Source organism: Electrophorus electricus, chromosome 10, assembly GCF_013358815.1.
Source record: "Electrophorus electricus isolate fEleEle1 chromosome 10, fEleEle1.pri, whole genome shotgun sequence".
Classification (NCBI taxonomy): Eukaryota; Metazoa; Chordata; class Actinopteri; order Gymnotiformes; family Gymnotidae; genus Electrophorus; species Electrophorus electricus.
The window spans coordinates 6,096,809-6,167,171 of NC_049544.1; the positions used below are offsets into that span (position 1 = coordinate 6,096,809).

Consider the following 70,363-nt stretch of genomic DNA (forward strand, 5'->3'; position numbering starts at 1 on the left):
AGCCTTGTGCCTTTTATCTTAACAAAACGATTATGCTCGTCTCGCAGTTCATTATCATAAAGGAAACTGCTAGTCATCCGAGAAATGTGTTTGAAAAGTGGTGAGTCTGCTTATAAATATCATGGCGCCTTGTTCTGGAATTACTTAAAAAACCCGTGTGACATTCTAAGGCTGGACATCTTCACATCTTAAAGCGCACTAATTAATATCGTATTTATTTAATTCTGTCATTTCGTCTTTTACGTGTATAAAATATTACTGTTCTTGATCCTATTTGGTTGTGTTATTTTACTCTGTTTTGTACTTTTATAACCAGTGTGTTTTCAACTCTAGCTACATTCCCGCCACTGCTACAGACAATTGCAATATAGTCTATAATCGCTAACGTGGAGTCCAGCACACACATAATATGTATCGCTGTGTGGGCAATCAGAGTCTACCTGAGTAAGATGGTTGACATGAGGGAAGCAGATGCTCCGTACGTCTCGCAGAACTTACGGGCTGAGGATAAACGGAGCCAAACCACCTGGGTCGAAACGCTGACGTCAACATCGACGCCAGCAACGTTGACAGAGACAGTTGCTAATGTGGCAGTGAGCGGCTCACCGATGTCTCGAAAAGACTTTGCCAGACGGAGTGAAATGGATTTTGACTATAACGGAGAATAATTTTGTCTCAATGTGTGTCACACAGAATATTAGTGATGAGGTGGTTTCTGTGGATACTGCTGTTAGCCAGTGGTCTTTATCAGGTGAGCGATTGTATCGTAAAGTGATATATACATTATGTATATATGTACATTTATAACCTCATTCAGTATCGTACTGGCACAAGGCATGAGGTTTTCACATGGAGAATATTAACTTTACGCGTTATGCTGTTGGGCACCTTTTTTGGTGCATTAATGGGAACATGGTCATTAGCACATGAAAAAAAAGTTTTAATCATCCTGGTGAAGTGCTACAGGAGCCGCAGGCACAGAATATAGTTTCCATTATTTGGCCTGTGAAATTGAATCCACATCTTTAACTACTACAGCAGCCTATATATTGACAGATTTGAAGTGCTGCCTAAAAGACTGGTTATTTGGACGTGCAAAGCCATAGGCTAATTCCAATGTAATCTTATTATTTGCTGAAGGGTGCAAAATTATCTGCGCCTCAGAATATGACGCTGAATTAGTTAATTTCTTAATTACTAAATTAATTAAATTATCAAATGAACTACGATTTGAAAACTATTTCATTGATGTCCTGTGCTGGATCACGTTGATGTTAAAGAATATTGTTTTTAACCTTTTCTTTCTTCCTTTTACAAAGATCGTGTCCCAAAACTCCACCGACATGCCCGTTGTGACCACAGATTTACACCCCGTCAACAGGACACAGTACTGTAAATGGCCGTGCAAGTGTCCCAAGAGCGCCCCCGTGTGCGCTCCGGGGGTCAGTCTACTTACAGACGGCTGTGACTGCTGCAAGGTATGTGCAAAACAGATGGGTGCAACCTGCAACGAAAGAGACACCTGTGACTACCATAAGGGATTGTACTGTGACTACAGCGCTGACAAGCCTAGATACGAAAAAGGAGTGTGTGCATGTAAGTGATTCCATGTGCTAATCGATTGCTTTTATATCAGGCTACAAATATCTTACCTAAACACATCCCGTAATATAGGCCTTTACAAGTTTTTGCTACTTTTATATATGATCAGACATGTACATTAAGATGACACTATTCTGTTTGAAGAAGTTCAGGGGCCCATCATTTCATTTTCATTTGAAAAGTTTTAAAAATTTAAATCACAGTGCTTGGGTTTACATAACTGGGCTCCACTGTTTTTCAGATTTTGACATTCACATATCCCTGTTAATAAAACTAATGTCATTCAAGGAATTTGCAGATGCTTGAAACTTATAAGACAGAATTTTCACCCTTGTTTCTTTAATCTGTGTGTTTGTATAGTTTGTAATTAAAAAAAAGAGACTTCTTGAAAGTAGACTGGCAATTTAATAAAAATCAAACCTTAAAAGTCCAGCTCTTTTAATACCCACTGTTGTTGTGACAGCTCTCAGGAGCCCTCAAGGCCTGGTCTACTGTAATAAAAGATGTAGAGGTATTCTAAATTGCAGTGAAGTACAAAAGCTTCCCAGAGAAACAGAGGTCGTTCTCTATTACCTCATCTGTCTGTCTGTCTGCCACATGGGCAGACATAACATTAAAACTACCTGCCTAATATTGCATAGGTCCACCTTGTGCCATCAAAACAGCTGATCTGACAAGGTGTGGACTCCGCAAGACCGCTGAAGGTGTCCTGTGGGCTATGGCACCAAGATGTTAGCAACAGATCCTTTAAAGTACTGTTAGTTGCGAACTGGAGCCTCCATGTATCAGACTTGTCTTTCCACCATATCCCACAGATACTTGACTGGATTAAGATATGTTGAATTTGGAAGCCAAGTCTGTCATGTTCCGCAATTCCAGAGCATTTTTTGCACTGTGGCAGGGTGTATTACCCTGCTGAAAAAGGCCACTGCCATTAGGGAATATTGTTGCCATGAAGAGGTGTACTTGGTATGTAACAATGTTTGGGTAGGTAGTATGGGTTAAAGTGACATTCACATGAATACCAGGACCCAAGGTTTCCCAGCAGAACAGTGCCCAGAGCATCATACTGCCTCTGCCCGATTGTCTTCTTCCCATAGCGCATCCTGGTGCCATCTCTTCCCTTGGTAAGCGACACACGCAATGTGGCCCTCCACATCTAGATGATGTGGTTCATCAAACCAGGCCACTTTCTTCCATTGTTCCGTGGTTCAGTTCCGATGCTCTCGTTCCCGTTGTATTTGGTGGTAGACAGGGATAAGCATGGTCAGCCTGAGTGGTCTGTGGCTACACAGTAAGATGCGATGCACAGTGTCACTTACACCACAGTGAGAATGAACATTTTCAGCAAGTTGTACTGCAGTAGCTTTTCTGAGGGATCAGACCAGATGGACTAGGCTTCAGTCCCCGCACATATCAGCGAGTCTTGGGCACCCATGACCCTGTTGCCAATTCACCAGTGGTCCTTCCGTGGACTTTTTTGAGAGGTACTAACTACTGCGTACTGAAACTGCATTGTGGAACACCCCACAAAACCTATCCTTTTGGAAATGATCAAGTCGTCTACCCATCACAATTTTGCCCTTGTCGAAATCGCTCAGATCCATGCGCTTGCCCATTTTTGCCCATGACATTCACGTCACCTGTCTGTGGTGTTAATGCTGTAGCTCGGTAAACCAGTTGATTACACATAGCAAACTTGTATCCAAGGTGAGGCTATGGAGTGCTCAGTACAGAGGTGGTAATGCGCATGTCCTGCACATGTCTATGCATCTTCATTTTCAAGCCCTTCCCATTCTCACACACTCTCCTCCTGCATGAAACTCCTACATAGTCTTGCACGGTCCATTGACTGATGAAGTCAGCGCTGTTCTATGCATGCTCTTGTGCTTCAGATCTGATGGGGACAGGCTGTGAATATGATGGTGTGATTTACCGAAACGGCCAGAGTTTCCAGCCCAGCTGTAAGTACCGCTGCCTGTGTGTGAATGGGGCAATTGGGTGCGTGTCGCTGTGCACCGACGCCCCGCCACCCCGGGTTTGGTGCCAGTCAGCCAAGAAGGTGAGAATTCCAGGCCGCTGCTGTGAGCAGTGGATCTGCGACGAGTTTCAAAAACCACGCAAGACCAGGCCCAGGCATGCTCCCGAGGGTAAGGACAACTCTGATGCTCGTGTAGGTCATGCTTTTTTATTTGTATAGCACTTGCAATTGCTTTGTGTATAAAGTGTGCAATATATATACACTCACCATGCCTTGAGGTAAAGGAGTTTTTCAAATAAGACCTTATTAAAATTGCTGTAGTACATTCAGATGTTTTTATTGATTTTATTTAGCAAATTAAAAAAAAACCCAAAAAAAACCTGACAAAACAAGTTACGAAAAAGTCATAGCAAGGTTTTAACATGCATGACTGTACTATGAGTTTAATATTTTCAAAAAGGGTATGGTTTTCATTGAAGGCTGAAATGATCACGCCATTGCAAAGTGTTGAAGCCTGATGAGGAAGACTGGTGAACTTGTTAGCCATAAACCTATTGGTTTAATCAAAGATTATTGCAAGATTATAAATAATAGCAAACAGCAGTTTGAATAAGTCTGGGATGGAACGAAGTGATATTGTGATTTAGATGCTAACACGGGCTTGTTTTAGACATCAAGCCCTCTTTCTCTTTGTGGTTACAAAATGTGTTTACAAGTGAGTACAAGGTCTCTGTTGCTGTAGAGGATTGCAGATCTTAAATTGACTTTCTGGTAAAATAAATAAAGAGGATACCTAAAATAAAAACAAAAATAGCTAACATTTTTCATGCATTACTCAGTGGCTCTAAGCACCAATGAGATCTGGCACAAAAACTGCATTGCCCAGACTACCCCTTGGAGCCCCTGCTCGAAGACCTGTGGGCGGGGTGTATCTATGCGAATTTCCAATGAAAACACCCAGTGTGAGATGGAGAAAGAAACCCGAATGTGCAACATTCGCCCCTGTGAGGTGGACATCACCAAATACTTTCGGGTAAAGATATCTTTCATTATTCCATTTGTTAATTTGTTAGCTTACCCATAAGTACGATTACTGACATTTACTCTCATGGATACTGTATCCCCAAGCCAGGAAAAAAGTGCCTGAACATCTACCGTGAGCAGGAGTTCCAGAACTTCACCATCTCCGGCTGTGTCAGTAAGAAACCATACTGGCCCAAATACTGCGGTGTGTGTTCTGATGAACGCTGCTGCATTCCGTACAAGTCAAAGACCATCGAGGTGGAATTTCAGTGTCCCAACGGGTCAGTCTTCACTTGGAAGTACATGTGGATCAATGCTTGCTTCTGCAACCTCTCTTGCAGGAACCCCAATGACATCTTTGCTGAGCTGGAGCCCTTCTTTGAGCCCAGCGAGATCATGAATTGAGAAGGGCAGTGATAATACCATAGACCCTCTGCCATATGACATTCTCTGCAGGGATCAATGCTCACATGAGTATTGATCATAAGTGGATTCAGAAGGTCAAAGTGCAGTAAGGAATATTTCATCTATGTGTTCAGGTTATATATGTGCACGGTTAACATGCAACCTGACTGAGCAAAAGTTTCAGTAATGCGTTTTAAGGCTCCATGGGGTACACAGCTTGGAAGGAATTAAAGTTGGCAGGTCATTCGGAACTTTTACAGAAAGGATGATAAATTTAATTTACGTTCGCCAAAAGGCTGGCGTTCCTTGTGCACAGAGCAGCCAAAGAGCTTATGCAATCTTCACTTGATCCGAGAGATATGGAAATGTTTATTTCACGTCAGAATCAACTGTTAAAACTTTTGAAATATGAAAATGAAAGTAAATGAAAATGAAAATGAAAGTATGAAAGCAAAATTCGGCATTCTAGTTTGTGGCCTGTCATGCAGGCACATACGGGCATGGCAGAACTACTAATCAGCACAGAGTGGTGCAAGTACAGAACGAGATTGGGTCAGAATCAATACATGATCCAAAACTATGGTTAGGCGTGCCGCCGTAATGTCCCAGCAGAATAACTCCTCTTTCCCATTAAAAGCCGAGTGTGAGCCGGTAACACAGTGCAGTGACCATTTCGTCCTGACGGCGAGCATGCAGGAACTGCAGTGCCAAAGGAATTCACTGATGAGGAAACAGACATACTGTAACAATAATCTCTTGTTTTTATAATAATAAGTATAAACAACAGTACTACAAAAATAATTAACAACACCAACGATAATTATGATAATGAATATTGTCATTATTGTTGTTCACTGTGATAAGAATAAAATGAATGGCTACATAATTATGTGACTGTTTATTTAAATGACATAATTGTCCGTGTGTAATGACACACCACCTGTCTCATTTACACTTAATAGTCACAGAACAGTTTTAATATAAAAAAAATAACTTGTGATGCTTGTTCTCTTCATCATATATTGTTTCATATACATTATGCAGCACGACCAAGGTGTTGCTGATACACAGAGACTCAGGCAGAAGGTGCTACACACCTGATGGGTACAAACATTGCAGGCATTGCATGCTATACCTCTGCAGTCATTGGTAAGCTACAGCAGAATACAGATAACTAAACATACTTCAGTAAACCACAAGAAGTATTAGCTCCTATAACATAAAAATCCATAATATTCTACCATAATAAGCATGAAACCATAATAAGTGATAAGCCTTAAGAAGTGATAGCCATAGTTCACATCTCTCAAATACCCATCAACACACACTGCTGGTGCAATTTATACAATTATCCCATAAATCAAAGCCTTTTCATTGTTCATAAAAATATTATACAAATGGTATATGATCATTATTAAAAAGTATTATACATTGATTCATAGACTAAGTACTAAAAGTATTATACATTGATTGATGTACTATACATCAACTTTTTATGGCTATTAAATACATTTATGGCATTTAGTTGACGCTTTTATCCAAAGCAACTTACAATTATGATTGAGTACAACTTGAAATATTGAGGGTTGCTCAGGGGCCCAACAGTGGCAACTTGGCAGTGGTGGGGCTTAAACCAGCAACCTTCCAATGACAAGGCAAGCACCTTAACCACTGAGCTACCACTTACCAATAAACATAAAACACTGAACCTGATAAGTTAAAAACACTTTAAACAGCTTTTTATTGTTTTTTTCTTTTTTCCTTTTGTGCAAGACTAAATTAGTCTACTGGGACACTGACACACAAACTCTACACAGCAACGGTCCCTTAATTTGGGGCATTTTTAAAATTTGAAATGTAGCAGAACTGAGCATGAGAACGGTGAGATAGCCCTGGGCATATGGGGAGAAGGGTGAGGCTGTGTTAGAACATCTCAGCCCTTTAGTGGAACACTTGGGAGGAGGGTCTCGTCCTCAGCCATGACACTCTTGGAGGTGCTCTCCTCGGTCCTGATGGTGTAGGACCGAGGCCAGAAGGATGCCACGCTGGTGGTGAAGGAGGTGCAGTCACGAGACAGGCGTGTCATGCCTGCAGAGGACACTGTCAGAGGCAGAGATATGCAGGGAGACAAGGTGAAATAACATAGCTCTAGGTCCCTAATGGCACCACTTATAAAGCATACATGCTACATGCTTTGAACATAGCTATGGAAGCCTGTTAGGTCTACCACGGGCAGTGCTGTACAGTTCTAAATTGGATTTATGGGCTTTACATTGTGCAGAGGCTTTCTGATGTATTATTTTGACCTTTTGACAGTGTGTTCATATTTATAGTATTTACTTACTGTAGCCCAGTCCTTGGATGAAATATTTCAAGGCTTCTGCCAGCTTGCCAGGCTATAAGGTAAGAACAAGACAATAGATTACAGAGTGTATCAGTCAGTTTGAATGCAAGAGCATTATTTTAATGGGTAACCACAGACCTGATCAAACTGAGGTAGGCCTCCACAGTCAGCCATCTTCATGAGGATCAACATGAAGGACAATGTAATAGAGAGATGTTATGTTCTAAAGAGTCAATGTTATATTATAAAAGAGACAATGCTATAAAGAGAGTGAAATTAAACAAAATTAAATATCATATTCAGTATTGCTTTGATGACATTTGAAGGTCACTAACTTTGAGGAGGGTTGTTTTTGTGGGATCCATTCTGGAATTGCACTCAACCTATGATGGAAAACACATACATTCGCATGCAGGCTCCCAGGTACAGATAGAAGTTTGATTTGAATGCTGGGTTTGATGTTGTTTTTTAACTTCTGCATTTAAAACAAATTGTACATACCACAGCATCAACCGCAGGAGAGTTATCTCCTACCACCAGGAGAGTGTGACACCTAGAGTAACAAAACCTTTCAGGCATGTGGGGCATAGGAGCAGTTTACATCAAAAAAATAACATGGAATAAAGATAAAAGAGAAACATTTTATCACTGACTTTAGAGTCTTCATAGGAGTGATTCCACCTGGAGACGTTCTCTCAATTTTCAGGTTACTTCGTCTGAGAAAGTAATAATAAGCTAATAAGACTGGGAACTGTTCATATGACAATCAGGTCTAGAAACAGAGAGCTCAGAAGGTTCAATAGAATGCAGATCTCAGAGATACCTGTAGTAGGACTTCATGAAATGTAGAAGGTTGGTCTGGTTAATCCTATTTGTGATGTTGTTACGAAATGTCCCTATAAATTCTGCCTTCTTCTTAATCTCCTCCTGCCAAGGTACCATAAAGTCAGTCCAAGACTCAATCAGTCACAAAACATCAAACCTTGATGTGAATACAGATTTAAATATCTCTCCCTCTATGTGCAGTCTACAAGGGCACTTAAGATAGATACATACAATAAAAAGATTATGTAAAAAAAAAAAACATTGTTGACCTTTTGATGGACAATAATGTAGGCATCTGGTTCTTGAGTTACAAATAGGACACACTATAAATTCAGAATAGCTCATATGGAGCACTTATCATTAGTAATAAGGTGTCTAACTTTTAATTATTCTAGATTAGTGTTAGTGACCCAGTCCACGGGACATATGAAATGGCCTACATTTTTGCTCTGACCCAGCCCAGTACACTTGTACCAGGCATTCATTTTCCTAATGGCTTGGTTTAGGAGTGAGGATGTTGTTGGGAGCTGGGATAGAGGGAAAATGTGGGCTGTCTGATGGATCCCAAGGACTGGGTTAAGAAATACTGCTCTATAATACATATATCATTTTGGGGGTTATTTCATACCTGTCTGAACAGGTGGGAGATGACTGTATCAGGGAGACCAAGGGCCCATCTGGAAATCTGTGGAAAGTGTGGGTTGATCTTTAGGGTCTCGAGTACACAAACTATGATCCAATACAGTACTTTATTAAAAGAGGCTTGACACTTTTGTAAGGATCCCAAAAGAATGAAAATATAGGGTCAATTGCCACCATAAGCTTGGCCAGAAAAATCACCTGGACACAGTAGAATACTAAGAGTAATATTCTGTATATTAGTTTTCACATTTGTGCCCACCACTGCTCCCTGTTCTGAGGACTATTATTTGTATTTATGTGTCGCTCATGAAGGAGGATATATAAAACATGAGCAGACCCACAGACAGGGCATGTGTAACATTTGGAGCAGGTGCTGAGATGGAATCGCTCGCAGTAAGGCAAATGCAGCTTTATAAGAGAGCAAGGGAATTCCACAGGTGCAATCCAAAGCACTAGCCAGGGTCGAAATCTAGAAATCAGTCAATGAAGTAAACAAAACAGACAGATAACAGGCAAAGAGAGCAATCCAAATGCAGGCAGAAATCCAACAAACCGGCAAAACAAACACTATGACAAATGGCTCAGAAATCAACAAAACCAAAACAAAGAAGCACAAGGAAACAAAACCAGGAGGTAAGTAAACAGAGGCGTTGCCATGGAAACCGCAATGCCAGGGAGGAGCGAACATGACAGTAAATAACAAGAATGAAAAAGGAGAGAGAACAGGAGAAAAAAAGAATGAGAAAAAGAATTATTATTATTATCATTAATAATAATAACAGCAATGTGTATGTTAGATGTTAAATAACACTGTTATACTGGGAGAAAATTCAGAGTGTGTGTGAGGGGGAGTTTGTGAAAATTGAGCAAAGTGTTTTGTTATGGTTATATACAGGGTAGTATAGTATTGGGCTCCAGTGTACCTACTTTTTCAGTGGTGTTTAATTGTTGGGGTGATTACTTTTGTAGAAAATTAATGACCGGATTCCAGATTGAGCTGTATTAACTGGTTCTGTTTTGGACAGAAGCAGAAATGTTTCCATTGATATGTGATCCATTAGTAAATTTTTCCAGTGAGTAATAGTAATGGTGTTTTTTTATTTCCTGTTCATGAGGATAGTTTTCTTGGTGATTATTAGAGCTGTAAGTAGTGCAGTGGTGGTTTCTTTTGTGGTACTGATTGCTGATGTGTATCCTAAAAGACATAATTCTGGAGATACAGGTTTGATCATTTCTTTCAAAAAGTGTTTCATGTGTATGCAGTTCCATATATCATAGATAAAAGCATTCTGTGTACAATGTGAGCAGATTTCAGAGTTGGTGAATCCCATTTTAAACATCTTATGATCAGTGTAATGTATTCTCTGGATAATTGCACAAGTTATAGATTAGTGCATACAGAAATTATTTTGGTCTTCTTCCCATTGTGGTTGGCAGGGCTATTTTCGGATTTGGATTAGAATTTTTTTTTGTATTTTTGATGAGTTTGTCTGGAGACAATATGCGGATATAATCAGAGATTGTAGAGGGTTGATATAATCAGCCCTCTTTTTCCGTTCCTTTGATTGTGGAGTACAGTAAAGATTTTAGTTGTTGGAATCGAATATTGCCAATGTTGTAAAGTTGTGATTGTGATATCGGATAGTTATCATGAAGTCACGGAACGCTCGCCTCCCGCGAGGCATGTGGTTTGGCCAGCTACGTGCAGTGGGAGGACCCTCGTTTGTGGCCACGCCTGCACACACCTGCGCCTCGTTTGTCTGTGCGTATTTAAACGCACGTCAGGGTGCGCAGCGTCGTTGATCATTGTTAAGATAGCGTATTGATATTAGCGGCGTCGGCACGCCAAGTATTTCTGGTTATTGTTAACCGTTTCATGTTTGTTTCTAATATGTGTGAGTTCCCCTGTGTTTGTTTCAATTAAATGTTCGTCCTGTCCATCGCCCTTTGACACTCAGGCAACCAAGCGTTACATATAAGGTGACTAGGATTTTTCTAAATGGGAGAACTGATTTTCCATGGCTTGTGAGTTTATGGAATTTCCACCAAGCTTGTCAGAGTTGATGCTATTGTTGGAATGTTTAGCAGGTTTTTTTTTTTTAAATGTGTTTGGCTGATAAATTGTAATCATTGAGAATAAGTAACTTACATTTAGGTATATTTCAATTAATAATTATATAGATTGAAATTACAGCTTCTTTGTAAAAACAAAACAAATTTGTGAGAAACACAGCATGTATAATTATTTCTGTGTCTGTAAAAATCCTATTATATGAAGCTGTGATACCTTGTATGCTGCCCGGTCTGCCCAGCCTTCTGCCTGAGCATTAATGTTAATCAGAATAAGGCCCTCGACCAGGTCTGGGTACTTCAGCTGCAAGACATTTATCCATGAGCAGTCAAAGAGAGACAAACCTTCAGGGCAAAATCACTTTAGATGTCAAACTGCTGTAGTTAAATGAGCAATTATTAAGAGTGTTCATGTTTGGAGTTCTTGCACTTGGAAAAAGGTATGTTTACATATGCAAGCAGAGGGGTACTAGTGAAGTATCAGCATTTTGGAGAGTTGATAATGAGGATTACGCTAGAAGCATCAACACTGTTATGAAACATGACTGTCACTGAGGAGTTATCTTGGTTTGATCGATATGTTAAAATACATCGGGAAGAAAGACGGTGCTGCAACTCACAGTGAACCGTGTGAGGATGTTTGCTCCTGCTCCAACGGCCATTCCAATAACACTCTTGATGCTGTGGAGAGAAAAAAAATGTACCTCACTTTGAACCTTAAGAGGGTTTCAGATTAGAACAAGGACTGACAGTTTAATTTCAGAGTAAATGTTAATCTGGTTCACTCACTTAAAATGCTTGAGCACAATAGGGAGGGTCTCGGAGAGCTGGTCCATTGAGGGATATTTGAATCTACAGAACAAGAATTGCACTGGGTGAGTTATAATTTTAAGGGACCCCATTGATTCTCCATGATTTGAACCTGCTAAACCTAGCTATGATGTACTGGGAGCCACAGCCAGCAATGTAGCATGTGAACACTAAGACGTTTATGAAAGAAATCCAAGTGCATGACAATTTTGTGCTAGCTAGACATGCTGACAGTCTGAGCCTCCAGATGTTAGTTTAGTTGGGTCTGTCACTGTGTTGCCCAGATGGAGCGCTCTAGAGCAGCAGACGCAGAATCTGCCCTGGAACAGACGGCAGATCTGACTGGTGCTGTGCTCTGCTCTTCTTCCCTCAGACCCTGGCACTAACACCGTGACCTAGAGTTGTCCTGTCTGATTGCTAGAGAGTAGTGGCCTGAGGGCAGATGGAGGGCTATGGAGTAGGTTCTGATAAATGTACCTTCTGGAAAAATGGTATGTGATGGTCATGTTTTAGATTAGGTTTAACCTTGGCATGTCTTTCAGCCCCTGAAAGAACATTGTGGCACGTGAGGCACTCACACTCGCCCTGCAGGGAAGGTGCTGGCACCCTCATGTTGCCCGGGAGCACTGAGTTGACACACAGCAAAGTGGCACATAATTTCCCGCATGTCCTCATGATGGAAGAAAGAGTCGAAGCACGATTTGTCTGCAGACATCCATACCAGGGTCATTACAACACAATAAAAGAAGAGTATTCTAAGTTTTAGACTTTAACCAGAGCAATCATCTATATGCCACAAGCCACAATATTACAGTACAAATAGCAGACCAGTAGATACTTCACATTCATGTTTGTTATGAGATCAGAATCTTACGGTTCAGTCCAATATCGTGGTATGTGAGGATGACTGGTCGGTTATCCCTGGGGATACCAGTCATGGTGCAGCGTATAGTGCCAAAAGGACTCTCCACATTCTCCTCCTATAAGAGCCAGGTTGGGTATAAAACACAATCTCTGAAAGGAGGTCTGATTCCACAGTAGTGGTTTTGTGTGTCAGGAAATTACTCTGTCACACTTAGAACTACCTCTGTGGAATGAGCCTCTTTTCATGAGGAATGTCAATTATTAATTCCCATCAAATTAGAGCCACATTAGAGAGATGGATAAATGAAGCTGGGATTCAGAGACTGGTCATAAACAACCTCTGTGTGGGCCTCACCATACTCTTTTCAGAAACATGTCAATTAAGCCTAGATTGGAAATCAGTGACCTTAAATCAGCAACATAACACTGTTTTACTGAGGTGATCAAATTGATAAATTGGAAAGCACTGAAAAAATAATTTTCTCATCCATTATCATTAAGAAGGTTTTGTCAGTTTCAGTGGCTTATCTGGGTGGTCGTAAGGATAAACAGTTAAACAGATACCACTATAATGGCACTCCACATTGATAGTGCATTAACATCCATAAATATGTTACGTTTTTTTAAAAATATATAATTCTAGGAAGTTCAAGTTAATTTGATTACAAAAGATCATATTTGACTCATAAGACACATGAGAGTGCTTAAAAACTGTCACGGAATGCTCCCCTCTCACAGGTCATATGGTCTTGTTGTAACCACGCCTTTGTACTTAGCGTACACCTGCACACGGTTTAGTCATGTAATGTCTGTGTGTATGTAAACCACTTTGGGAGTGTGCGTCTTTGTCTGTTACTGCTCACGTCCGTGTCAGCTGTAGCCGTGGTTATGTTAACCGTTTCTGTTATATGTGAGCGCCGTTGTCTTCATTGTGTATCAATAAACGTGTGTGACCGTCGAAGGTCTGAACGTCCTGTTCCTTGCCCTGTGGCACTCGGCCCGTTACAAAAACATGCATTACTGGTATAAAAAAAAAACCATTAGCCTATTAAAACAGCTGTGAAAAGGTAGTGTTACTTACCACAACTTGATCTCCAAATGCCCCCTTAAAATCCTTCAGATAAAGCACAAAGAAAATTTGTCATTTTGGATGTGAAAAGGTCCATCCCATTGGCTATATTCTATTAATTGTACTCAAAATCTGAAAATATAGCCTTGTCATACCGGAGATAATGGGTCTATACTAAACACATCATCGCACGTTATTTCATCAGCCTCCAACAGAGGGGGGGTCTGTGGGTCAAGAAGAAAAAGTCTTAGTGCCAAGTTCCATAAACAATGTTCAGGCTTGCTGATTATACATACGTATGGTTGTAAAACACCATTAAACAAGCATCCTCTTTTGAAGTATTCATTTGTTAAAAAGCAAAACAAAACAAAACAAAAAAACATTTGCCCAACCTACCCTTTTTGCCATTACCCCAAAAGGTGATGGGCAAAGATGCCTCGCTAAATCAATTCTCCGCCTGAATATCTTCTGCATTGCTGGTGTGTAAGGGAAGGTTCGTTTTGATCACGGAGATTCAATATAAACTTATATGCATATTAGCCTTCGCAATTCCAATTTAGAATTTTTGCGGCCTGTAATAGTAAGATTATGACATCACTAAAATTCTTACTGATTATCGTTAACCTACTACATATTATGACCTCACTAAGCTACTTTTGAGAAGTCTAATGAGAGATTCCCTAAAATCTAAATGACCATGCCACTTGTAAATGTTTGAAGTATGTGTTGGATGTTACAGCTGTGCTGACTGACCTTCTCTGTTTAAAATGCACCAAAATGATCCCGATTACTAAAATGCAAGATTAGATGGAATTGATGTTTATTGTATCTTCATTCTCTTTATCGTTATTTAACCGTGTTGTTAGAAAAATGCATTTGTTTTAAAAGCCCATTCAAGAAAAAATAATTGTAGTACATACTTGCCGATTCATGACTGGGAAACTAATAACCTTAGAAGAGCACAGTTAGTCGTTCCCCCTAGGCCCATCTGCTTTAGGACATGCATGTCTGCAGTAATGAGCATGGGTTGTCAGTCCAATCCCAGACAGAAGATTTTACATGTTAAACCTGATGGTAATAATAGGTCAGTAACCACATACAATGTAGAGGTACTTAGAAACCGAAGATACAAACACTAAAACCAATTAGATACGGTCTTTATAAAATGATATACGTTTTCGTTAACAAGCATTTTGGGTTAAAATGTCCTTAAGCGGTGTTGACTAAAAATTCTGAAACTGCATGATTCTCTTGTATTCATTGACTTATCTGAGAGTTTTACAATAACTCGTTTTATTCCCTAGATGGCGCAGTATGACCATTTTCACTTTCTTTGTCTGTTCTTTTCCCTTATCATCCCAAAATGAACGAGTAAATTTTATCGTTTAAGTACTCATAGAGCAGATGTATAGAACACAAGGAGACATCATTCTGTTGTAAAACATTAGTCTTACGCGGTTATTCTAGTCCCCCGCGGTCGCACCTGCCCCACTACAGGGTCCCACCCCACTTATGTTCAAGCTAAAGCTGATCGTAACTGTGCGTCCCTATGGATACGGTAGGAGGGAGAAAATGACATCGCTTAGCTACTAGTCCTGCCTCACATGGGCCAATTTGATCAATGCTGAGATGTGAGTATGCGTTAAAGTGTTGTAGTAACTAAGAAGGCTGTCTGTGTGTCCTTAATTATGTGAAAATGATACGGTGGCGGCTTAGTGTTGCGCTATGCTAGCTAATAGATTTACTAAGCTAGGATAGCAGTGCGAGTTTTAGTTAAGTTCACTAACAAGCTAGCTAGCTACATCAGTTAGCAGTCACTGCTAATCAGTTTAATAGAACCATAAATCAGTAAGCGAAGTTGTGTAGAGTATGTCGGCATTGTGTAATTAATTGTTAACATGTTCAACTGGACGTGTGTTGTAACTGTGGTTAACTTATACTTCTGACTTAGTGTAGTAGCTAGCTAAGCCAGCGCTAGCTAACTAGAATGCATCCAAATGTGCAGACAAAGCAGGCAGCAAGCTAACGCTATAGCTAGCGGGGAGGCAACTGGAGGGGTGTCCGCGCTGTCTAACGTGTATCTAAGCAAATAACTATAGGTTTAGCGTTAGCTAACTAGATAGCGTTAGAATATTTTAATTCTTCTGTCCGTCGATTAATTTGTGATGTTTCTACAAAACCTAGCAACTTTATTATCGGCTTAACTGTTCGTACAGCTCCTAAATAGTCCTGTCACAGTTTGCGTTGACCTTTTAAAGCAACGATATCTGAGAGACACTTTCAAGATAGTTAACCTAGCTAATTGTGGTAATCCATTGTCATAGCGGTTACTGGATACTTGTTCAGGCACTTGCCGGTGTGCTCACTTAGAACGAAAACTCGCTTTCCTCTGCTTACAGGAACTCAGGTTTACAACTTGAATTTATCGTACACAGCCGGGTGATTTCAAAAGGTTCAAAATCTCATCTAGTCGTTCTCGGATTTTTATTAATGACCCCACTGGGCTTCTGTTGCTTGTTTCTTCAGCGAAGACCCGGATTAGCCAAAACGTTTGGCACGTACGTTTTATTGTTGGATTTCCAGAGTAGCATCCTTGCTAACTGCCTGTTTTACCACAGGTTGCCCCATAATATCCCCTTATGACGCTCCTAGTTTGTATCAAATGTTGTTGGCCTGAGGTGAGAATTAAAGAAATGTTTTAAGCACTAACCTGTCTGACAAGCCTCGTACTCAAGCGGCCAAGAAATCTAGCTAGTGACCCAAGAGCGTGACGTGGATGATTTGTCAACGTGTGTGGATGCTAAATTCTCTATTCTTGGCAATTCAGAGGTGCTGTTCTGATTTTTCCGATGGCTCTTTGGCTGAATGTCCCTCTGATGTACTGCTGCAGAAAGATAATTCTTTATCCTCTAAGGACATTATGCCTTATCTACATCCACAATTGATTCACCCTTCACACCAGATTCCCCTCTTTCGAGAATCCTCATGTTTTATGATATATCTCCAAGCAATCATAAATTGCTTTGTTTGAATTGTCCTATATTATATCTTGCATTGTGACTATCTTGTTGAACACTATTAAGATGGCGTTGACTTATTTGAGGCTGGACACCCCTTCCTCCCTCATCTTGGCCCAAAATACTTTTTTTTTTAAACTGGGTGTATTGGGCGTATTGCATTCTCTTTCACACTTGTACATTGTCCCAACGTCCACGGTTCAGTCAGCTAATGTGGAGCCAACAGCTGGAGCGGTCCTTGATGCCTTGCTTAAGGCATTTGGTTGTGTTACTCAGTTTGTGGCAAGCTTTTGATTTTGTGGCTCATGGCCATCAAATTTGGTGCCATGAAATATGACCCCTCCCTGAGGGATGGAGGGCTACCCAGAGAACTCTAACTGTGGTGCCCAGACAGTTCTTTGGTGCCACATCTAAGGACACTTTGAAATGCCATATTCTTGCATCCAAGTCTCACTACCAGCACATTTTCACTCTACCTTGCATTTAGGACTTTTCTTGTCTTGGCTGCTGGTGCCTGCCATTGTTGTGACCCATAGTGGCCATAATGGCACTGCTCTGAAGGTAGGTGTACTTTCTATTTATGAATGATTTGTGACTAATGCTTCACAGAGTTGGGCTGAGGGCAGTAGTTTGGGTATGGCCTAGGATGGTAATCTTGAAGCGCATTAATCAGCTACAGTTGCACACTGTTTACTTTGCACTGCGGCACTTCTTTCCAGTATTTCAGCATCACTACCCATAATATTTGACACCACGGCTATGTTGTCCATATTAGTCACCAAGTCAGCCTGAGGGAGAGGGGCTCCCTTTGGCCTATTGTCTACTAACATAAATGCTTCCTCACTTCACCATGCTACAAGCCTTACTTGCCTGGCACAAACAAGATGATGATGACAACTCAGTAAATTTAACTCAACCTGAAAACACAGCACAGAATTTCCCAACCAGCATTTCTTATGATCATTCTGTCGTCTGCACCAGATTCTTATGCCTATATAGGCTACTCCAGGTCTAAATGTCTTTCATTAAGAAAAATTAAGTTTTCAAAAAATTCTGTCATGCCCTGTGATGATGATGATTTTATAATCCAATATGTTTTACTGTGTACGGTTTTCTCCCCAAGATCTTTAATCATTATAGTCAAAGCTAAATGTTGGCTTGCTATGGGACATTGACTAGACATCACAAGATTAGCAAACCCTCCTATTGTAGTTTCTTTCACTTTGATTCAAGTTTTTCATCAGTTAGGCTTTTCAGCCTTCAATTTGTCAAGTCACCTTCTTTTTAGCTTGCAGTCCTCAAGTTGTCAGGCTAACCTGCATTCAACCTGCACTGGTCGACATGACGAGACTAAGTGGGTTTCACCCCTTTGTAATACTCCTCCGGTCACCCTTGAAAAAGGCTGACAATCACAGTGGGATATGACTGACCACTATAGCCCATCTCAAATAACTTACTGACATCATTTTACTACACAGTAACTTAGTTTGCATGTATGTATATTTGTATTTAGACTACTTTTAATGGTATCGTAATTCAGAAGATCTAGTTACATGTGGGAGAATAAAGTAACTACATAGAGCCAGCAGTGCAATAGACTAGAGCCCCCTCAGTCTAGAACGCTGTCAGTGTAGGCTTTGGCCTATTCCAGAATTTCTGCTACCAAGTTTCTTCATGGTTGAGCAGGATGCACAGGCCGCCATTATTTCATCCCAGGCTCTGAGGTATTATGCTTGCATGACTCTTGGCATTTGTCAAAGAGACTGGATGATTTACTTACATGAGGCTCCTCTTTCAAAACAGACTTTCACACTGGGTGGTGTAAGTAATTTTTATGGACTACAACTCCGTCAGGCAGGCGGCACTGGGGTTGGTGTCTTGTCATTGCCTGAACTATATCTACCTGCTCAAATGTGTCTCACTTAAAAAGCTCTGTGCTACTTGGGCTGCACTGCCACTTGGTCGTTGCCCTGCATGTTCTCCCAGTTCTACAAGATTAACATTGCATTTCCTTACCCAGTGATCTTGGCATTGAATCCTGGGTCTGTCTCAGTTTCACTCTAGGCGAGTCCCTGTGTCTTGTGACTTTGCAGTTGTACATCATTCATTGTGCTATGCACCATTTCTCTGTCTTTTTGTTTTGTTAAAGTTAATACAAAGTAGATTGTATTAGGTTTATAAATTCTGGACAAGTAGAGTTGCTAGTCACTGCAAGTAGGTTCCTACGAAATGTCCTGTTTGGTATGGTATGAATACCCTGCTTATAATCATTGACAGAAAATCTTGACCTCTGCACAGCTACATGAAGGGCATCTATTGTTACACATCAAAATTCATAGTTAAATTTGTAACTAATGTAATACCCAATGCCTTCTTGTTGCAGTCTACCCATGCAGATATCTGCATGAGTACACTGCAACAATCTGCATGGGTAAATTGCAACAAGTTTTTTTTTTTTTTTTTCCCCCCCTTAACCCTAACCCAAGAAAGTTTTGACAGCATGCAAATTTGAAGTAGATCATACCCATTTTTCTATTTATTCAGACATGGACACAAACAGTCGGAAATAGGTGAACAAACAGTCCCACTGTATCGAAAAGCCAAACAATGTAGATGGTGCTCTGAACCATAGCATTGAACCATAACACTTTATCAACAGTGATTTAATACAGATTTAAAAATAAGTCTTACCTCTATGCACAACATAGAGCGTATCTGCCAACAACCTTTCTTGTATATTGCCCAGTTTGGCATTGCTAGCGAGAATGCCAAAGTGCCTGTACTACCAAAACAGTTAGGAGCAACACATAAACTAACGCTGCGGAATTGCAAAAACATTTATGAGCGTACTGCAGGCAGTATGGAAATGTGTACCTCCTCTTGAGGGAAGTGAAGAAAATGCCAATTACTGTTTTGATGAGTGATTGGGGCGTGGACGTTAGTTTCAGTTACATACATTCATTTACATATCATTAAAAAAAAAAAGGCACATTGGCCTAAATTTGGTCCACCCTCCCATGCGAATGGGCTCTTGTTTGCTCAGCACAGAAAGGGATGGAGAATTTTATAGGAGCAAGGTTGAAAATATATTCTGAGCACACCTGACTGGTTTATAATTATGGGTTGTTTTTCCAGTTCACATCTTCTCTGTTCATTTCTGAATAACATTTATGACACCTAACAGGTTGATTAAACTGAGCATGTTATGTGTTTTCCCCTTTTCCTATTTAATGGCCATTTGCATATTTGGTTAGGAATATTTTTAATAAACATGTCTCATTTGAAAATTGTATCATATTTTCTGTGTGTTGAAGGCAGTGTGCTGATCTATATCTTTATAGAACATTTCACATTAAGCACATTGAGCAAGTGTTCTAAATTCAAGCCTAAGATTGAGCAGAATTTTTTAATTATGATTCGCCTTTGGCTCAGCAGTGGAGTCCAAGAACAGGCTTAATCCACACCTGGAAAACTATTCTCTTAAGTTTTACTTTTGAGATGAACAGGGTGCCTGACTAATTCATCAAGTATAGAATAATTTCATTAAAATAAATCTTAAGTAAAACAAAACAAAGTTGAGAAATTCAAATTTTAAGTGCATTTTACCATTCTCCTCATTATCCACTCTTAATAGGTGACAGGAGACATTAAAATTAGATAAAATTGGCATGTATTGATCTAGCAAATATTAACTTGAATCTAGAGCTGAAACGATTCATGTTTCCAAATTTGAACCATTGAATGAAAAAAGCAAATTATTATATGTTAGATTTTTCCTGAATGCATTTGTTCATGAAGGTCCATCAAGTCTTTTTGCTATAATCTCTCTATAGTTGTATTTTTCCTATAGTCTCACTATAGTCTTCCCCTAAGAGCTGCAGGGCAAAAAATTGCAAAACTGTTCATGATGGCTGATGAGAGTTACCAAATGATAAGGTTTTCATCATGTTTGTTTGTTTGTTTGTTTGTTTGTTTGTTTGTTTGTTGCATGTTGTCCAGTTTAACTATAAGAACAGCAACTTTAAATTTTGCAGTGTACTAGTATTGATGTCATGCTGCAGTGTTTACAAAGCAGAAGGAAAAAATAACCTGCTATGCAAGTCCAGGTAATGCCATACCACAAACTCACCCTCATGCTTTGTTTAGCTCATAAATGCTCCTTCCGTGGAACATGATGTCTTTTGAGTTCTGTTCTCGGATTGTTTAAATGGCAGTGATTTAGCCCTCAGCTGTGAGCCAGGAAGGTGTGCGGTTCAGCCTAGCTCTAATGAGGCCAGTACAGGAAGGGCTCAGACAGGGACGGGCTTTCCTGCTACCTGCTGCTCACACGGTGTGCTGCTGACAGCCCTCGCCCCATGCTCCCGTTTAGCCGCCAGCGGTGCCTGAGCAGTGGAGTGTTGGCAGGGTTGCTCTTGGTCCAGAATGGTGAAGCATAACCAGTGACGTTATCTGCCACAATGGGGCTAGGGGTGGCTTCCTGTACTGTACAGCAGTAAAACTCCCCTTTTATTAGGAAAATATGAACTGTGTGGCTGGAACATTGGACATAAACAGAGGTGGAAAATGGAGGATCAAGGGGGTGGGAGATCACTGTAATGCTGGCACTAAATATTATGGATGGCCTTTTTTTTTTATTAAAGAAGATTGTTCCTGTGCTGTAGGCTATGTGGACAGAGATGAGATGGTAAACCTAATTAAAAACACTCGGAGATCAATTTGTGATGATAGGCTGAAGGAAATAGAAACTATTTGTAACTATTAAATGTTGGGAATCTTTGGTAATTCTCTTTGAAACTGACCTTTGCTCTCTGTTTTTAATTGCAGCAAACAAATCATTAGTATTATCATTAGTATTATTGTACAATGATTTAATTATTATTAATATAGCGTTAAAACGTGACTGTGATTTATGATTTATTTGGCACTAAATACTGGGCATGAACTGCTGCAGGCCCTGAATCATTCTGGAGTGTATGAACCCGTTTCTGAGTAACCTGCTACATAATGACATGCCAGAAACAGACATGTTGCTCTAAGAAAGATCTTCCTGTAATCATGCCTTTCCATGAGAGGGTCCCTCTCACAGACTCTGCCAGGAAGGTCCTGTTTATCTGCTGTGTAATAAAGAGAGCAAAAGACAAGAATAGGGATGGACAGGAGAGAACACACTGTTTAAATGTAGTACTAGCCAATTAAACTATAAACTATGATTTGCTGAGTCATGCTCCCCCGAACTGGTATTTAAAATCTGAATGAATGTAGGGCTCGCAGCTGATGGCTAAAGTTTGCATGCGAATACACAGGAAGCATGTTTGTTTTTTTTTAAAATAGGAAGTGGTTGAGGTGTGAATGGGTATTCAGACCATTTAGCCTCTTAAACTGCGCACATCTGCTGCACCGTGTGCACGGCTGGTGTGAGAGACAAATTTTCTTCAACTTGAATAAACTAGAAGAAAAGTGTCCTCAATGGGTCATCTGCAGGGTAAGGTTATAATTTGAGATTTACCACTATAATAGGACTTGGGGGGGGGGGGGGGGGGGGGGGGGGGGGGAGGGATATGTTTTATGAGGATGTGCTGAATTATTAATTGTTAAAAACAGTTTTGCCTTGCTGATAAAGGGCATAATTTTTCCTCTCTCTATTTATATATTACCTAACTTACAACTTCTCCTGTAATTATTCTGCTTAATGGAGAGTAGGTAAATCAGACGAGTAATGTGTACTAAGCCCACAGTAGAGAATGACATTCTTGTGCTACTACTCAGCGAATTAGTAGAGAATTTTTCTGTGTCCATGCTGAATAAGCTTGTAATCTCCTTAAGTATTCTGTGAATGTGCTGATGAATCGCTGCTGTACAAGTGGAGTGCATTGTGACGGCGTTTTTATATTGTAGATTGAATTGTAATCTCTAAGTCTTAACATAATAATAACAGTATCACTGAAAATAATCAGTTCCGTCTTAATCATGCAACTGTCCTGACAGTGTACAGAAAACATTTTCCAATGATGCATTTTCCAGAGATTTTAGTGGAGAGCAGATTGTTATATGATCTTTATATGATTACTTCTTTAACATCATCATATAAAGAACAAAGTCTGCTAAATGCCATAAATGTAACATAAAAACTGTAAATGTCATTTTACAAAATGGATCTGTACATTGTGTGTGTGTGTGTGTGTGTGTGTGTGTGTGTGTGTGTGTGTGTGTGTGTGTGTATATATATATATATATATATATATATATACACACAACCATATACATTGTATATTGTGTATATAAACATAATATACATATATTGTACATACATTGTTAATATATTTTTGTACATATATAGAATATATATATATTTCTCTGTGCACGCCTGTTTTTCTTTTTCCTCAGTTTGGACAGAGCAGTCTCCACCATTTCACTGCGAGTTATACTGTGTATGACTATGTATGTGACAAATAAACCAAACTTGAAAACTTAAATGTAACGCTGGGTGGGGGGAAGAGAGAGAGAGAGAGAGAGAGAGAGAGAGAGAAGCAGTGGAAGGGGACCATGGAATAGAGAGATATCAAAAGTGAGAGGAATGATGGGAAAAGAATACATATGAAAATGCAGGTTTCCTTTAATAAACTGTTTACATTTAAGTGAATCATGGATGCTGTACTGAACTAATGTTGGTTATTAAAATCAAAGTAGTCACTCTTTTTGACGTTTTAAGCTTCTCAAACTAGAAAGAGCAATAACACTACAGCTGAAAACGTTTTTCCCCAGTGCTTTGTGTAATTAATAAAGTTTAGGGTTACACAAAAATAAAAGCTCTAGAATATTTTCCTAATATCTGAATTGGTCCACCTCTATTGGGTTTGCTCTGGCTCTAGTCATCCAATACATCAAGACAGACGTGCTAACACACTGATTGCGTTAGCGTGCTATAAGGAAAGATGAGATGGGTCTGACTTGTTCAAGTGAACACTGTTTTTTGATGGAAAGCAAAATTCTATACATGGAATGGAGACGTCATGAGCTCTGTGTAGTTCCATCAAGGAATCAAAAGTTAGCAAGCGAGAGGAAAGCAGAGAGCAAGCCTGTGTCAGTGATCTCCCTTGATATCCCAGAGGCCAGCATACACAGACACAATGAAGGGAAACGCTTCCTGTGGGGATTCCACCGGACCATTCCTATTGTGGGAATCGTGTTTTCCAGGCTTCATTTGCATTCATCTTTGAGTAGAGCTCCAGGCTCTGTCTTAAAGATAAACACAGGGATGCCCAGGGGTATTGGGAAGCCCCAGCACACCAATTAGGATTGGAACTCTTGTAGCTAAAAGGGCCTTGGTCTAAGAGGGTGCAGTGTTTAGCCCTTACTATGAAGGTGGATAATCTTGGGACAAAATGTAGTTGAGCATGTGGAACCTGTGCAGGGTCATGTGTGAAGAGGTCACTGCAGTCCATTTGTTTTTGTGTTAAGGACATGATTCAAATGTCCATTTCTTTCAATGGCAGGAGTTTTGCTTTAGGGATATTAAATGATAATTTCCATATCATGCAGCTCCAGCAGTGACATGGTTACTAAGGGTAATGTATTTTACACATGTTTTGTGAAAGGGCAAATAAACTGCTTCAGCACAGGTTTGAGTGACAGAAGGCAGATGGGCCTGACACTGGACTCCTGCTATCTAGAGGAGACTGGGCTGCAGAAGTAGGACACTCTCTTAAAGGCACACTTGGCAGGTTCATTATGACCTTTCATTCCAATTAATTATTCTTGAATAGTAAAATGAGAAAAATGCATTTAGTGGTAAACTACATTTAATAGCGTGTAAAATGTCAGTTTAGTAAAGACATTGACAAATGTTGGTGTCTGGTTAAAAAAAAATAGTTTTGAGGTAGTATTTTTAATTACATTTTTATTAAATGGTCCTTTTAGAATGCATATAGAATATAACATCTTGATACAGTTGGTGTTTGATTTGAACATTTATTCATTATTATTCTATAGGATTTAAGAGGCAAATGTAAACCACATGCTGTTAAACTAGTAATAAGGTTGGGTTGCCTAGGACACACTGATTATACCATGGACCAGATCTGAGCTGTGAATCTGCACTGGGTTTTTTCTTCTCGGCTCTTCTTACGGGAAATGACCAAATAGCCCATGTTGAAGAAGAGGTTGAAATTTACTGAGAGATCACTGCTATTTCATGTAAACGTCTATCATGGATGTTGGAGAGAGTTCAGCTGGGTCTTGCCTGGCCCTGTTTGGCCTCAGGTGGACTTCCATTAAAAGAGCCAGCTTGGATCATATCGCTGGCACTTGTCATTAGGAGATTGCTCAGAACATTCACAGCAAGTCTACCTGTTTTCATTTGTCCTTTGTTGTATGCAAATCAGGTACACCTCTCTAACATCCTCCAATTGGATTCAAGTACAGCGACCGACATTTTTGACTGCGAACTAGGTCACCATGCCTCTTTAGGCAAAAGTGGTAAAGGATATTTCCAGGGTGACACCAGACCATGGGCTTTGGCTAGCTCATCAAATTCTGACTTCCGTGTTGAAGCAGTGCTTCCTCAATGGGTCAAATTGAGGCATGTGCATTGGCCTTCCTCCTTGTCTGTCTGTCTCAAATGGCTTTAAAAAAACACAATTAGCAGGACTTGTGGCTTTCCCTCTGCCCAGCCCAGTTATCCCAGCCCTTGTCTGACACTAACCTTTAGGCTCAGCTGAAAAAACACATTTCAAGTGGTCCTATTTTTGGAAACATGTATTTCCTCAAAGGGGCTCCCCACTCTTGAAGTAAACTGCATTAGGTTAAGGAGGAAATCCGCATCAGCTGAAGTTACTCTGTGGGAAAACAAGTAATGTGTTTGTTTTTTACACTGGTATACACACTATATACCCAATCATGTCAGTCTCTGTGGCAGTGCAGTTAAAATTGATCTCCAACCCCAGTCACTTCATGCAAGCCACAAATATACTAATATGACTGAAGGTATTGTTTAGGAGATGGTTCAGATTTGGGCTTGTATGCATGTTATGCACTCAAAAAGGTCGCTGTGTTCTAGAAATTTCTCAGTATGACCTGATTGGTGCTTAGCTTTGTCGTGTGGTTGAAGGGACAGGGTGACCTCACTGTTTTCAAATGGATTACATTCGTCATCCTTTCATTCTGCTTTGAGGGCCATCAGGTACAGCAGGTCAAAAGGGATAAAGATATAGCTGTCATGTGTTTATAGTATCCCTCAGGCAGCTGCTTTGAAGCAAGGACAGAATAGGAAATATTTTTATTTGGTTGTTGGCATTAGACATGTTCTGGCCGACACCCCACAAAGAAGCACAAGGGTGATGTTTTGCAATGGCCATCATCGTTGGTGTTGATGTCAGGCTTATTCAACTCTATGAACTCACTAAATAAAGCCTTCATTACATGTCATTGAGCATTAAGTTGTCTTCAAGGCATCTGTTCCCCTGGGTTTCCATGTGTTACGTGTGTCAGTGACGGCAGTGTCTGCTCAGGCCCATTTCTGTCTCTCAGGCTAAGTGTTTGTTTGCATTACTCCTGACTTGTAAAAACTAGGCTCGTTGGATGACTGTCATTAGCATGATCTCCTTTCACTATGTTTACTTGAACAAACTGTGCCATCATGTCAAAGGCTGCAATGTATGAATGTGCCTTTTTGGGGTCCAAGGATGGAATTTCCAGTAAGATATTGATAATATCCTGAAAAATCTTCAAGGCCACAATCTAACCTCACTGAATGCGCCCTATATCTGGATGGAATCCTGGATTTATTTTGTGACTGTGTTCTAGTGCAGTATGCTCCATGCATATTTTTACTTTTAAAGGTGATCACTGTCACTTATTTTTACTACCATGTTTTGAAATAAACTTTGCACACCTGGCACCTGAAACAGAGAAATAGTCAATCCATCACTGGGCAAATTTAAATCAGAAACTATGTCTTCGACTCTGCTTTCAGAGCTGGTAATATGTATATCAATGCTGACAGGTGGTTTTGGCTGGACATCATCAGACTAGAATAGGTACATCAGGCATTTACATGGGGAAATGAATTCATTCTCTTCTCACACCTCCGGCGATTTTCCTCTGCCTGAGTTTGGTTTATTTGTGGCATGATTGATCATAATAGCCATGAAAAGCCGTTTTACTGGGCTAGCCAATTTGTTAAAAGTCACACTTTCTGTTGTTGGAGCATAAGTGATAAGTTATTGTTTATGTAGTCTTTGGTATGTTTTCTGTGACTGACAATAGCCAGGACTTGGGGGCCTGTTTTTTGATGTAAGTGGAAATACTAAGCTTTGTCTGTTGATGTCAGCTGTATGGCTTTGACTGCATGCACTTTTCATTTTGAAAACAGTATGTAGCTCACACTGTAGTTGTCTTTGTTGAAGTAAAGTGTGTGTGTGAGTGTGTGTGTGTGTGTGTGTGTGTGTGTGTGTGTGTGTGTGTGTGTGTGTGTGTGTGTGTGAGAGTGATGGAATCTGTGCTCTTATAAGTTCTTTTGGAATGCCTCCAAACATGAAATAGTCTTTCAGACCCAGGGACATCATTGACTTGCACGTCTGTAGCTACATGGCTGTAAATTGCATCTACTTATTTTTCACATGGGTAATTCATTCAGTTGTATCATGAATGTGATGCTTGTCCGGAGCACCCAGCGTGTCAGGGGATACTCATATTTCAAAACAATCCCATAGGGCTCGCCACATTTTTGGCTTATCTAAAATGCAGAGGCCCTCTTCATTTGAGCTCCGCCTAAATTTATTAGATGGCAGCTGCTAGAGGGTTAAATTTAGAACACAGATGGCAGTGAGAGGCACAGTGTCCTGCAGCTCAAATCCTCGGTCAAGTGCCCTGTAGAATGGCCCAAGGGCCATCTTCATCCCCGTCAGGGCTAGGTTCGGCTCTGGCATGCAGGAGGGGCACCTGTGGGCCTTTGGTGCGCTTCAGCACCACCCCCCTCTCCTCGAGTAGCTGTCAGAGCGTGCGGTGCAGTTGTTTGCATTGCTAAAACGTCATTGGGAGAAGGTGGAGAAAGCATGCCTTTGTGTTGACATCAGTATGCCGTTGGAAGGTGTGCCACGTTCCCGTGCCGCGTGGAATGAGGCGTGCATATTTTTTTTGGTTTGTTTGTTTGTTTGTTTGTTTTTTGTTTGTTTGTTTGTTTAGGGTTATTTATGTTTTGTTTTTGTAAATGCTGGTATTGCTTTGGATTCCATGCAGGTACTGTTTACCAAGTGCAATTTGCTGGTATTTGCTGGCCATGATGTTGGGCGAGCAGAAGGGAACGCTTCCACAAGGGTCATGTGAAGTGATATGTGAACAGGGTAACTCCTCTGTTGGTCCTCCCAAGTTAAATAAATGCTGATTACAGTGGCCATGCTAATGTCAGACCTGTATTTCAAACACAGTATGCACCAGTAACCTCTGCAATAAGTCCAGAACTCTGCCTAACAGGAAGGCAACAGCTTGACTCTTTAGTGGGTGATCTAGCTATTTGTAATATTTTCTGAATCAAAGTTTTAACTGATTATCATTTTTATTACTTTCTCAACATTTATTTGACCAATGTTGGGCTAATCAAACTAATACTGTCTGGTGTTAATGGCAGACATTAATGGAAACTTTATTATTTAATATGGGTATAAGAACATCCACCTGACTCTGGGAGTCCTTGATGTGAATTCTAGAGTTCATGTTTGTATTCATTTTAACAATGATGTAACATTACACAAGTTAGTCACATCCTAAGTTGCTCTACAAATGACATCCCAGACCCTCTGGGTTTCTAAGCATAGAAAGAAAGCCTGTTGAATTCAGCTGTATTCAAAACTGATCTGATTCTTGAGAATGGGCTTTAGATTTTTCTAGACTGTGCACAATCGGCTGTGCCTTCTGCATGTGTTGTGCAGAGTGTAGATACTTGTGTCTGGCTGGGGAAGCTTGAGCCTCTTATGTCACGTCCCTGATTAAGACCATGTCTGCACTTCTCATAAGGCTTACTTCTTAAGGTAAGCATACTTGTTTGTTTGTATTCTTTGTTTACCTATTTGGTGTTTATTTTGGCCTTACACATTGTGATTTTAATTCAGTTTTAGATACGTTTTCGGATTTGCATGTGCGTGTGTACATGTGTTTTGTTTGTGTCACCTACAGTTGTGTTTATCACATTCTTAAATGCAAGGTTTGGTTTGGTGCCCTGCAGGAGAAGCCAAACACTAAACACGGGTGGCACAGCCAAGTGTCTGCTCATTTACAGCAGCTTCATGCGCGAGTCATGCGTGATTGTGTTGTCCTCGTTTTAAATTATTACGCCCATTGTCCTTTAGATAATGGGTGTGTTTGATACTCTGCCAGGACTTCTGATCTAAAAAAAAATATTCAGGAAGCCTTTTGTGTAAGCCTGTTTACAAACAACCTAGACTTATCAGCTAGCCCAGTTTAATTCTGAAGCAGTTTGTATACAAGTTCCTTGTGACCCACAGGTGTGGCAGTGAGCATGCTGCACCTACTGCATCTTCTGTGCCACCTGTCTCCTTTTTCTCTCGTGTGAGTTTTCCTGGTTCATGAGGTGGATAGCCACAGCTGAGCTGCATCTATATGCTTGACCTCAGCATTGCGTAAAGGGATTACTCCCGAGTAGCATTCCGCTCTCACTTAGGAGAGCAATAGAAGGCTAGCTTGAAGGTGAGTTTAGCATTGACTTTCGGCCAACGATGTGGTGGATGTGTTGACCACGCCTGGACTGGAATCGGGCTGCATGTTTTGGGGAATCAGCACGTGTACACGTGACTGAAATTAGCATTGATCTGTGATGAGGAAGGCTGGAGTTAGCATCATCAGTAAGACTTTTTTTTCTAGTGTTCACAGTGACCATCCTCAGTCCGTCTCCTCACGGTTGGCGTGAGTTGACCACACTTGGACATCCTTGTGAAACTCAAGACAGCTGGATTCGAGACCCAGGCTAAGGTTACATAAGCTTGTTTCGATTTTGGTGGGAGTGTTAAAACTAAGATGCCACCGTTGTACAGAGGTGGTTTCCCCGTCTCTGTTTTTTAAGGGATTTGAAATATTCATTATGCTGGTTTGCCTAAGGTTCTTCATTAGGTGTTCTGGAAGCACAGAAAATGGGCCTGGGCTAGGCTTTGCTGCAGTTATGTAAAAGTCACTGTACTCAACCTGGCAGTCTTTTTTTATTTGGTTACGTTCTATGCCAAACATGAAATAATCGTTTGAGCTACACACATTTTTACAGACAAATTTAGAATATTTTTGGTATACAACATTGTGTATATATATATATTTGAGAATTAAATCAGTATGGTCAAACTGGATACATTAGTTGCTATTACACTCACTGTAGTATCTTTTATAAAGACATTTATTTTGAACTGCAGAGCTATTGGTTAAACATCTTGAGCATGGCTGTTTTAGAAATTGGCGAAGTAGCTGAAGTAAGTCGATGTTTGTGAGGCAAAGTTGAACCTTTGCCTCTGGAACTTTGTCACAGAAATTTCAGTCTTTTAGACTTGGTTAAACAAAAAGCAGTCAAATAAAGAAAATGCTTCAAAAAGCGATCGCTGTGGTTTAAATATTTCTCACGCCACTGTAAATTGCCACTTGGTTCAGTATATGCCTTGTTTTAGTAAACATGCTACCGAACGTTTATTCAAAATTGGTAACAGATGTTACTCTAAAGTGTACATCTATTAGGCCCAAGTCATTTTAGAGTAACATGTTTCAGTCATTTTGTGCATTCGTTTAGGAAAAGCGTACGGTGCCAATTCCCAAGCCCTGTCAGTTTACTTTTTTTGAGGAGTGTGGCAAACATCTGTGGAGAACGTCACTTTTATCAGTACGTCTTCCGCCCGTTTCCTCTCAAGTTCTTTAACCCAGACTGCTGATCTGACACACGACACGGCTTTAGCGTCTTGGAGAGAACTTTGCGTTATGTCTTCTCCTTTTCTCATCATCTACTCACCTAAATCTAGAAGGTACATCTAACACATGGGTATTGTAAGAGTGTCAGCACAGGACACACGATCGTGTTCGTTTGCCTCTTTTGTTTTTGAAGCACCGCTTTAAAAACAAAAAAAAAGAAAAGAAAAAGGAGTTAAAACATGTAAGGGGTTTGGAATGATGTGCTTGCGATGCGAACAAGAGAGAGCATGTGAGATTACGCGTGTCAGTTCGTTAGCAGGTGCATTTAGCAAAGCCCCCTGACACGGTCAGTGTCTAAGACCGGAGTGCTACCTTGGTGTGATTGGTCGTGCTATTTTTATGGCCGGAGAGAGAGTGAGAGGGAGGGGTCGGGTTTTCACCCCGCCTAAGAGCATTAAGAGTGCATTTGTTTGTGACATTAGCGGTGTGTGCTGTCAGTGTCATATGGCAAGCCCGGGCAGCTTTAACTGGTTCAGAGCAGAGACGTTTCTTATTGTCGACGAGCGCGGTCATTTACGCTGGGCTCTCGGGACCGGAGACGCGAGCTCAACCCCGCACGGAACGCAGACGTACGTCAAGGTAAGCGCGCAGCGAGCTTGGCTCTACCGCTGTGCTGGCACTTCGGTTTTTTCTCTTTCTCTTCGTTTGGCGTTGTAAGATGAAAGTTTATTTTAAAGGCTTTTTTTTCTTGCCATGTCATTTTAGTTGTTCCTTGTTAGATTTTAAAACGTTAGTACCGCTTTCGTTTCGAGGAGTGCCGTGTTTGAGAACCTGTCAAGTCAGCGGTGGCTACTTTTTTCGTCCCCCTTGGCTCTTAAAAGCCTTTCCGTCTTTTGACAGCGCCTTTTCGAACCTGTTGGCTATGTGTCGAGTACCTGTTTTTGGCCGTTGTATTGTTGGAGGATTTAGGGTTGTACGTAAAATGGTACAATTTATAGCATAATTTTTACTCTGTGGTTTGCTCCTAATTTAAAAATGATCGACGTATGATAAAGCTCTGAGTATCGCAGTGGTTGGACCTGGACCTCACCCTGTCTGTGAATGTCTTTTGTCATGTTTGTGTCTTTGTCGAGTGTAATTTCAGTGTTCCATGGTGGGGCTTTGTTGGTGTCAATAACTTTCTCTTTCTTGCTCTCTCTCAGCTCTGCTCTTCATCCTCTCCCTTGTTGATGGAGTTCTTGCAGAACAGCGGTGACTACTGCCACGCCCAACATCTCCACGCCTGAGCCTCAGTGGCCCCAAGACCTGAATGCCCAGAGGAAGGCTCTCCCTGCTTCCCTTGCTCTGGCCCTGCTGACTGACCACCCCACCACCACCACACCAGATGGGTTAACTGGCCGTTGTGGCCCAGGGCTCCACCCGCCAGTAGCCCCATTCAAACCAGATGCGCCCAGCTTCCAGAAGCCCCCGCGAACCAGGCCCCCATTTTTATTTATTCTGAAAGATAGAAGGAGACACGGCAGTTCGCCAAGGCCTTCCACTGAGAGTACAGTCATTGTAGCCCTGTGAGTCAGGGGGTTACTGTAGTAAAGTCAGTGGGTGTGTTTAGAGGTCTGTTTACCCAGAGGACACTGGCCTGGCCTATAGCACGCTACCTATACGTTGGCTATTAGGCATGGTCAGGATGAACCGTCCAGCCCCTGTAGAGGTTTGCTACAAAAACATGCGCTTCCTGATCACGCACAACCCAACCAACGCCACTCTGAGCACATTCATTGAGGTGAGGACTGAGTACAGTCAGCATGATCCACTAGCAGGTTCATACACCAGTATAGCAACAATACTGAGTGCAGATAATGCCTCCATCCCTTTTCACAAATATTTTAGCATTGTCATGTCACCTTCCAATAGAAAAGTCCGTAATCTTTTTCTTCCAATATGTCACATTCTTCTAGCACAGTTGTGCAGTGCTGATCCTGTAGTTAAATTACAGCGTGTTAAGAGCAAGGTTTAATTGGGAGACTGTGTTGACATGGTGTTGCATAATCACTTTGCACTTGTAGGATTTGAAGAAGTATGGTGTAACTACAGTGGTGCGAGTCTGTGAAGTAACCTATGATAAGACACCACTGGAGAAGGACGGAATCACAGTTATGGTGAGTGGCATGCTGTGCTGTCACATGCTTTAAAGAGCTGCCAGTTTTACCGAAACCCCCCACATCGTGTCTCTTCTGTTCCATTGCACATATTCCCTCCATGTAGGAGGATGATGAATTCTGCATGCGTTTTCTGTTTGAATAGATAAGTGGAAACTCATTTTCTCTTCTGTTTGATTCCATTATAGACATGAGCTCTCATATTTTTCCTGAAATTATAAACATTATTATCCACATGCATTTATACATGCATGTATAACCCTATGCAGCTAAAGGAGTTCCTTTGTCATGTGGCATTTGTGCTTAACTCTATGGGCTCCAGGAGCATGCATGGCTTTAAGAGAATATGGGGTATATGGTCTAGGCAGAAGTTAAAGCATTACTCTGTTAAAAGACCATCACAGAGTAAGTGCTCATCTAAGGGCTATCTTATCTTGGCATATCTTGGTAACCTGGATCACACTTACAAGCAAAATTCTTCTAAGTACAGTCTCACTGAACAAAGATGTTTTGTGAAACTTGGAGTAAAAAGATGTCTGCAAATCTCTGCAGCTCTTGAAAGGGGTCTCACTTTATGCCTACCCCACCTCCCAACATCAAGGGCTTTTCTTCCACACCCTTTTTTTCTTCTTGGTTTCTTTCTTTCCTCTCTTTCTTCCCTTCCCCCATTCCTAGCTTAGTTACTTGATTTTGGATGGACTCTCCCTGTTTGGCTGTATCCCAGGATTTACTGTAACCCTTAAAAAAAGGGTGGAGGGTGAGGGGGAATAACCCAATGCATGTGAGACATGCAACACAGCAGACAGAGTTATGTAACATAGCCTCTGCCTCAGTGCCATTAAGAGGAGACTAAATCTAGAGAGAGCTCTTTTTAAAAGAATTTTTTTTTTTTTTTAGAGAGACCTTAAAATGCACTTTAATGCTCTTCCTATTAAGAACTATTTGTGTTTCTAGAAAAGCAGAGGCAAATATGTCAGGAGCTTCAGTAATCCGCCCACTCCATAGTTATCTTGTTGCTAAATGACCTGTACTAGTTTTTAGGCAAAAATGGCAACTACATAAGCTTGGCTATGTGGTCTAGTTCACCACCCATCCCAGCCTTTTTTGTTCTACCTATAGGATGCCACCTTTTCTCTATCAATTTTATTTCCACCTATAGCTTCTAGAGCTTGCGTTACTCAGGCTAAGTACGCTGTATTCTAATTCATTACTGTGAAGAATGTTCTGCAGAAAGTGGCATGCAAGGGTTATTATCCAGGTTAAGACCAGGTGTTCCTTTCAGTCATTACTGTGGAACACTGGAGGTTTTCTCATCTCTCCCATGGCTCCAGTGATTTTTCCCCTCTATTCTGCAGGACTTTAGTTGAATTGCAAGCGTTTGATGTACACCACCAAATCAGAGCAGTGCTTCAGTGTGTATGAGAACTGAGGTTATCTGGAGCTGGGGGTGTCGGCATACTGACTGGGTTGGTTGAACAGGAGGCATAGAATTCTCAGAATAGCTCTAATTTTGTCTGGGTTTGTGGTTGATCATCTGTCAGTTACTACTTGCACACATACAGGTACTCAAGTCTGGGAAACATTACAGCAAGCTTTACAAACATGGTTGCCAGTAAAACATGCACTGGAGTTTATCGCTCTGTGTGTGCAAATAAAAATAGTACTAGACCATTGGTGATAAAGGGTAAGGGTGCTATGGATGTGAAAAACCATCAGGGTTCTTCAGCTCTCCCACTGATAATAGCTTATCGTTGTAACTCTGTCCATGACAGGAACCTGGAGTTAACATCTTACTATCTGCTCACATCCTGAAGTCACAGTGTTGCAGTCAGTTCAAGCTGTGGAAAAAAACAAAACGAAACAAAACAAGAAGAATAATCCTGTTGAAAAGAGGCGTGACCATGTGTCTCGGAGTGTTTGAAAATGGAAGTGTTTGTTGATGGGAAACAGGTGCTAAAGGCTTCTCCCTCTCCTCTAACAGGAGGGTCAAGTTTCTGGAGAAATAGCAGGTGTGCAATTCAAGGAAAATGCTGAGGCCTTTGCTACAATTAGCTTGCAGGGCTGGGACAGGAGACAGAGCTGCTTTCCTGCAGCTCACAGAACTCATGGCTTGAGGTCTTGGAATTAATTCTTACTATGGACAAACCCACCGGGGGCTGGGGGCTATTAACGTCTTTACTGGATTTAACTGGTATTTTTTTAACCGATGTTAAATCAAAGCCACAGGTTATGACCTGTTTACAAGTATGCCCTTACAGATATGAAAGTAACATCAAGAGAAGTCTGTATTTCTCTGAGTATTTTCACCCAAAAATCTAAGGTTATATCAAATATAAAAGTACATTGCTGGATGAAATCAATTGTCCATGTTAAGTAAAGAATGTACGAAACCTTTAGATACCTTGGCATAAAAGAAGTGCAAAATTTAAATGCAATTATATCCTGTTGTACTTTTTCTATTCGGATAACAACCCAGTGAAATCTTTCAGTGAGACTGCAATGCAGTTACTTTAAAAATGCATTTGTAATGTATCTAGAGCTACTACTGCGTCTGCCTTCAATATCAGGTTATGTCTTATGAATCACTTTAGGAAACGTTTCGTTTCGCCTGTTTGTGAGGCATTACCCTGACATATCTGATTCGGGTCTTGCATTTGGAGCTGCATGCTGTGCTGTGGTGTTCCTGATGGTGCTGGTTAAAATGGGAGAGAACATGTGGTCATGAGTACTACAGTACATGCTGTGTTTGCCACGACCGAGCTTGTGCGAACCACACTGGAGACATCAGAGACTTCACTGAGGGTGCGATTGAGCTACAGAAGAGAGTGTTGAGTCAGAGGTGCAGGGTGGCACCTCTTTCTGTAGGCAGCATGTTTCAACAGCACAGGCTGTGGTGATGAGGACACACACACACAGACATCTCCATATTCAGATAATACTGATGGCAGAACTTGCTAGGCCTATGTTATCAAAAACACTTTTTAACAGTGACACTGAAGCTTGCTCTCACTCACTCGCACTCTCCATCTCTCTCACTCTCACTTCAGGACTGGCCTTTTGATGATGGAGCCCCTCCTCCCACGAAGATCGTGGATGACTGGCTTACACTCTTGAAGAATAAGTTTGGCGAGGATCCAGGCAGCTGTGTGGCAGTGCACTGTGTTGCCGGACTGGGCCGGTGAGTGGAACCGGTTGGCAAAATCAACTGTTTGCCTGGGGTTGATTTTCTGATATTAGCCCCAGTTTCTTATTGAAGACATCTGTTGACTAAGCAGGAAGTGGCCAATGAGCTGCTTTTTCAATTGCATCCTCTAAACACACCTCCCCTGAATCCCTCCATAGATGCAAACTGCTGTAGGTCATTACATTCTTGTTAGTAACATGCTTGTGAAAATGCATCCGGATGGTAACTAAGCGACAATGCATAAATGGTTAGAGCAGGAGGCTACGCAGTCCCAGCTGAATATTGGCAGGGCTGGAAAGTTAATGGCAATACTGCGCTCTCTCTCTCTCTCTACACCTCTCACCCTTTCTCCCTCCCTCCTCTCGCTCTTTGGCTGGTGATGCACCAGCCTTGTTGACGTAGTTTGCTGGTCCTGTGGGAGCCCTCTGAACATCTTGTCAGGGAGCCAATGTTTGTTTTAGTCAGGCAAGTTTGTTTTGCTATCGATGTTTATGAGGCCTTCAGGGTATTGGTTGGTATTCTCTGGATACTTCAAAGTAGTCAGGGGTTAGGGCCAAATGGTAAAAGTAGATTTCTCTAAGACAATTGGAACTGTAGTTCCTAGAACAGGAAAATAAACATACAAAAAACACTGATCCCTATAAATGTTTACCAAAAAAAAGGCAGATGTTTTTCTTCTCGTCATTACATGTAGCAGGTTTTGGGGACTTAAACAATGCCATCACTTGTCTTTAGAAGCATATTTGAGTTATCTCTTTGTAAGTGGACGTAATGTAGCATGCCAACATCATTGCTGGCAGCTCTGCACAACTCAAACTACCTTTCACATGCACTAGGTGGTAGCCTTGCTCTAAAAGGGCAAGCAAACGAGGAGAAACCCTCTCCCTGGAACTGTTTTGTGCCTGTTTGGCAGGACACACAGGTTTGTTTGTGCTGCTCTATTTCCCCTGAATTTGACTCAGTTTGTCTCCTTGAATTCAATTATGTTGCAGCGCTCCTGTGCTGGTGGCGCTAGCACTGATAGAAAGTGGAATGAAGTATGAAGATGCCATCCAGTTCATAAGACAGTGAGTGTGAACATAAACATGGTGTGACCATCAAAAACATTTTTTTCTATATCTACCATTCTAAAGAACAGTAGAGTGGAATCAGATTTAATATCGGCTCTTCCTGGCACCTTCTGTTACAATTCAACAGGGAGAAGCTGGAATAGTGTTTCATGTTGTGGCTGATTTGGCTGTTCTTTTGTTTAATAGGAAACGCCGGGGTGCCATCAACAGCAAGCAGCTGACCTACCTGGAGAAGTACAGGCCTAAACAGAGACTGCGCTTTAAAAGCCCACATAACCACAAGAACAAGTGCTGCCTCATGTGAACCTGTCTTAGCCAGTCTGCCCTTGAAGGAATGAATAAATGGTTGTGGATTCAATTAGACTAATGCCACAAACCCAGTTCACTTGGACTTTATACCCTTTACTGTTTGTGAGACCCCTTACTGGAGGGGCATTGTAAGCTCAGGGTTGTGAAAGACGAGCCTCTCAAATTTTGTCTTCACACATCTATCGCAAGTGTTTTCCCAGATGACATTGCAAAAACACACCACACACACAAATACTCATAACCAGCAATGCCAGCAGCACACACTCCAAAGATGATCATGCCATCACACTGTTTACCATAGCTAGCCACCAACTTGATCTCACTTTGGTAGAGCTAACATGAGTGAGATTATGGAAAATTACTATTTGTCCATGTTTGTATTTTCTTAATAATCATGTAAAGTGTAACTACAGCACACCCTAAAGCACTGTCTCTCTGTAACTGTGGTTCACAAGGCACGTCTATCTGGCTCTTCTTTAACCCAGAGAAATGAGGATTGACAGAAAATGACTTCATTGTGAGGGCTAGTGCGTGATTTTTACTAGAGCTATATTTTTTTTACATTGTGGTCTAAACTACTCTGGGATTAGAGTACTGCACCACTAGTTTGGCCAGTTGATCTGTATGGCAGTGAGGTGGATGGCTAGTAGGAAGTGCCCCACACTTCTGCTAAATTGAGATGATGAAGGTTATCAATAAGCCAGTTAGAAATCATGTCAGAACTCCTCCTCTGACCTGCTTCTGGCTTTATTCACTTCACTTAGTGATTACATGAATACTGTGTACTTCTAGTGTCTCCTCACCTGATTTCTCCACGGGTTGTGCTGTCATGGAAATGGGAAGGAATTGTGGAATTCAAATATGTTGTAAGATGGTAGAAGCCCCTGATTCATTGGGATGAACGATCACCAAACTGTGATCCAGGTACTAACATGTGGCTCAAGTCCTGGAGCTTTGTCATAAAATAAATGAATCAATACATTGTCACATTTTTCTGCCTTATAAATTAAAATCAGATCTGATATTTCACAGTCAATAAAGCTAATAAAGTAATTTTTAAAACGTGTGACTCATTGTAGTTGATGCTTTGGTTTGGGGAACCAATCCTTATTGTTGAATTTCTGTATAGACAGTGCTGTTCAGCAAGAATTTAGGCAGTAACATGATGGCTATGTATCCTTGCACCTGAAATGAAATGATGGTTACAATGTCATTTTTAATTCAGTGTCATTTGCATTTATATTGCATGAATCTTAAAAAAAATCATAGCTTTTCTCACCATGTTTAGGAAACAAAAAGTAACAAAAAAACCATTAATGTTAAATGCTTGGTGGCATAGACATAGACATCACCTGATATACCGTGATGATGCCCTGCTGGCCCTGGAGACCAACGCTACAGGTTTGGTTTAGGAGCTGTAGTGACCAGTGTACTCAATGGGACTCAGAGCAGCTAAAAGACTTGGCCAGTAAAGAGCATTCATGTTCCTGTGCTTAAAGCTTCATTGGTGTCTGCAATAATGTATGAAACATTTACCTTAATTGGAATAATTAAAAGGCTTCTGTAGGCTTCAGAGTCCTCCATCTGCTTCCAATAGCAGTAGCACCATTAGTAAAGACCACGCTACTTCAACTAACAGCATCCTGATTATGGTGGTCAAACACATCTCTGCCTATTTTATATAGAATGTTTTCCTGGTTGTCCGGCACTGCGATTTTCCATAGTCTCTCAGGTTTGCTACTGCCATCTACATATTTGCTTTTTATACCAAGCAGGCTACATCTGACCGATTCATTTTCAGCCTCCTGGATAACCACTGGTGTTAATATGATAAAAAGAAACAGCAAAATCCTTGTGATCACTAAACATATTTGCATAATCTGGATTCATCTTGTTTGGGCAGGAATTTGGCACTTGGATAGTATAAAGAGAAGTATAACATTTTTACTCTGTCAGGCCTATAGTGTTATGAGTCTTGAGTGCTGTATCTGACAGAAAAATGTGGATGCTGAAATAAACATCAGAATAAAGTCTTATGGACATCACAATGGGGAAAAATACAAAATGTTTATAACTTGTTTTTATTGTAACTTCTTTTGTAGTGCACAGGTAAAAAAAACAGGTGTAAGTAGCATCCATCATATGGACCTATTACATCCTGAGGAACTGGTTGACTAACTGGGGTTAACTGGTTTTAATGCTGATGAACACAGGTATGGCCTTAAAAGAATAACTGCAAAAGTGTTGTAAAGAAATGACACTTCACTGCACAGAAAGGCAACTGCACGCTATCAAAGCAAGTAAGGAAGGCCTCATTGAAAGACAAGTGAGTTTTCCAGTGTACTGCATATCCAAATAATAGTTTCTTTGAATCAGTGCATGTTAGGGCCATGGGTGAAGAAATGTATGTGGAAGCACATATGCCCATTTTGTCTTAGAAATATGTCACAAACATAACTTATTTTATTTGTTACTGCTACTGAATCACACCTGTATTTCCCTACAACAAATACAAATGAACATGCATTTGACTTTCAGACAAACAAATAGAGCCTACTGACATCAATCCACATTCCCCACAGGAACAGACTTCATTCAATTAAAATGGGATTAGGACTGAGCTATGTATCAAAAGGAATGATAAATCATAATTAGCTTCTACTCAATCATTTCTTATTGCGGAAAACGATTCACAGACCAATTAATTTAACCAAATCTATGTGCTGTGCAGTACCCTCACTGCTGTTGAAATCATATACTCGCAGCTATTTCTGAGGCACTGCGCTTGCTTGAGTCAGGTCTACCGGAAGTGTCCCCCCTAACGCTGCCTTCTGTACCAAGCTAGCTAACGCTAGCACTACTAGCGTCGATTTCTACGTTTGCTGGATCCGCCATATTCTCTACTAGAAGACCCTAAGAGGTAATACAGTGCAAATTTTACGTAATAATTTGAAAATAATTTCGTCTTCCATTCTTAATGTATACACTGCCTTGCGATATGTTGCATTTTAGACACTCAAATCTGGACTTCACACGATCTTAGAGTTCCGTTAATTATTGGTGTTATAGTTGTCTAGCTTGCTAGTCGACCAACCTTAGGTTAGTATCATGAGAGTACGCTAGATAGCTAGCAGCGAGTGGGCTATCATAGGAGCCTGACCGACAGTATCTTTCGGGCGATAGCTACATTTATTTGAATATATCCGGTAAAGGCGTTAATCTGTTACCAGCGTGTTTCTTTTTTTAGAACGAAAAGAGCATGTATACATAATATTTAACGTGTCTGTCCTCGCTAGCTAGCCATCATCTAGTCAGCCGCCCGGCTTTGATGTGGCGTGCCTAGCTAGCCTAGCTAGCTTATCTTGTATGCTATTTTAGGTATCTCTAGAGAGAACATGGTACTAAGCGAGTTGTCACTATATCAGAAATACGTAGCTATATACTTTCGGGCTCGAACCGAGCGCTTGTGAAGCCAGTACCATCACAATCGATCGGCAACGAGCGATCCTAAATGTTTTAAGGCGTGGCAAACGTTGTCCGACGTACCTAGCTGAGACGGTACAGCTGCCGTTAACTGTACTAGCTTGCTAGCTAGCTAGCTAGCTAACTAACTAACTAAATACAGCTAGGAGCTAGGATTAAATAACGCACCAGCCAGAATGAATACGTCCACATAAGTGGTCACGTCGATATTCCCATGTCCCCTGATTCATAATAAATAAATCCCCCAAGTAAGAGGGACGGAACAAACTAGCTATGAAATATAATATGAGTCAGGCTAGACAACGCTAGGTTAGTTCGCTATAGAAAGGTTAGTCCCCTAAACCTAAGCTAACGTAGCTAATTACACAGCTAGGCCTGTGTGAACAACATTAACCAGTTCACTATCGATATTTTCTCGATAATAGGGAACTAGTTTGCCCCTACCAAAAGCTATTTTTAATAAGGACACAGACCAGTCGGGCATTATTGTGTCCAATCTCCCGTAACAGTGAAATTAATCCCAAGGTAACGTTAATGGTAATTATTGGTAGATTAGATTAGAGGTCAGAGGTTACTAGTTAATAGTGTGTCTTCCAGTATTAATACTGTTACGTATTACTTAATTACATGCATAGGCAGTATAACAGGGATATAGCTAGGTTACTTTGGAGTAAAAATCAGTATTTTGGACTAGCGCTTCGTTAAGCATTTGTACGATATTACGATAGTTATGATTGAAACTGTGATTTATTAATCGTAATGAGGCATACTTAGCTAACGGTTTGATTGTGTTGTGCAGGGCCTGTCATCGTTTGGAGATCCAGAGGAATGACATTTCTGAGTGCTGTGCGACCAGAATAAGATGCTGAATGTCCTCTCATAACAGCTGCAATCAGGTGGGATGTCGTGGCACGATGGTTGGGTCAAATTAACTCAAATTCCAAAAGGGACTAGTGGATACAGAAGAATGTAATCACGTATCATTGTAGCTACGTTATACAGCAATATTGAACTGTTTTTAAAAATTAGAAAGAAAACTAATGATCCATTACTAGCTAGTCATTTCAAAACGATAAGCAGTTTGCTTATTAGCAACTATTGAAATAACAAGCTGCATTTTAAAAACACTGTATTTTAAATACAGCTCGTTTCCCTTGCAGCCTATGCTCCATAAAGCCATTGCATCAGCTTTCATCAGTCCCACCTCTCATCTACTTCTTGGAGGAAACCTCCAAGGTAATAATGGAAGAAAAAGTGAAGGCAGTAGCATCTTACTTTAAGGGTGCTTTCACATAACCATTTGTTTCTTGGGCATTTGGGGCGCAGATCCACTCTAATTCATCTGTGTTTCACGTCTGTGTATAATCACTGGCATCTGCTGGACTCTTGGCTCTAGAATACTTAAAAAGGCCTTGTAACCAAGTAGATTGAGGTTGAAAGAAACATTGGCATGCTGTAAACAAACTAAAAATTTGCATTATGCATGTCATCAACCATACCCCATCGTCTTTCCTAATGTTTTGTTCTGTGAAATATAAAAGTATTAAGAAAAATGTAATATGCGAAAGCTCCCTAAGTAGTATTTAAATGTATTGTTTATAAAGATTTGTCACTGTCTAGTGCTGCTAATTTCGTTTGTTTGGTAGCATGTGCTCTGTTGCTTGACTAAATAGGCTAGTACTTGACTAATAGGCTGGAATGCAATATTTATGCAGAGAAATTCTATCTTAATTCTAATTCTGGTCTCAATTTAGGCTGCTGTAGAATACTCACTTAGTAAATGCGACTTCTGCTCAGCATCTTACAGTTTCAGTGCACAGCAGCTGTTCTGTGTCTGTTCCTTTTCCTGTTTCCCAGGTGCTCCTGGGAATATCCTGTGTAGAATATGTCCGGTCCTGTTTCAAGCCGCTCTCGAGTTTACCCTGATGTAAACACACAGAGACCCAGAGAGTACTGGGACTATGAGTCCCATGTGGTGGAATGGGGGTGAGTATATGGTCCACACAGATTGACTGTTGCACATAGTAACAGGCTTATTATTAAATGTTCTGTACATAGCCGTGCTCTACTGATATGTAGCTGTGAATGAAACTCTGATAAATCACTGTATAGCATCCTAATTGCAATGGCTTGACCTTTGCCAACATGTATTAGGAAGATACTGAAGTATTCATTTGCTTTTATTTTTGCAGTGTATCTAATATTATTTGTCAGTGTTTCATGGACATCTATTGCTTGCCTTTGTTGGCAGGGTTAGAGGCACACAGTACCTAGTTAGATGTTTTGTACTTTGGAATAGTGGTGTTTTTAATGAATATCTTTGCCTCATATTTTTGTGCTTCAGAAATCAAGATGACTACCAGCTTGTGCGAAAGCTGGGCCGGGGAAAGTACAGTGAAGTGTTTGAAGCCATAAACATTACAAACAATGAAAAAGTCGTCGTCAAAATACTGAAGGTACTTTTTTTCTGTATGTGTGTCAGGGTTTGCCTTGAAGGCATGCTTTTGACTAAGTGACAAGTTACCTGGTGGTAAATGTATGATCACTCTTTAGCTTGTGCTGTGCGCATGTTTTTTTTTTTTTTTTTTTTTTTTTTTTTTTTTAAAATCAGCCTGTAAAAAAGAAGAAAATCAAGCGAGAAATCAAAATTCTGGAGAACTTGAGAGGAGGACCCAATATCATAACACTTTTAGACATTGTCAAGGATCCTGTGGTAAGTGATTTGCTAATTTGTCGTATTGTGTTTTTGGATAATTGTTTTTGGTCATAGGTCATCTACAATTAGTACATAGCGGAATGACTATACATTGCATTGTCCCCAGTTTTCTGCAGTTGTACACAAGCTGGTCAGGTTGAGCCTCTAATAAAGCCTGCCATCTGTTTATTGAGGATGGCGTTCTTGTTTCTTTCTGTATCCCCATATGTTTCAAGACATTAAAATCTCTTATTTTGTATTTTCCTACAGTCTCGAACACCTGCACTGGTTTTTGAGCATGTAAATAACACAGACTTCAAGGTAAGGGAAGGGCTGTTTTTAAAATATTTTGTTAATCTCTTCCTAGAAAATACCAGCTAATAACAGTAGCTGCTGTTTGGGGATTGCACACGGTGCTTCAGTAGTGGTTTTCCAGTCTGTATGCATGTTGCCCATTTGCTGGTCAAATTAGTTACACGAATAGCTAGCTAGTGTTTAAAAACATTAAAGCATATAAACACAAGCAGGTATCTACAAATGTTGAAACACCCTTGTGGTTAGGTTAAAAAGAGATGTTTGGAACAGGCTGTGTGAATTATGTTCACTGTTAAATGTCATTTGTTACCCGTCACATGCTGAAGTGCAATAGCTAATTCTGTGCTTGTCACAGATGCATCTAATCACAGGATATCTGGGGTATTTGGGTTGAGAAATCGAAATGTACCAAATATTTCTATTCAGAGAGATATAAAATATTTCATTAATTCAGATGATTATTTAAAGTAAGATATTGTGATGTCTGTTACTTTATTCGCATTTTTATGCATACACAAAGAAATCAATTAGTAAAGCAAAATATGTGAATAACATTTGAGCAAAGAGTGATATTTGTTTGACATTGTTGAGAATGGTTCTTATGTAGTGATAGCTATAGTCTAGAAAACATTATTTATCACAAATCCTATGGAAAACCCCTTTTTTTAATAGATAATGTTATAATATTGTGGAAATAAGATTGATATTGAATAGTTTTGTTGAAAATTTACTGTACAAACCCCTTACTGTGAATAGCTATTTCCCATTTTTTTGTTTTGCTCAAGCTCATTACATATTCTTGACCCATGTTAATTTGTTTCTCTCTCTCTCTCGCAGCAATTGTATCAAACATTATCGGACTATGACATTCGCTTTTACATGTACGAAATTCTGAAGGTAAGATACACATTGTAGCTGATCTATAAAGATATTTAAGTACTGTCTGCCTATACCCTCAACACTGCTGTCTGTAGAAATACCTCCGAAACACTTCTTGGCTCATTAAGTGTCTTTGACTTATAAGTGTTTTTTTATTTAAGAAGTCAAAAGAGCCAAAACTGGAGGTTTCTGGAGAAATCAGTAAAAGGTGTTCTGCTGCGTTTGAGCTGCAGGCCCATGCTAAGCCAAGCCTCTGTATGTTTGCCAGGCTCTAGACTACTGCCACAGTATGGGCATTATGCACAGGGACGTCAAACCACACAATGTCATGATTGACCATGAGCACAGAAAGGTAGGCCGGTGCCATCCTCCTTTGGACTTTACGAAATACAGCTTTTGCTGAGTTAAGTAAAGATTGTAAAGTGTACTAAGCATTAATTTCTTAAAATTATTCTGAGTATAGTATATGTTAAGCATTGATTAGAGGCTAGTTGTTATTACACTTGGTGAATCAAAATGAGTCCCCTCGTGAATGTTTTAGTCAAGATTTGTTTTTTGGCCTATACAGCTCCGTCTGATAGACTGGGGCTTGGCAGAGTTTTACCACCCAAACCAGGAGTACAACGTGAGAGTTGCCTCTAGATATTTCAAAGGCCCTGAGCTGCTGGTAGACTACCAGGTGAGGGCAAATTTATCCCTCTGTGTATGTGTCTCTCTTTGTGTGTGTGTGTCTCTCTGTGTGTTTGTAAAGGTTTTGTTTTTTTTGTTTTTATTGCTCTGTTCATTTTTAGATGTATGACTACAGCTTGGACATGTGGAGTTTGGGTTGCATGCTAGCCAGTATGATTTTCAGAAAGGAGCCGTTTTTCCATGGACATGACAACTATGACCAGGTACTGCTATCTGAGAACGAGAATGAGAACTCTCATTCTCTTTCAAGTTTCTGCTGATTCAACAATATAATAACTACTTTTAATTAATTAACGTTTTTATTAATTTTCTGTGGTATATCTAGGACTGCAGTTTCTCTTTCATTGAATGTTGTATGCACAGCTCATATATTTTCACACTTGATCAGCTTGTACGCATTGCAAAAGTCCTGGGCACAGAAGACTTATATGACTACATTGACAAATACAACATTGAACTGGACCCACGTTTCAATGACATCTTGGGCAGGTAATGAATTGCTTGAAGTTAGCAGAAAACCAATGTTTCTCCACATGCTCCCAAGTAATACACCTGTGTGTGTTCCCATGTAAATGCCTATTCATGATAGCTGATGTGTGCTACTGGACTTAATTCTGAATTTCAGTGATTCCACTGTATGAATTCAGCACATCTGCATGTCTCGTTGTTTGCTGGATATCTCGTGTTTCCTGTGACCAGGCACTCACGTAAGAGATGGGAGCGCTTTGTGCACAGCGAGAACCAGCACCTGGTGAGCACTGAGGCACTGGACTTCCTGGACAAGCTGCTGCGCTACGACCACCAGGCTCGCCTCACTGCCCGCGAGGCTATGGATCACCCCTACTTCTGTAAGTCCACGTCCACGTCCACTCACCCCGAGCCACCTGATAGTTTGCGCGCTGTCACGGAGGCCAAGATAATAGCACGGCCTGCCACAGCTGCTTCTGGAAATCACACTCTAATGGGTGTGCACTTCGCAAAGCCTGTGGGTGCTCTTACTTTGCAAATAGCTTGGAAACAAATGTAATGAGAGCTCATGTTTGTGAGCTTGATTCTTGATGATGCCGCAGACATTTTAGTTTGGTAGTCCAAGAGAGAATAAATTGCACTGCTTTCTGGGTGTATGCCCTAGTTCTCCCTCTCTCTGTCAATTAGAGCGACGCTATCTGTCCCAGCCATCTGTTGGCTCACCTATACAGAACTGGGCAATTAGTGCTCACACAGTGATGTCCTGGATTGTTGTTTACTGTTGATGTATTTTAAGAATCCAAATCAGAACACCGGTCCCAAAATATAAACATTCTTACTAGCCAGTGTCAAGTGTGTTGTGGAGCAGGGGCTCTCGCTTACTAAATAACCCTTAGCACAGAGAGTATTTGTTTTTCTCACTAAACCCGGGCTACTTCAACTTTTGTTCCAAGTTTTGTGGAACCACACCTAAAATAGTGTAGTCTTTTTCTCATTTACATCGTCATCAGCTTCCTGTTTTATAGCTGTTCCGCAGCATGCTATGTGTCTGTGGTTGACATCTTAGTGGTGGTGTCAAATACAAACATTTTATAGTTTGTTGCTCATTTGAAATATTTAACTAGTTTGTAGACATTATAAAACTCTACTTTCATTGTGTTTTTACAATAGCTGACATTATCCTACAGTTACAAAAATACTTGATCACAACAGTGGGGTGCTCAATGTCCTGCAGATCTGATGTTAAATTATTTTGTAGCATGCAAGAGCTTCAGTGGTCAACAAAATGTTTGTCATCTTCTGGTGTGACAAGCCCGAACTTCTCTTAAGAATTACCTAAGCTCGACTGATTTAAAATCTACATTTTAAAGCATCTTGTCAGATTTTGCCAAAAAAATCCAAAAAGCTTCTAATCTCGGGATAATAAACAACACGTCTTCAACAGCAATCCTAACATTTAAAGGGGAACATAATTGAAATGTGAAAACGGAAGTACAACAGTCAAACACTACTGAGTGTGAACTCTTAAAGTTTGCACCCACATGCTTACTACTGCACACCACCCTCCATGCGTCCATATCATGTGAGACAGAAGACATGTAGAATGTGTGGCTTTAGCTCAAGACACTCAAGCTCTGCCTAAGCTTTGAACGTGGCTTGAGTTCTAATAATGCTTTCTCCCTCACCTCATTTTTTTTGGCCCCACTTTCTGGCAGAGTGCCTCTACCCTGGGTCGTTGGAGGCGTGTTAGATGAGAAGTGTCTAATCATTTGGGCTGTGCTCATGTATAAAGTAATAAAGCCATGTGCTGAAATAAAATTCTTGATGCATGCAAATTGTACAATTTAACAGTTAATAATTTTTGTTGGTCTGTTTTCCCTTATTTTGGCTGACACAGTGCAGTGTGTTTTGTCATTGCTACAGAGATTTAAAAAAACAAAACCCAGTCTGGCTGAATTTTAAGACGTGTATGGGCTGTGTGTGATTTTCAGACCCAGTTGTGCAGGACCAGGGCCGAGGAGCTCCTGCAGCAAGCTCCACCCCTGTAAGCTCCTCCAGCATGATGCCAGGTAACAGCAGAGTAAATGTATGGTGGAAACACTGCTAATATTTTGCATATAAAATGAAAAATGAACGTGTGCAGCATTGGGTAGTGTCAAGAAGGCACCAGGTGGCAATCAGAGTTAGGAGTAATCTTGGTCCAAAATGATCCACAGAGCTCAGAAATGAACCACCGAGGTTCTCCCAAGGCGGCTAACAATGCTGCCTGTACGAGTGCGTCCGTGTGACGGCCGTCTGTCATTCTCTTGCAGGCATCACGTCCATGGCAGCCAGCACACAGCCCATGGCCAGCATTGCAACTGGCTCCCCTGTCATCTCGGCCCCAAACGTGCTGGCTACACAAGTACCTGCCCCCACGGGAGCCCAGCCCTGATTCAATCAATCTCTCTCTCTCTCTCTCTCACTTCCCTCTATCTATCTGTCTCTCTTGTTCTTTTCCTCTCTTTTTGTTCTATTGGTAATGTGGACAGAGCCGCTGACTACTTCTTTTTTGTTATGTTGACAGTAACAGAACTAATGCTAAGTTATCTTTTCTCCTCTTCACTTCAGTTCTGTTGTATAGGGATATGGACTCCCAATGTCTTTTAGCACCTGCCTGGCCGAATTAAGATGGGCACAGGAGTGCAAGTTTTCTCTTTACACCGTGACTGTCAAGAAACACACACATGTAGACCTGAAGAAGGAAAATAAAATTTATTTTATATGTCCCTCAAGTATTCTTGTGCTTGACAACCAGTTCTTTGACCAACTCGTGTTTTTGTTGTGGGAGCGAGGGGACTCTGCATTTTATTGCTTCACCTTTAGGTGTTGTTTCACTGTGAAACTTGATTACAAATTTCACAAGATTTGAGCGGGATGCAGCCTCATGTTTGGTGCCCTTTGGATTAGTATCTGCACCCGTTCTGCTGTACCGTGCTGGAGCTTCAGTCGTTCTGTTCATGTGGACTTTTAACATACTTGGACCAGGGCCCAAATTCAATCCAAACTGCTAAATCATTACTGATGGTGTGTATTCAATCATTATGTGCACGGCAGAAACTGGCTGATCAGTAAGTAGAGGCTGTTTCATAGATGCTGTACTGATTATATGAAGAGCTCATAGCAGGTTAATTGGATTTGGCTGTGGACTTGATAGATACTCAGTAGTTACTTTTAGGACATGTGGCCATTGAGTACCACAGGGTCAATAGTATGCCAATTTGTGTTACTCACAGAACTGAACTTGTCTTTTCTTTTTCATTTTTTAAATTAAGCTTCTGACAGATTTGTTTCATACCATGAAGAATTTTGTAAGTTGTTATTTTTCTCCTTGATAGATTATCCAAGTAAAATGTCTCGACTCCATTATTAATTCAATTAAACAAGCAAAATCTCTCTTAAGAACTGCATGTTATTTTTGCTCTGATGTGACTGATTTGAGAAGATGGCAAACAGTTATGTTTTTGTGTTCCACTCCCCTAAAACGTCTGCATAGATTGCCAGGTCTTTTACTACCTTAATGATAATCCTTTCCGAATGGCTTTCTTTTGGTCTTGTCTCAGTGAAGTACTTGGTGTGTTGAGTAGTATGTAAGGAGACCGAAAACACCCACTGCCTGTATCAAGTCTGGATAGTTAAAAACCTATTAAAATACCATTGTGTATTGTAAATGAAATCATATAAAGTTTGCAATAGATGTTTTGCAGCTATTTTCTTGTTTTCTTTTTTTTTTTTTAGTTTTTTTTTTAAAACTCATTTAAATGAGAAAATATATTGTTTATTAAAAGAACATGTCACTTCTTGATTTATTTTACTGTAAGTGCAGCCTTTTTTTGGTTAGTGGATGGCATGTTCAGCCAAGTGGAAGACAAGGCTACCTCACATTTCTATGATGCTCAATAAAAGGATAACAACTCTTGACTGTTCAGTGAGGATTAAAGAATGGGCTCGGTGGAGAAAGATTTCCACTATCTGCCATTTTTCCAATTTTAATTTCAGTTATTGAAAGATTATTCCAACTTTGCATACCATGTGGATGTGACTTGCTCACGTTTAATTTATCAGTCTTATTTTCTTGCATGGGACAAGACAAGCAAATTTCTGCCTCCGTGTTATGGCCATGTTCCCATAAGGGGACCTATCGCTTTCTCAGTTTCTGGTGTGGTAGATACTGTAGTATCCGCTGCTGAAAGCCGAGCAGTTTGCGATGTTTCATAGAGCATTCAGTATCAGCCCTTTAGGTCCGACTGTGTCAGGTCGTAGCAGGTGAATGGGACCGCTCCACGCTGTAAGGCAGTAATCTGTAAAAGTCCCAGGTAACAGGTTTATTTGAACACATGAAAACCTCTTGCTGGATAGAGAATATCAATGTTTTGTTGATTGTAATAAATGTTATTTGGTGTATTTCGAATGCTGCAGTCACTGAGCACGTCACTAAAGATCCTTAGCAGATTTCCCCCCTCATTTGTTTTTCAACCTACACAAATTGGGCCACAGATATTCTATGCTAGCAATGGTCCGAGTGCTCCAAATAGTAGCGAACTTATAGTGGAACTTGTGTATTGTGACTTTTGAAATACGAAAGCTTCTCACTTAGCAGGGCTGTGTTTCCCAAACGCATCGTAAGGCAAATATCATCTTTAAGTGGTAGAGCACGTATTACACTCACTCCCATTTAAAATGAACTTAACACTACGATGCTTTTGGAAATTCTCGCACCAGTTCAACCTAATGACCGTGAAAAGGTAAGCTATTTGTTTCTTTAGTGATAACTTTATCTCCAACCAGCTCCACCTGTAAATACAAATCTTAACTTTCTCTGTTATACGTTATTATCTAAGGAAACGCAAACGCAAGGAAATTCAATCTTTAAAGATACTTGGCTACCACCTAGTGGCTAGTTGTAAATATGATAGGATATTCATGGATTTGTTTGAGTTCCGTTTGAAATATAGGGAAGGATACTAAGACATAATGACGTTAAAGTTTGCAATCCATTATAATGATATCTGTTCTGAGTTTGTCAATTATTATTTGGAATCCTGGATATCAAGTCATAATTGGGAGATATTCATAATGATCACACAACGTATCGTAATAAGAAGGTTTAATATTATCTCCTAATGCTACGGTTGTCGGATATTGGCGTCATAATATCACTAATATGACTTCCCGGCGCTCCTATCTATGGACACTCAGCAGAACCGTTCAGTATATCTCTGGCTCCTGACTCGGATCACACTTGCTAAACAAGTCCTTCATAATTGGCCTATACCATTTACAATACTGGGCACTGCAAAGTCTTGGGCTCGTATTATGCTGTGCGAGTTTTCCTGGTTCTGGTTCGAGTTCCCGTATATTCCTACTTGCTTTATAGGTTTGCCTGGTACTGTACCATACACTGAGCTCCTCAAGGTTGTCTAGGTTGGTTTGGGACCTAGTTATGGTGCTGTCTGGGTTGTGATGACGCCCAGTTTCTATCTTTCAGCAGTAAATCCTGCACAACCTTTATTCGTGACTATGTTCGCTGTAGCTCTGTAGAACAACAACAAAAAAAGATGAGTAAAAACGTTTGCTATTTTCAGACATGTTCTAAAGCAACAAAACACTCAAATAAGTGGTTGATATGTCAGTCAAAGGCCTAACGGAGGGGTGCATCATAACTGTATAGGACAAAAATACTTGACGGTTTTCCATAGTTTGTTTATATTGTTCATTAAGAAATCAAGAAGTAATATTCAGTGGTCTGTAATTCATTTGTGCTCAGGTATAGGGTACTTTTAAGCTCTGTTTAAATCACTTTACTTTTATCGAGAGAGTAAATAACAGCAGTTATTTGATAGCCCTAGAGACCGTAGTGGGAGAAGAATAGGTGGTGTAGCTCTTAACATTACTGATTCATCTGGTCACCTAACAGAAATGATAACAGAGTACCCTCAGTTAAAAAGCAAATACATTTTTTTCTATATATAATTGACTAGTACCTTTATACTTGATTGCCTTCAAATAGGTTAAGGTAAATAAACAGTAGTCAGAGTTTTCAAATAACACACTCAGAATTAAATCGAGCTGCAAAACATGACTCACCTTTTGATAATGTATTAATTGGATGGACAAGGAGTGCTTAATTTATATTGCATATATGTTATAGCTGTTCAGAAATATTGGACACTAAAGAGACCATTTGAAGCAGTGAAATATTTAAATTTTCATTGTGCTTAACATATTAATCAGTGGCCTGTAACAATATATTTTTAAGGTGTCCTTTCCAGTTCTTTCTGTTTCTCGGGACAGTTCCATGCTTCAGTGCTCCGACCAGAATAAATGAGCCCAACTGTTCCCAATCTAAAGATAGTAACAAGGACTCCAGGTCTACACAGCTGCTTGGGCCAGATTTGTGGGCTTCTTTGATGTGTGTGCAGTGTGTCTGCTGGTCTGCTTCACAAAAGGTAATTCTGCTCATTCGCTGATTCGCCCACACAGGAAGGAAGAGCCAGTGGGGAGAGTCTACATGTGTTATGCCCTTCAGCTAATGCAATCCCATTTAAACCCAACTGAATGCATGCTTTTGTGGCTGGGGTTGTTCGGGGGATTCAAAGATCAAATGACCCCACTGTTTCCCAAGGTATTGTTTCACCTGGTATTGAAACAGAGAGATAAAGTAAAGTTTTAATTAAATGTAATTATCCTTAATACATGGGTTAGATTGCATTCTGGTTACCTTTTGTCTAATCTTGGACTAATCATTCAGGGTAATAATCTGGGTTGTATATACTAAAGCAAATAGTTGTACGTGCTATTGAAAAGGAAAATGGTATAATTTTTAACATACACAGAATTACCACAGTCTCTTCTCCACGGACACAGAATTACCACAGTCTCTTCTCCACGGACACAGAATTACCACAGTCTCTTCTCCACGGACACAGAATTACCACAGTCTCTTCTCCACGGACACAGAATTACCACAGTCTCTTCTCCACGGACACAGAATTACCACAGTCTCTTCTCCACGGACACAGAATTACCACAGTCTCTTCTCCACGGACACAGAATTACCACAGTCTCTTCTCCACGGACACAGAATTACCACAGTCTCTTCTCCACGGACACAGAATTACCACAGTCTCTTCTCCACGGACACAGAATTACCACAGTCTCTTCTCCACGGACGCAGAATTACCACAGTCTCTTCTCCACGGACGCAGAATTACCACAGTCTCTTCTCCACGGACACAGAATTACCACAGTCTCTTCTCCACGGACACAGAATTACCACAGTCTCTTCTCCACGGACACAGAATTACCACAGTCTCTTCTCCACGGACACAGAATTACCACAGTCTCTTCTCCACGGACACAGAATTACCACAGTCTCTTCTCCACGGACACAGAATTACCACAGTCTCTTCTCCACGGACACAGAATTACCACAGTCTCTTCTCCACGGACACAGAATTACCACAGTCTCTTCTCCACGGACACAGTATTACCACAGTCTCTTTTCTTTTATCAGATGACAGTAATTCCTTGGTCTACTCCTTTTCTTTTTTTTTTGTGCACAACTCTTTGCAAGTAAATCACTGCCCATTTCCCCCTGCAACCTTGGCTGCTCAGATGTAACACTATTGTTCTTTCCACTCCTGTCCACACATCAACGATCTGCACAGGTATAAAAGCCACTCGGGACAGAATAGTCCTGAAGGCCACCTGCCTGTGGACACCACTGTGCAAGATGGGGTTGTAAGTAATCCGAATGCCTTTTTCTCACTGGCTTTAGGGCACTGGAACATACTTTTGTCATATACTTATATTCATTTTATATCTCTGTAATAATCTTAAATGTGCGCCATATGACATTTAGCTGTATTTCACATTCTGTCACTGCTGAGATATGCTAAAAATCCAGTTGCAATGTAGAATGTGGTGCTTTTTATTTTTAACGAGACGGAAGCTATGCTTGTGTCATCACTCGCCTCTCCTTCTCCGCTGGCGTAGATCTGGCTGTTGCCTGCCTGTGCTGTCGCTTTTGGTATTTATAAAGGTTGTGCATTCAGCAGCTATGAGAGGTAACCACTTTTGTATGTTACAGACTTCACGCCTGCACAGCTGTGCTTAATTTAATAAGGCCCTTTTATCTGTAATACTGTTAACAGTGCATATGTCTTTTTGGAATGGTGAAAGGTCCTTTCCCCTTCTGTTTTACTTTGTTCCCTGGGGAAACACGTTTTATCAATAAATAAAAAGTGAACAGAAATGTATTTTTAATTTGTAATTGTTGGGAAATCCCATACTCATACTCACTTTGTTTGTTTAGGTCAAAATGGAGACTTTTTAAACTTTTTGAGTGGTGGGTCCCATCTCATTTGAATTATGCATTTGAATCCATATGTACATGAAAAATCTGGAGTATCATGGCTAATTTGTTTTATTTGTTCATTATTTTATGTATGCTTAATTACTCGTTTGTCTTACCAGATGACTTTAATATGAATGCCCCTCCAGAAAGCCCTAAATTAGCAGTCATTCCTGGTTTGTAACTCTAATTCAGAAGCCTTTCTGTCCAAACATGTGCATTTATCACCAAACTACATCTTAACAGTTGCATTGCTACAGTACTGTCTAACCATACTAACCATACTAACCAGTACTGTCTAACATACTAACCATAACTAGTTTACACAGCATAAGTTGATCAATATACTGCATTAAAACACTGGTACATGAGATTGTAACCTTTTATATGGTTTAGTCAAACTGCTAGATTTTGACATGGGGTGCATGTCTGATCACAGATGACACACTTTAATATCTGATGTCTGTATTTGCGTTTAGTTCCAGATCCATCACACTCTGACACTGCCGCAGGTAAGTGCCAGGGCCATTGGAGCAAAGACTGAACACACAGCACATGCAGAGAATCAGTCAAATACACAGACTGAATCTGAACATAATACCTTTCTAACTGCCATTGATGAAGTTTACATTAAAAAACAATGTATGTACCTTCTTTTTTACAGTGTGTTCAACCTCAGATACCTTGGATAACTCTGATGGTTTGTTTAAATTCTTATTTGCATTAGTTGTTCACGTTGGTAAATAGTTTATATATTGCATAGTTTGTTCATATTTGTAAATATTTTATTTTAATTGTACTACTGTAAAAGTAATCATAGTGCTTATATGCTGTCTTGTATATTATGTCTTCTTTAGAAATAATCAGTATGACTGCAGAACCTGGTTCAATGGAATTTTCAGGTAGTCATGGCAGATATGTTACAGTATTTACAGTATTATATAACACGTGGAGTCTGTGAGAATGTGCTTCACACATCACCCATCACTGCCTTCTCAGATACTGCTAGTGAAATGTCTAAAGAGGACAGCAACTCGGTGGATCATACAGGTAAACCAGCCTGCTGTAGCTTCAGTACATATCCGATGAATTAATAAAGGCTCAGGAAGTTTCGCTGCCGGTGAATGCCAATACCATGAATCAATGCCTTTAATGACACAAATGAATGTCATTTTGTAAGTGATCAAATGCACCAGCTGATATAATAGACAGAATGTATTGGCTTATAAGACAATGTTTGCACTTTAAACCTTACAACTACTGAGGATCCCACACTAAGAAAATACACTTTTAATCATTTATTTATAGATATAATCTCAGGAAACTGATCTGTGTCATTTCATATAATAAACATGTATTTTTTTCAGATGATTCTGACCGTAGAAGATCAAAGAAAAGGAACAGACCAGCTGGTATGCCATAAGTTTTGCTGTAAATCTCTCAGCACATCATGAAATTACTTTCCACAACAAAGAAGGACCATAAGAAATGTTTTGGTTGTTTGCTTTATGATACCCAACAGCTACTCTTGGTCAGTCACCCGATAACAATTCTGCCGGTAAGGAACATTCTCATTAATATACCACAATGGCCTCCCACACACGTTGGCTCAGAAATGTAAACCTGATACTTTTTCTATAAGATTTTCTGACTTTCTCCCGGTGTAGACAGCACCAGTGCAGAAGAGGCATACATGGACACATGTGACACCATGGCCACTGAGAAGCAACCCAGCAAAACACAGGGTATGTTTGAATTTGATGGATTGACAGCTCATTTGTGGACATCCTCATGCCCCTGGGGTATTCCGGTTTACAAAGCTCAGTTCCAGTCTTAAACTAACATAACTTACTTTAATATCAGTCCTGAAGACCTTGATGGTCATTATCAGAGTTAGGATAGCTCTCTTGCTGAGATCCTTTCATGTAAGGGTTGGATATTTCTTATATACATGCAAATATTTTGTTTGTTGATTTGCAAAGAAGTACATGCAGAGTGAAATTCAGAAAATGGATCAGTAATATAGGATGTGTGTAAAGATCTAGTTTAAGCAGCTATAAAGACTAGCAGCAGGATATGGCATTAAATCACCTTTAGGTTGACTGGACCATCATCATTTTTGATACTGAAGATGGGTGGTTGTCATTGCATTATTATATTTTAATGTGCTTGTCTCTTCTAAGATCTAGTGTCAGAGGACAGGAGCAGCCAGGAGATGGCCGGACCTTGGGATTTTGAGACACACCAAACGAGGAAGAGGCTGGCAGATACATTCAGAGGAAGTGAGGAAGATGGAGTCCCTCGCAAAAAGGAGGCTGGGGCCATACTCAGGCAGCCCACAGAGGCTGCTAAAACGGACAGTTACAACCCTGACCAATCCCAGACTACAGAGCAAAACAGAGAAGATAAGACAGAGACGACGGTGGAAAGAGAGAGTGCCACAGTGGCAGTTAAACAAACCAGTGTCTCTGTTCCACTTAATGACAGCCAGACTGTTGCTCAGGGTTTGGACTACATAGAGGTGTCCACCAGGACTATGGTATATCCAAATAGGGCCAGCACCAGTGTAGGTGGTCCAGATATGGATATACAGAGGAAAGGGGGATCATAGACTATGAGAGTCAGCCGAGGAAGATGTGTGATGTTAGGAAGTGTCTGAGAACTCACTGCACAGTGTAGAGAGAGTAAGCAGTGTTTCTAGACCAAGATAACAGCCATGAAATGATGGATGCTAGCATGCCTACTCTTACTTTGTAAGGATTTAATACACTTTCACTGCATAACCTGGTTTTAAAGTTGAGATATAAATACGAAAAGAATGTTGATTTGTGATTTTGAACTTTAAAAATGTGTAGACTCTAGTTTCTGTGATTCTGCCTGTCTTGTTGTTTAGCCAGAATAATTGAGTGCATTTATCGAACGCTGACAGCTTAGTCTCTTTGTGGACCTGTTTAGGACTGTGTCTGAGTGCTTAGCTAACCTCGCTACAAGCCCGTGTGTCAGACAACACTTATCTCGGCTGCCAATTATTTGTCATCAGATTTTGTCTTCGGGTCAACCAAGGCTGGAGCGACACCACGCAGTCCTTCTAGGTGCAGCTGGCTATCCACGTCCGGCCGGAGCTGTAAATTACGTAGACCCTCTCGACTGCGGCAAGCATCATCGACTCTACCAGGCCTTGGAGAGTCTTTTGCTGTCTCGTAATCATGACAGAGATGTCAGTGTATCTGAAATGATTTATGTCGGATTCTCACAAGTAGCGATTGTGAAATAGCGTCACAGCTGTGTTGCACGGCCTTGGTTACGAATGGGGCGATACTGAAAGGATAAAAAAAAAGCGTGATAATCAAAATGACACTTTGACTAAGACACTTATAAGAACAAGTAACCCATTGTAAAAGTACAAAAAAGAAATAAATAATTAAAAGCAATGTTGTCCTGTACGCCTGTGCATTTATGACAGTGTAGTGGTCTTGGGATTCACCATGTTAAAAGATTCACAGTGTACTAATGTGTAAACTGTCATCACAAATCCCAATAGCTTTCAGCTTCCATTCACTGACTGTATAACCGAGTTTGTGGAGAACACATAATAATTTGCCCTAAGCTCAAATCGCTGCTCACAACACATCTCCCTCGATGCATCAGGTTCTGAACTTCTTATCCTCATTCTGGATTATGTCTCCTGCTGTGATTCTAAATAAATTATCTGATTCTGTCATATCTCCACTGAACAAGATCTGCCAGAACCATATGACTGTACTGGAGAGAGGTCTACCTGATGCACATATTGCACGCATTAAATCTTGCAATGCTTAGCATCTCCAGTATGATGTATCATTAAGGTGACTCCTGAGCGAACCCCCAGCGTAGCCAAAATAGTCTGTATGATACAGTGGAGAGCATTTTCCATGGAACCAGGTTACTCAACAATAATTAAATTATTACTTTGCTATTTTTCAACCCATATGTTATTAAAATGGTCATTTCTCCATCATTTATAATCAATATAGCACAACCTTACTGAGAGCTTTAGCACTGAGATCCTCTGCAGATGCTCCGTGTGCTTACATTCATTGCAGTGGGGCAATCATTTAACTCTTAAAAACCCTAATTAATCTCCTTTTTGCAAATGGGAAACACAGTATAGGCACATATGTCTGGTCCAAAAAAGTTTTTATAGCTTTCAAAATTGTATTGACTTTATTTGTACAAATGTTTAGGAATAGCTTGGATGTCCTGCAACAGTTGCAGGTAATTTCACACATCAGACATGATAATAAGGTCTACTGTTCATTTATTCATGTTCTGAAGAAACAAAAATGTACTATACTGTCCTGAATAACTATACTATGTGTAGATTTATCACAGTTTGTTGTAGCTAAAGAGAAGTTATATTTCTCAGTAGTAAAGCTATTAGTGGGGTTGTGCTATGAGTAATCTTAAATGAGTCTCACAAATGAAAACAATTTTAATAAAAATACAGTCCCTTAGCTCCTCTGAAGGAAAACATTCAGGGCTTTTTATATCAATCAGATCAAAATGACATAGTCTATTTAACAGTACCATCTATATTACTTTAAATTCTTCATAATTTCTCCTTCCATTTGCCATCTCTCGCCTGAGTCTGCATGATTTGGAACAGATAGAACTGCTGTAAATGCTGTCCGACCAGGATGGCCTTCTGTCTGCACTGGCTAAGAACATGCTACAGAACATGGTATCTTGGCAGCTAAAGCACCTGTGAGATCTCTGTCGAAAAGACAGATAGGGAGGTATTGTGGGGCTGTACACTCTGGGTTAGTTCAGCTCTCAGACTCATATAAAATCAGGAACACAAGAGCCAAGTCACTTCGATACCACACTGGACCGAAGGAAGACGCAGATGCAGGGAGTAGAGCTGCACTCACTAAAGAAGAATTCCTCCTCAAGGAGAATGAACGTCGCTGACTGTTGTTGTTTTCATGGGGCTTTTTGGAAACGTCCCACCACAGACTGTCCATTTCCCTCGTTGGTAAAAGTGCTATGAAAAAGGAAACGGTGCTTTTCTACCTCTACTCGTCTAAAGCCATCCTGTCTTTTCTACCTCTACTCGTCTAAAGCCATCCTGTCTTTTCTACCTTTACTCGTCTAAAGCCATCCTGTCTTTTCTACCTCTACTCGTCTAAAGCCATCCTGTCTTTTCTACCTTTACTCGTCTAAAGCCATCCTGTCTTTTCTACCTCTACTCGTCTAAAGCCATCCTGTCTTTTCTACCTCTACTCGTCTAAAGCCATCCTGTCTTTTCTACCTCTACTCGTCTAAAGCCATCCTGTCTTTTCTACCTCTACTCGTCTAAAGCCATCCTGTCTTTTCTACCTCTACTCGTCTAAAGCCATCCTGTCTTTTCTACCTCTACTCGTCTAAAGCCATCCTGTCTTTTCTACCTCTACTCGTCTAAAGCCATCCTGTCTTTTCTACCTCTACTCGTCTAAAGCCATCCTGTCTTTTCTACCTCTACTCGTCTAAAGCCATCCTGTCTTTTCTACCTTTACTCGTCTAAAGCCATCCTGTCTTTTCTACCTCTACTCGTCTAAAACCATCCTGTCTTTTCTACCTTTACTCGTCTAAAGCCATCCTGTCTTTTCTACCTCTACTCGTCTAAAGCCATCCTGTCTTTTCTACCTCTACTCGTCTAAAGCCATCCTGTCTTTTCTACCTCTACTCGTCTAAAGCCATCCTGTCTTTTCTACCTCTACTCGTCTAAAGCCATCCTGTCTTTTCTACCTCTACTCGTCTAAAGCCATCCTGTCTTTTCTACCTCTACTCGTCTAAAGCCATCCTGTCTTTTCTACCTCTACTCGTCTAAAGCCATCCTGTCTTTTCTACCCCTACTCGTCTAAAGCCATCCTGTCTTTTCTACCTCTACTCGTCTAAAGCCATCCTGTCTTTTCTACCTCTACTCGTCTAAAGCCATCCTGTCTTTTCTACCTCTACTCGTCTAAAGCCATCCTGTCTTTTCTACCTCTACTCGTCTAAAGCCATCCTGTCTTTTCTACCTCTACTCGTCTAAAGCCATCCTGTCTTTTCTACCTCTACTCGTCTAAAGCCATCCTGTCTTTTCTACCTTTACTCGTCTAAAGCCATCCTGTCTTTTCTACCTCTACTCGTCTAAAACCATCCTGTCTTTTCTACCTTTACTCGTCTAAAGCCATCCTGTCTTTTCTACCTCTACTCGTCTAAAGCCATCCTGTCTTTTCTACCTCTACTCGTCTAAAGCCATCCTGTCTTTTCTACCTCTACTCGTCTAAAGCCATCCTGTCTTTTCTACCTCTACTCGTCTAAAGCCATCCTGTCTTTTCTACCTCTACTCGTCTAAAGCCATCCTGTCTTTTCTACCTCTACTCGTCTAAAGCCATCCTGTCTTTTCTACCTCTACTCGTCTAAAGCCATCCTGTCTTTTCTACCCCTACTCGTCTAAAGCCATCCTGTCTTTTCTACCTCTACTCGTCTAAAGCCATCCTGTCTTTTCTACCTCTACTCGTCTAAAACCATCCTGTCTTTTCTACCTCTACTCGTCTAAAGCCATCCTGTCTTTTCTACCTCTACTCGTCTAAAGCCATCCTGTCTTTTCTACCTCTACTCGTCTAAAGCCATCCTGTCTTTTCTACCTCTACTCGTCTAAAGCCATCCTGTCTTTTCTACCTCTACTCGTCTAAAGCCATCCTGTCTTTTCTACCTCTACTCGTCTAAAGCCATCCTGTCTTTTCTACCTCTACTCGTCTAAAGCCATCCTGTCTTTTCTACCTCTACTCGTCTAAAACCATCCTGTCTTTTCTACCTCTACTCGTCTAAAGCCATCCTGTCTTTTCTACCTCTACTCGTCTAAAACCATCCTGTCTTTTCTACCTCTACTCGTCTAAAGCCATCCTCTTTTCTACCTCTACTCGTCTAAAGCCATCCTGTCTTTTCTACCTCTACTCGTCTAAAGCCATCCTGTCTTTTCTACCTTTACTCGTCTAAAGCCATCCTGTCTTTTCTACCTCTACTCGTCTAAAGCCATCCTGTCTTTTCTACCTCTACTCGTCTAAAGCCATCCTGTCTTTTCTACCTTTACTCGTCTAAAGCCATCCTGTCTTTTCTACCTCTACTCGTCTAAAGCCATCCTGTCTTTTCTACCTTTACTCGTCTAAAGCCATCCTGTCTTTTCTACCTCTACTCGTCTAAAGCCATCCTGTCTTTTCTACCTCTACTCGTCTAAAGCCATCCTGTCTTTTCTACCTTTACTCGTCTAAAGCCATCCTGTCTTTTCTACCTCTACTCGTCTAAAGCCATCCTGTCTTTTCTACCTCTACTCGTCTAAAGCCATCCTGTCTTTTCTACCTCTACTCGTCTAAAGCCATCCTGTCTTTTCTACCTCTACTCGTCTAAAGCCATCCTGTCTTTTCTACCTCTACTCGTCTAAAGCCATCCTGTCTTTTCTACCTCTACTCGTCTAAAGCCATCCTGTCTTTTCTACCTCTACTCGTCTAAAGCCATCCTGTCTTTTCTACCTCTACTCGTCTAAAGCCATCCTGTCTTTTCTACCTCTACTCGTCTAAAGCCATCCTGTCTTTTCTACCTCTACTCGTCTAAAACCATCCTGTCTTTTCTACCTCTACTCGTCTAAAGCCATCCTGTCTTTTCTACCTCTACTCGTCTAAAGCCATCCTGTCTTTTCTACCTCTACTCGTCTAAAACCATCCTGTCTTTTCTACCTCTACTCGTCTAAAGCCATCCTGTCTTTTCTACCTCTACTCGTCTAAAACCATCCTGTCTTTTCTACCTCTACTCGTCTAAAGCCATCCTGTCTTTTCTACCTCTACTCGTCTAAAGCCATCCTGTCTTTTGTTTCAATTACTAGTGACGGTTGCATTTTTCTGTTCTATTTTGGCATTAAAATGGCTTAGCTGCACTTGCTATTGCTTCCACATGGGAAACTATTGTAGGATTTTATAAAAGCCGCTGATGCTGCCAGAAACTCTGCAGTAAAGTTGCATTAATCAGTGTATCTTGTAAATAACATTTTTAAATCACTTAAGACCTCAGCCTAAATCAAAAGCCTTTGTTTGTCTTCTGTCTTCTGCAGTTCATTTTAATGAAGTTAGACTAGTGTGTGACTGTAGAGAACTTCTAGTGGAGAACGTCTACTGGAATTCCGTGCAATTTTTTTTCTAAATAAAAGGTCTTTGTTATATTATGTGAATTTACAGTATATATGATTGAAGCTTCAATATTAGTAGACTACAAATTCTAAACAAAAACTTTTGTTCAGTGTGTACAAAATGTGACATAGCAGAAAGCAGCAAGAATGTGTCATTTCCATGGTCACATGACCAGCATCAGTCACAATACATTTTTCCCCGACTTGTGGATACGTGAAGCTGTCTGCTAGTCTGTGTTTATTAGAACTCAGCAAATGCTTTGCTACTGCCAAATAAGCCACTGGGCAGTACATTTGTTTGCTTTATGAACAGTTCTTGAAAGAATCTGTGACATTCGGTTCTGTGCTGTCCAAGTGAAAATTTGACCCCTAAAAATGCTTTTACTTTCACTCACTCTCTCTCTCTCTCTCAATTCTAATAAAGCATGCTTGAAATATTACGGCATTGTTTTTATTACAGGATGTACTTCCAAAATGGCTTCAAATTATGATCACATTTGTTGTATTTTAGCTGTATAAATTGAATAGGGCATTTCTATGTTGTATTCCTTAAGTCCCTAAGGCCTATTTGGTATGCCTTAGCCTTTTTGGGAGAATAACCTTTCTGCATGGTGAAATATCTGAATTTAGAGATGAGGCAGTTGGCTTATCTTAAATAATAAAGGTGGGATCATTTTTACAGAAATTCAACACTAACAAGGAATTCCAGATGGTGTTTTAAAAATAACCCCCTGGAACCCCCTGCGAACCACAAACCGACCGGTCAGTCTCCCTGAGCCAACCTGTGCTTCCGTTTGGCTCTGGCGCCGAGGAGCTGCTTCCAGCTCTGCGGACGGGGAAGGAACATGTGGGAGCACTCCGCATCCGCCCTGAGCTACCACTGTGGGCGGAAGTGGGTTTTGCTACCCGATGGCTTTTCCATGCGTAGGGTTAAAGGAACGGGGGTGGGGGGTGTTGACTGCTGTTGGAGGCTGTGCATGCGGGCCCTCCCTCCGAATGAGGACCTCCACATGAGAACCTCCTTTGGGAGAGGCTGGAGAAAACGTTTGCGAGTGAACACACTCAGCGGTGCAGGCCTCCCTAAACGTGGAGCTGGTGTGCAGTGTGTGTTGTGTCTGAATAATTTGTTAACTGGATGTCTGGCCAGTTGTTTGAGTTACTTTGACTAGGGACTGGCTCCCTCTTGGCACCAGGAAGGCATTTACCTTCAAATGAGACCTTATTCTGGAGTGATGTGAAATTAGTTATTGCACCCTACTGCTGACAGCCTGCAGACAGGCTTAATGTGTCCAGACTATGGGCCAGAATCTCTCTTTCCTCCATCCTCCCCCTATCCCTCTCTCTCTCCCTCTCTCCCTCTCTCTCCCTCCCCCTTTGCTGAGTGTAGCTGATGTTTTTCAGACAGTTTTTGCTCCTTAAACGTGCTGGTTTCCATACTCCCTATAGCATAGCTTTTGTGCCAATGTTCTCAACTGTATGATTTGTCATCTCCTGATGATGGATGAAATGTTTCGTGAGTGATTTGAACTTCCTTCTCACAAGACAGCACTTAGAGTGGTGATTGTGTGGGGCCTTGGATTAAAGTTTGCTGTCACAGGTAGTGGCAGCTATAGACCTTATTAGGAGAGAAAGAAATCTAAAAAATCCAAAGTTTTTATTATAAGGCATGGAGAAAGAATGCCACATTGATATGGAGTTCAACATAAGACGAAATTCATTAATTCTAAAATACCCTGTTAGCCCATTTCAAGGGTATCTCCTGTTCTGGCTGTAAAGGACCACACTAAAAAAATGAATGAATCATCACTTATGCAGCCTATCACAAAGGAAAACAAACACATCCTGCTAGGGGGGTGTTGTTTGACACTCCGTGTGCAGAGCCCATGCCGCCTGCAGGAAATTTGATTAAATGCGTCAAAAAGACAGCAACCCCTTCGCCTGGGAGTGGAGCGCTTTCATTTTGTCTTTAATACCCGAGTTTAATTTCATGATTGCCTAAAGCTCCAGGTGCTTGGTTAATGTCCACCAGATGAGCCCTGCTACAATCCCAATTTTCCAGTGCAGGCTGTGGCTAATAAAAGCCTGGATTTTTTGCAGACGCCCCTCTCATTGGGCAGAAGGAGAGTGAGTGAGACCGCAGCATTATGCTGTGTTTTTATTAAAGCCTGTGATTGACAGCTGGGGAAGACTTTTTCCAGCATTAAAACCCAGGCCCAATTGGACAGGATAAAGTGCAGTGGGATCTGGCTCTTAACGCCCGAACAGGGCTGTGCATTATGCCTGTGTCTCTCCCTCTCTCTCTCTCTCTCTCTCTCTCTCTCTCTCTCTCTCTCTCTCTCTCTCTCCTCCCCCCACATGTGCTGCCTCCTTGTGCAGTGAGCCTCTGGGAGCCGACAGATCGCTCGCGGCGGCTCCCGAGACTTACTTTATGACCAAAACTTTTTAACTCTGTCCCCGCACTGGACCTTCGGATAAGGTGGGGAGACGAGGAGCGAGGCGCCTGGCGGGTCAGCTGGGGCTAGTGTTGGAGGGTTGGAGTGTATGTACGGGTTCAGAGGAACATATATGCAGAAGAATCTCTGGCCTCTGTGGGCCTGTTAAAGCTGGAGAAAGAGGCAGCTGTGTGCAGTCCACGGTACCTCTCCCTCTATCTGCAGTGTCTCCAGTCAGCCAGGGTTATGGGCCCTGCATTGCATGATTACCATGCGTTCATTAATGCCTTCCACACCACAACTATTACTTTACAAGATGACCTTGTCCACTGTAATTAATATGAGCTACTGCAGCTTTAATCAAGGTCTGGGTATGGCTTCCCGTTCCTGTCAAACGTCAGTAGTGCTCCGCGAGTGAGAATGAAAAAAGAAAAAAGAAAAAGGGGGGCAACCCTTTGAGAAAAATTTTGTATCCATTCTGCGTGTTGCATATTCTGTTTTACCTAATTATACGGAAGCAACACTGAGAAGGTATGGCTTCGCCTGCGTGGGAGAGCTTCAGAGCTGTTGCATTCCTTGCAAAACCACAGTAAAGTGCAAAAACAGTAAAGCTAAAAAAATCACTACGAAAGAGAAAATCCCACGCACAGCTAGAGAAAAAAGGTTCACCAAGTAATGATAAGACTTAGGTTACATATTGGCCAGGACTAGACGCTGTAATAAGATAAGCTGTGCCAAATAAAAACACAAGAATAAACAGGTATGGCAGTTTGCTGGCACAGCATGCTGTGTGGAAGGACTGAGGAACACAAAGAGGGAGTATTCCCCATGCACGAGCCAATCACCAGGGCTCACTTTCTATTGAGTTGAAAGCATGCACAGGATTAGGCTTACACATGAAATTCATTAAGATAACAATTTAAACTTCAGGTACTGTCCCAAAAAATCATGTGAGTACAACTGTACAATTTTATTTTGATTTATTGTTTGTGATATACTTGAATTACATTTCAAGTATTTAGATCCTGTAAACTCAGGGTTAAGGGTGACCAAATTAGCCGGCCATTGTGAAGCATTTCGGCCCGGTTGCAGCTGTCTCAGCAGGAAACAATTAGTCTACAGTCAATAAAAATGGAGAGGAATTTCTTACTGCTAGAAAACTGACAGGGTTAGGAGGCAGGAAGCCAAGGTTTGTGGATTGCTCAGTCAGGCAGGTGTGTGTATGCAGTGTGAACATGTGTGTCTGTTTAAATGGGTGTGTGTGCACATGGGTGTATGTCTCTATGTGTTAGAGAAGGGGGGCCAGGTGTGAGAAGTGCGTGCATGTGTGAATGTGTGTGTGTGTGAATGCATTGTGTGTGTGGGTGTGTAACAGGGTGTATGTTAGGGCAAATGGGGCAGGTGTCTGCATGTGAATATATGTGCGTGAATGTGGATGTGGATAGCGGTGTGTGTGTGTGCTTGTGCAATTGGGTTTGTGTGTGTGTAATATGTATAATGGGGTGTGTGTTAGTGTGAAGGTGTGCAGGTGGGTGCATGTATGCATGTATAAATATGTGTAGGTGTGACAAGTCAGGGAGAAGTGTGTTGGGAGATGGGGGCTGGTGTGTGTGTATGTGTGTGTGTGTGTGTGTGTGTGTGTGTGTGTGTGTGTGTGTGTGTGTGTGTGTGTATGTGTGTGTGTATGTGTGTGTGTGTGTGTGTGTGTGTGTATGTGTGTGTGTGTGTATGTGTGTGTGTGTGTATGTGTGTGTGTGTGTGTGTGTGTGTGTGTTTGCTGTTTGTAGGACTCTTTGTCTTGTCCTCTTTTTATGCAGTGCCACCCAGTCCAGCTAGGCACTATGGGTAAGGGTGCTGGCCAGACTGCTGAGGTCCCTGGACACTGCTACACATGTACTGGATGCCACCAATGACTCTCTGCTTGCAACTGCGTAAACAGGAAAGCCTTTATTTACAGGCTAATGAAACATACTTACATTGCAGTGCTGACAAGAATAATTACATTTACATATTTTCTGGCCACAGCAGGGCTGGTTGTTGGCAATGTTGGCTGGGGGAAGTTCACTCCCAGAGTTGGTGCTGCTACTTCCAAAAGTTTGCCGACTGCATTTATGGTGCCTTAGAGAAGAAGATTCATTTTCAATGGTTCATCAGACGGCATTGTAACATTATGGTGCCGTTAGGATAAGATGTAAAACCACTTTGTGCCAGGTAGAAGCATTCATTACTCTTTACGGAGACTGTATAAAAAGAGGGACAGAAGACTACCTTGTACCTGCGCTCAGGCTGTGGTAGAAACATTGACCCAAACAGGGTCCTGCTGCAGAGCCTGTCAGGCGGAATGAACTGAATATGGGTATCATACAATGTGTTAAAGCATCCTTTAAATGGATTTTTTCAAGTTATGCCACTGCCCATAAAACTCACAGAGTTCTAGCGATTCCAGAATCACTATGATAGGAATGCTGTGAGGACATTTGTTCTGCTTCCAGTTTCACAGCGCAGGTGCACTTAGATTGTTTAACTCATGTATTGAGTCATTCTGTCTGGGCTGAGTTTATGTATACTTCACGCATTTGTATTCTGCTCAAGGACTCTAGTGTGATCTTATTTTACTTTTGCTTTTGGTTGGCAAAACCTGCATATTTGGAGCATACATATTTTATTTTTTACATACAAATATTTCATATACTGAAAATATGCAATGTACTCTTTAGATTTTGAAAATATATGTACAAGATTTGAATATATTCTAATATCGTACTTTATTTAAAAAAAAGTCCCAAGAAGCCAATACCAGGCAGCCCTGCAACAGTGATATTAATATTAGTACCATGTAAAAAAACACACACAAACAGATTTTGCTAGGTTTTATTATTATTATTTTTAATGAATTAAAGGGATTTATTTATTTATAACTCTTGCGCTACGTCGGGAAAAAAAGGGTTTGGTGTTGACATTAAAATTATACATCTTCAGGGATTCTGTCACAGGAACCAGGAGTTCAACCACTCATAAATTACAGCTTTATGTCATCGCAGAGTCAGTTGGTGCTGTATCTCATTTGATTGATGTCTTTCAGAAACCACAAATAATGAGACTTTCTGCCCTTCATTGGCCTCCAGCGTCTGCCCCCGCAAGTGTCAATCGCTGCAACCGACAGGCTACGGTGCAACGTGAACAATAACACCCCTACAACGAGCTCCCATTGAACCTGGGCAGCCAGTATCCCTCCACCTGCCCCAGTGGGGGTCTCGGGCAGGCCATGTCACTGCCGTGGGAGAGGATCGGCCCATGTTGTTGTTGGATAAAGGGTTCAGACAGAAAAGGAAGAACGGAGCTCAATGATGTGAGGACACTAGACGTGTTACAGTTCACAAAGTCTCCACTGGACCAGATATGGCCAACCTGAAGCAGATGGGTCTGATGAGTTGTGCGGAGCCCTGCCGTATGTTCTATGCAAAGCTAGCCTTGCCTTTCAAAAACATCCTGCAGTATAATGTCACACCAGTGACAGGGATAATCTAGCAACTAGTTCAAGAATGTGTTCCTGTATCGTATTTGTTGGACTAGACAAGAAAAAAAAAAAAAAAAAACAACTGGTGAGGTACAATGGTTCTGTAGTTACTGTCTAATTACTGTCCAAACCTTGCCAAACGCTTGAAAGCAGGTAGCAGATTTTGAAGGGTGAAGGACCAGGAGTTAAAAGCTAGCTGTGATCTCAAGCTTGAATTTGCATCATACATAAGACAATAAGAAAGATCTGTATGAAGAATTAAAGTGGGTGGATATTAGAGGGAATTGCTCTACTTGAAGGGAGAATGCACATATGCATTGCTTCTCTTGCTATTGCTCACTGTGTGTGTGTGTGTGTGTGTGTGTGTGTGTGTGTGTGTGTGTGTGTGTGTGTGTGTGTGTGTGTGCGTGTGTGTGTGTTTGTGTGTGTGTGTAATAGAACCCAAAGGTAAAGTAGAGGACAGTATGTGATAGACAGTCTGCTAGAACATTACCTGCAGATCTCATCCGATGCTATGTGTGAACTAAACCTGTTTCCCTCGCTCTCTCTCTCTCTTTCTGTGTGTGTGTGTCTCTCTCTCTCTCTCTCTCTCTCTTTCTCTCTCTCTCTCTCTCTCTCTCTCTCTCTCTCTTATTTCATTTACAACTTCAGAAAATTACCACCAACGGTACTAATAGAACCAAACATATCAAGCTGGAGCACTGAACTGCTGCATGAGTAAATATTATTATTTACTTGATATCATCCAAATTTGCGCAGTGTTTCATACTCACATTGCAAAACAAACCAAATCAGTGAAGGGCTAATGTTCATGTATCCAATATATGTCCTTCCACTCCTGCATATGGAGCTTGAGCAGGTCACCACTGAAGTGGTTCACCTTAATGCAACTGATGACTGATTGCTTCCTCGTGATGACCCATTTTCAACATCAGGAGTTGTCTTCCTACCTCTGGGCAGTCCTGTGTAGTCCATCGTCTTCTTGTTGGTGGAACTGGAGTCTTAACGTGTGGTGTGTCTCACAAACCCTACCGCTGCCAGTGTGAGGCCCTCAAAGCTCTTCCACATGGCAAAATGAAGGCCAGTAGCTGCCTATGTCCACAGTGATGCAAACCCTCCAGAGGTGCGCAGTTACCGGGTAAAGAAGCCTTTATGTAGGATGTTGCTAAGTAAAACAGCTTACTTGCAACACATTACAGAACAGTTGTAAGTTGCAGATCCCATCTCTCTGCTGCACGTTCTCTCGCATTAACTTCTTATGGCTGCTTTTCTTTCTCTGTCTTTGTTCTGAAACAGGAAAGCCAGAGCAACAAGAAAATTATACATCGCCAGTGTCTTAAACTACACCACCACCACCATCAACAGCAACAGCTATAACAGCAACAACAACACAAAACGTAAATTCAACATCTTCAACTACAAGCTTGTTGGATTGCAGGTTATATTTTACACAGTAAAGCTTTAGTCGTTTCAGCTAAGCATAGCTGGATTTACTGTACGAAATTTTCAATACAAACAAAGATCCAACATCAATTCAAATGAGCGTTGAACGCCGAACTGTATAACTAATAGGGATCGATCTGAGAGTGGAGGCCCGTAGGGAGCCAGATCTCCTTGAGGTGGAGGGTGTTTGACCCTGAGCTGAGGGGGCAGCATTCCTCAAGGCTTCCACTCGCCGGTGAGCTGTGAGAGCCAGCTGGCACGCGTTCGTCATATTCACACTGCCAGGTCACCCGAGGTCAGTGACTTCAGCATGCTTAGACCACAGTGGGTTTAGATTTGTCTGGCTGCATGACTGTGTGCTACATGATATTGTTTGCATTGTTTCATACATAGAAATGGTCTTAGCATTTCACACTGCTTTGCTGACTTGGGTGATGCTTTGGTTTCAGATCACAGTTTTCAGCTGAGAACAAAAACATTATTAGCATTGTGTTTTATGGGCGCCTCCGTGAAATACTGCAATATCTATTGTCATTTGTCCAGCCACTTTCCTGAGGTACTAGTCATGCGTTAGAGCAGAATTATGGATTAGTGAAATGT

The 70,363-nt window shown here is 41.0% G+C and overlaps 5 protein-coding genes and 1 long non-coding RNA gene across 9 annotated transcripts in view; 4 read left to right on the forward strand and 2 right to left on the reverse strand.

Annotated features, from left to right (window-relative positions):
- The first annotated feature begins 583 nt into the window (after positions 1–583).
- Positions 584–5,897, forward strand: ccn4b (cellular communication network factor 4b). The gene is made up of 5 exons (XM_026999957.2): positions 584–751; positions 1,320–1,596; positions 3,498–3,752; positions 4,423–4,616; positions 4,712–5,897. Exons 1-5 carry the CDS (start codon positions 704–706, stop codon positions 5,009–5,011), a joined length of 1,074 nt encoding a protein of 357 aa, XP_026855758.2. The 5' UTR covers positions 584–703; the 3' UTR covers positions 5,012–5,897.
- Positions 5,898–6,731: 834 nt separating this feature from the next.
- Positions 6,732–13,809, reverse strand: ndrg1b (N-myc downstream regulated 1b). The gene is made up of 15 exons (XM_026999987.2): positions 13,791–13,809; positions 13,648–13,680; positions 12,577–12,682; positions 12,281–12,407; positions 11,682–11,744; positions 11,513–11,573; positions 11,110–11,196; positions 8,809–8,865; positions 8,179–8,282; positions 8,009–8,071; positions 7,857–7,908; positions 7,691–7,738; positions 7,494–7,529; positions 7,356–7,407; positions 6,732–7,111 (listed from the first exon to the last, which is right to left on the reverse strand). Exons 3-15 carry the CDS (start codon positions 12,638–12,640, stop codon positions 6,945–6,947), a joined length of 981 nt encoding a protein of 326 aa, XP_026855788.2. The 5' UTR covers positions 12,641–12,682; positions 13,648–13,680; positions 13,791–13,809; the 3' UTR covers positions 6,732–6,944.
- Positions 13,810–15,158: 1,349 nt separating this feature from the next.
- On the forward strand, positions 15,159–38,330 carry ptp4a3b (protein tyrosine phosphatase 4A3b). 3 transcript variants are annotated; one of them, XM_026999985.2, is made up of 6 exons: positions 15,159–15,266; positions 31,748–32,325; positions 32,609–32,701; positions 35,749–35,879; positions 36,878–36,952; positions 37,142–38,330. In XM_026999985.2, exons 2-6 carry the CDS (start codon positions 32,221–32,223, stop codon positions 37,257–37,259), a joined length of 522 nt encoding a protein of 173 aa, XP_026855786.1. In that variant the 5' UTR covers positions 15,159–15,266; positions 31,748–32,220; the 3' UTR covers positions 37,260–38,330. The 3 variants fall into 3 exon arrangements, with proteins under 3 accessions (XP_026855786.1, XP_026855787.1, XP_026855785.1); XM_026999986.2 differs by lacking the exon at positions 15,159–15,266 and adding an exon at positions 17,152–17,213; XM_026999984.2 differs by lacking the exon at positions 15,159–15,266 and adding an exon at positions 31,018–31,184.
- A 1,746-nt stretch (positions 38,331–40,076) lies between these two features.
- On the forward strand, positions 40,077–49,749 carry csnk2a1 (casein kinase 2, alpha 1 polypeptide). 2 transcript variants are annotated; one of them, XM_027000042.2, is made up of 15 exons: positions 40,077–40,184; positions 41,547–41,643; positions 41,908–41,983; positions 42,605–42,733; positions 43,092–43,203; positions 43,359–43,460; positions 43,713–43,763; positions 44,595–44,654; positions 44,905–44,988; positions 45,205–45,315; positions 45,428–45,529; positions 45,715–45,815; positions 46,026–46,174; positions 47,786–47,863; positions 48,107–49,749. In XM_027000042.2, the coding sequence occupies exons 4-15, from the start codon at positions 42,633–42,635 to the stop codon at positions 48,226–48,228; spliced, it is 1,173 nt and encodes a 390-aa protein (XP_026855843.1). In that variant the 5' UTR covers positions 40,077–40,184; positions 41,547–41,643; positions 41,908–41,983; positions 42,605–42,632; the 3' UTR covers positions 48,229–49,749. The 2 variants fall into 2 exon arrangements, with proteins under 2 accessions (XP_026855843.1, XP_026855844.1); XM_027000043.2 differs by lacking the exon at positions 41,908–41,983.
- Positions 49,750–54,314: 4,565 nt separating this feature from the next.
- On the forward strand, positions 54,315–55,070 carry LOC113571178. Its single transcript, XR_003409968.1, has 4 exons — positions 54,315–54,365; positions 54,669–54,701; positions 54,854–54,889; positions 55,047–55,070. It is a non-coding gene; the product is annotated as an uncharacterized LOC113571178 (long non-coding RNA).
- A 12,659-nt stretch (positions 55,071–67,729) lies between these two features.
- scxb (scleraxis bHLH transcription factor b) overlaps positions 67,730–70,363 on the reverse strand; it is a 4,996-nt gene continuing 2,362 nt past the window's right edge. Inside the window, exon 2 of the mRNA XM_027000045.2 lies at positions 67,730–69,607. Within this exon, the coding sequence (XP_026855846.2) occupies positions 69,569–69,607 (39 nt within the window). The 3' untranslated portion in view covers positions 67,730–69,568. The remainder of the gene's footprint in view (positions 69,608–70,363) is intronic.

Excerpts from the sequence above, each read along its gene's own strand:
- csnk2a1 (XM_027000042.2), top strand. The coding sequence starts at position 42,633 with ATGTCCGGTCCTGTTTCAAGCCGCTCTCGAGTTTACCCTGATGTAAAC. Across the intron at positions 45,530-45,714 it reads GACATGACAACTATGACCAG|CTTGTACGCATTGCAAAAGT; the intron begins GTACTGCTATCT and ends ACACTTGATCAG. Across the intron at positions 47,864-48,106 it reads CTCCTCCAGCATGATGCCAG|GCATCACGTCCATGGCAGCC; the intron begins GTAACAGCAGAG and ends ATTCTCTTGCAG.
- ptp4a3b (XM_026999985.2), top strand. The coding sequence starts at position 32,221 with ATGGTCAGGATGAACCGTCCAGCCCCTGTAGAGGTTTGCTACAAAAAC. Across the intron at positions 32,326-32,608 it reads CTCTGAGCACATTCATTGAG|GATTTGAAGAAGTATGGTGT; the intron begins GTGAGGACTGAG and ends TTGCACTTGTAG. Across the intron at positions 35,880-36,877 it reads TGTGTTGCCGGACTGGGCCG|CGCTCCTGTGCTGGTGGCGC; the intron begins GTGAGTGGAACC and ends ATTATGTTGCAG.
- ccn4b (XM_026999957.2), top strand. The coding sequence starts at position 704 with ATGAGGTGGTTTCTGTGGATACTGCTGTTAGCCAGTGGTCTTTATCAG. Across the intron at positions 752-1,319 it reads TAGCCAGTGGTCTTTATCAG|ATCGTGTCCCAAAACTCCAC; the intron begins GTGAGCGATTGT and ends CCTTTTACAAAG. Across the intron at positions 3,753-4,422 it reads GCCCAGGCATGCTCCCGAGG|TGGCTCTAAGCACCAATGAG; the intron begins GTAAGGACAACT and ends TGCATTACTCAG.
- ndrg1b (XM_026999987.2), bottom strand. The coding sequence starts at position 12,640 with ATGACTGGTATCCCCAGGGATAACCGACCAGTCATCCTCACATACCAC. Across the intron at positions 12,408-12,576 it reads CCACGATATTGGACTGAACC|ACAAATCGTGCTTCGACTCT; the intron begins GTAAGATTCTGA and ends GGATGTCTGCAG. Across the intron at positions 8,283-8,808 it reads TCTCCCACCTGTTCAGACAG|GAGGAGATTAAGAAGAAGGC; the intron begins GTATGAAATAAC and ends GTACCTTGGCAG.